The sequence below is a fragment of the Sciurus vulgaris genome (genome assembly GCF_902686455.1).
Source record: "Sciurus vulgaris genome assembly, chromosome: 5".
NCBI lineage: Eukaryota > Metazoa > Chordata > Mammalia > Rodentia > Sciuridae > Sciurus > Sciurus vulgaris.
Genome location: NC_136465.1, coordinates 111104375 through 111176463, shown reverse-complemented (window position 1 = coordinate 111176463; position 72089 = coordinate 111104375). Strand labels below are relative to the sequence as shown.

At 37.7% G+C, this 72089-nt stretch overlaps 1 protein-coding gene across 1 annotated transcript; it reads left to right on the top strand.

Annotated features, from left to right (window-relative positions):
• Nucleotides 1-36179: 36179 nt before the first annotated feature.
• LOC306660911 (olfactory receptor 8S1-like) lies at nucleotides 36180-37097 on the top strand (the record flags this gene model as incomplete). Its single annotated transcript, XM_079139645.1, has 1 exon — nucleotides 36180-37097. One exon carries the CDS (start codon nucleotides 36180-36182, stop codon nucleotides 37095-37097), a length of 918 nt encoding a protein of 305 aa, XP_078995771.1.
• Nucleotides 37098-72089: the final 34992 nt, after the last annotated feature.

Here is a 72089-nt window from a genome sequence, read left to right as displayed (position 1 = left end):
CAAGGGTTCCATCTACTTGTCCTGGGAACATGAAGGAGAGAGAAATTACAATAGAACTGGGGTTCCCCTGAAGTTTTCTCGGCTAGACTTTTAATCCAAATCCTTGGCAGGAGAGGTGGTGAATAATTAACACACTGGGTAAGGACACTGGGAAAAGTATATGTATGTGTGTGTGTGTGTGTGTGTGTGTGTGTTGATGGAGAAAAGTGGGGGGTTAGGGGAGAGAATAGAGAAGCAGTGGCAGAAAGAGGCAGAGCAAGAGCGAGTGAGAGACTGACTCACAATGGAAGTATATGATCATTTCCCCATAAATCAAAGAAGCAGGCACTGAGGTAGGTGCTTTGATCCACATACTCTATCCACAAACAGTCCTGTGAGGGAGGTGTGGGTGGTCCACTCTGCTATGCAGCAAACCGAGGCTTTGATAGACTGGTAGTGTAAAAGCTTGGATTCCAACCGAAGTCTGTTTGAGTTCACTCTATTTTGATTCTTCTAAGTTCGGGTGTCCCACTTGTTTTATAGCTGAGTTATTGGAAGACTAAATCCATTGCATTAGGAAGAATTTGGAATTTAGGGATAGAATGTTTTGAATTCTAGCCTCATGATACTCTCATTCTAGGACTTTTGGCAAGTCTCTGCCTGTATGAATCTGTCTCCTTATCTATAAAACAAGAGAAATGTTTTGCATTCCAAGGGTTTGGGGGAGGAGTGTAAGAAAGTCTTTGTAACTGTTATTTCAAACATTATTATTAGGGTTATTTTTATAGTCTTGCTCACTTTCACTGCCAAAAATCATCTGTTCGTCAGAAGACAGTAATGTGGTCTGTTTTATGTGTTTTTCTTTTTCATATTAAATTTAAAAGAAAGAGACTCCAATATCTACCTACTATTTTCTCCTCAGGGTCCTGTAGCTGTCTGGAAGACAATTTGTCTCCTTAGAGCAGGTTTCTTTCTTTTCCCAGGCTTTAGGCTTCTCACTTCCTTATTAGCTCTCAGGTTTGAGAACTTGTTAACCACTTTGAGCACCTAAGTGAGATAGGCAGCCCCCAAACCTAGAAGACACACTACTCTCTCTCGTCCCTAATTCCTACAAACTCTAATCTCAAAACATCTGCTGCGATGGGTGTGGTGACCCACACCTATAATCCCAGCTACTTGGGAGGCTGCGGTAGGATTGCAAGTTTGAGGCCAGCCTGCAATGTAGTGAGACCCTGTCTCAAGATAAAATCTCAAAAGGATTGGAGATGTAGATCAGTGGTAGAAGCACCCCTGAGATCAATCCCTAATACTGCAAAAACAAGAACAAAACAAAACACCTGCTGCATACTTCAAAGGCTTAAGTCAAGTTCCAGTTCCTGATCTAGATCTATATCTTCACAAAAGCCTCTTCCCTCCGCCCCTGACTTAATGGCTGAAATTGTCTGGGTCTCATATTGAGCTTCGAGCAGCAGCTTCTGGCTCTTTACCACTCTAGCGCAAGGTAGGTGGCTGATTTTTTTTTTTTTTTTTTTTTTTTTTTTTTACGGTAAACTTTCCCTTAGGGGACTTTATTTCTCCATTTTTGTATGGATCGTTTATTAAATAAGAAGACTGAAAAGTAAATATATATTTTACAATCAAAGAAAAATCTGGTTATGGACCTTCCCCACAGAGCAAATAACCAGGGACACAAAGTTCTGCGACAAGCCCACCAACACCCGCACAGCGGGTTTCAGTTGATGGCAGACGGTGGTAGAGGGAAGAGGCAGCCTGGAGAGGATGCGGCGTAATCAAACCACACACAGTCCTTTTCGTCACACACAGAGGCGGAAGCCAGAGGGCACGTGAGCCAGAACACACACTGGGGCTGGCAGGGCAGGCCAGCCTCACTGAACACGGGGTGTGGCTCTGCCAATGGCCTGCATCCTCAAACACAGGGACAGGAGTGGCAAGACCCAGCAAGGGCCAACCCCGAGCCAGGAGCCCATGTGTGTCTGCCCTGACCTCTGCAACCTCTGCCTTTGAGCTGGGTCAAAACATTCCTTTCAAGTATGGCAACCTTTCACGGATACTAGACATAGGACGCGACCAGGCGGAGTAAGCAAGAATTGACAGCCTGACACTTCCCACTGCCCTGGACTCCCAACAGGAGACAGCGCACAATGAATGGAAGAAGTCTTACTTAACCAAAGTCTTTTTAAAATGAGGTCTGTTTTCGACCTATTAAAAAAATAAAGCGTTCATGAAAAAGGATAGGTGGCTGATTTTTGATTTACACTATTGAGCACATAAAGATTTTAAGAAAAAGTCATCCATGTAATGAACGAATATCCCTAGGATATATATTATCCAACCATCTCCTTGAGGATTGCAACTGATGCCCATTTTCAAAGTTACTGTGACAGACTGCCCTCTTCCACTGAGGAGATATAGAAAGGAGGGAACATGTGGAAGTCCCCATCTGCCGCAGTTCAGAGACAAGAGCAACCAGGAGAAGAAAGAGGGCAGACAGGTGACAGGTGACCCTCATTCTTCTCCCATACAGTGTATTCAATCTAAGAATTCTTGAGGGTCATCACCACTTACCTTCCCTGCTCCTTGGATGTCATTCCTTCCTTTTGGTTTTGATCTTGGTATGCATGCTCTGCCATTTGCTCTTGTATAGAAACCAAGGACGCTGGAGCTAAAGACAGAGAGCTCTAATCCTGGAGAGAAAGAGAACAGGCACATAGAAGAAAACACTTACCCACTGGACAGGAAGTTTGGTTCTGGTCTCAGTTCAGAAAGCATCATGTGTTTTGAATGGGTCAGTATATGTGTGTGCTGGGGGGAGGTGTGTGTGTACACATGTGTGAAGAAAGATAAAAGTGAGAGGAAGGAAGAATTCAGCCCAGGTAGTCTCCTTAGTAACTTCACATAGAAAAATATCTAAGATTGGGAGTAAGGAGTTGACTGGAGGTTTCATGAGCTGAGGTGGTCTCTAACACAGGGGAAGAAGTTATATATGGTGAATTCAAGATTGGTGAATACCCACCCCTCCAGTCAATATCTTGCTGGTCTACTAAGGGTAGAACTATAGGCTGAAGGTCAGCTTTCGGACTGAAAGATCAAAGCGGTGATCCAAATAAGACAAATCCTTCCCTGAGAAGTTTCCCTTGCACTTCTCCCACTCCTACCCTTTCCTACCTCCCAACCCCAGTCAGGAACCAGGTCAATTATGCCCAGAAACTTACCTGCCTGACTATCCAAATCGCACTCTGCCCCACTTCCCCTAGATTCCCCCCTCTTTGAGCCCCATCTTGCGGGAGTGCTCTTCTCCCCACACCTGATCTTCCCTTCTCAACACTCTGTGACCTCAGCTCTGACTTCATAGAGCTGGGACAATTGGCTTTCTCCTCCCAGCCTCATCTCAGGCTCCACTGAATCCACAGGATAATGGTAAAATAAAAGGATACTATTATGAAATTTTAAATTTTATTTTTGAAGATTTTTGTTGCTTTATTGTTTTCCGCCCATTGCATCAGCCATCCCTGCTCCTGAGAGATTGGCAGGAATGAATCTGAAAGAAGAATTCAAATTTTAAAATATGTCCTGAAGCATTTGGCTTTAAGAGCTAGGTACTTGAGAGAAAAATGTTGTTTTGAATCCCAAAAGTCTTTGATTTGGAAGATCATCAAAAATTTGTGAATGATAATGGACTTTAAAACTATAGAAAGGATAAAATTAATTTTCCTGAAGAAAATCAGAGGGAGAGCAAGAGGGAGACAGGGTCAGACACAAAAAGAGGCAGGAAATGAATATTAGAGAAGAAATGGATATAGGTCTGAAACTCTGAGGGACCTGCTTCTTTTTTGTGATGGTACATGTAAAATCCTTCAATGTTTCTAGAAATCTATGAAGGTACAGGGCCTTCTTTTCCCTACAAATAGACCCTGAAGAGTGGCAACATCAGAGAGGATGCTATACCAACATGCAGTGGTCATGGCATAGCAGGAATTGTGGTGTGGTGTGTTTGGGTAGATAGTACATTCCAGTTCTCATAACCTGCCCAGGTGCTGGTGGCAAAGATCCAATGAGCTCTCATGCAGAAAATACAGAGTGGATTCCCTAATGAAACAGTGGAGCTGAACCTGGATTATTAGTGGTTGTAAAGATAACTGCTAAACTATCCTATCCTGCTACTGTGCATACTGTATAGAGGTCCTAGAACTGTAAATTTCATGGATTATAATCCTTTAATTAGGTTACATCATATTACACTGTTGATCTTAAGGTAGATTGGTTATCTGGGCAGATTTGCCCTAATCATGCCTGTATTTCCTTTTCTATTTAAGATTTTCTACTATTTGATTCTTTTCTTAGTGATTTGTAAGAGTTCTTTATACGCTAAAAAGCTCAATCTATATGAACTATATTTTTATCCAATTATATCTTAATTTCTTGTCATATAGTTTTCAGTACATTTAAAAATTTTAGAATAGTTTTAGATTAACAGGAGTTGTAAAGGTATTGTCCCTAGACCCCATACCCAGTTTCTCCTGTTACACTATGCAGAATTTAAAAAAATGATTTAATGTAACAAAATGTGTCTATCTATCTATCTATCTATCTATCTATCTATCTATCTATCTATCTATCTATCTATCTATCATCTATCTATCTAAAAGAAATACAGAATGGAGAAGGGGAGGTTTAAAATCTGGAGTGTAGTCACAATGCATTTAACCTGTGACAAAATGCCAGGGCAGTTTCTGCATTGAGGTATGGCTGTCTGATTATCCCTGCACTTGTCTTCAGGATTTAAGGGAGAGGCACAGTGTCCCATCCCTGGTTTTGATGTTAGAGCTCCAAGTGCTACTAGCGAGATCACCATGGGCCCCACCTGAACACCACCTTCTAACTGTTGTGAACTGCTTAAAAGATTAGTCCCAAGAAGACACCCTAATTAGAGGTCACCTTCCCTCTCTCTTTAAGAGCATCTGGGTCACTCCCATCATGATCTCTCTCCTTATTTACCTCAGTTTCCACAAGGAGTTTGTTTAGTCATCTCTTTTTTTGTTGTTGTTGCAACCAAAAGACCTGACAAGAGCAATGTATAGGATGAAAAGTTTGTATGGGGTTCATGGTTGCAGAGGTCTCAGTCCACAGATAGCCAGCTCCATTGCTCTGGTCCCAAGGTGAGGCAGAACATCATGGCAGAAGGGTTTGGAGGAGAAAAGCAGCTTGGGACATGGCAGTCAGGAAGCACAAAGAAAGAGAGAACTCTGCTCACCAGAGACAGAATATAAATCCCAAAGGCCCAGGCCCGTGACCCACCTCCTCCAACCACACCTTGCCTGCCCACAGCTACTGCCCACTTTTGATCACACTGGACGTTATGAATGACTATTAGTCATGTTTGTTTGTCTATTTCATCTCATAGAATATAAGCTCATTGGCTTTGTTTGCTCTTGATCGTGATTGATTATATATCTACAGTGCTAAGAACTCTACCTGAAATATAGCAAAAACTCAAAGAGTGTAGTGTGTGTGTGTGTGTGTGTGTGTTGCTGGAGATCAAACCCAGAGTCTCACACATATGGAAGGAAATTAAACGTATGTAGAATAAACAAGCCAATCAACAGTCTGTACTGATACTTCCCATGGGTAGGAAGACATGGCATTATTAATGTAGGCCAGGGATGAGGATCCAAGGGCACCGCTCAGAGGACAGGCACTGTCTGCTGCTATGAGATTATGTCTCCTGCAGGCAGACTTCACCTAGAGAAAGGGAGAAGAGGAAAAATATCTAAGTTGTCAGAGTTTTACACACATAAAAAAAACTAATTTTATACCACATTTTTGAGAACTTTATTTTTACAGACTGCATTTTTATTCGTTGTACACAAATGAGGTACAACTTTTTGTTTCTATGGTTGTACATGATGTAGATTCACACCCCTCATGTAATCATACATGTACATAGGATAATGATGTCTGTCTCATTCCACCATTTTTCCTACCCCTGCCCCTTACCCCCCTGTCATTTCTCTCTATGTAATCCAAAATTTCTCCATTCTTCTCTTACCCCCCACCCTCCCACTCCCATTATGTATCATCATCCACTCATCAGAGAGAACATTTGGCCTGTGGTTTTTTGGGATTGGCTTATTTCACTTAGCATGATATTCTCCAACTCCATCCATTTACCTGCAAATGCCATAATTTTATTCTTCTTTATGGCTGAGTAATATTCCATTGTGTATATATACCATTAATCTATTGAAGGACATCTAGGTTGGTTCCACAATCTAGATATTGTAAATTGAACTGCTATAAACATTGATGTGGCTGCATTACTGTAGTATGCTGATTTTGAGTCCTTTGGGTATAAACTGAGGAGTGGTTCCATTCCAAATTTTCTGAGGAATCTCCATACTGCTTTCCAGAGTAGCTGTACCAATTTGCAACTCCATCAACATCATGTACAAGTGTGCCTTTACCCCCACATCAAGAACTTTATTGAGATATAATTGACATCTAACAAATGGCACATATTTGGTAATTTCATATGTATGCATTCATGAAAATATCAACAAAAACAAGATAATGAATCTATCCATGACTTCTAAAGATTCCTTGTGTTCCTTTGTAATACTTCATCTCACCCCTCTCTGCCTTTCTCCCCTTGCTACCCTGAAACCATTGATACGTTCTCATTTTAGAAGAGTGTATAAATTTTAGAATTTTTATATAAGTAAAATTATATGATATGTACTCTTTTGTACAGGCTCTTTCAATCAAAATGACTGTGTTGAGATTCATTTGCATTACTGTGCATATCCGTAGTTCATTCCTTTTTGTTGCTGAGTAGAACTGCATTTTGTGGTGTATTAGTTTCCTAGGGCTGCCATAACAAAGGATACAAACTCGGTGGCTTTGAAAACAACAGAATTTTATTCTTTTTCATTTCCGGAGGCCATAATTCTGAAATCAAGGTCTCAGCAGGATTATTTCCTTCTAGAGGGATGGAGGGAAAGTCAGTCCCATGCCTTTCTCTTAGCTTCTGGTGGCTGCAAAGTGCTTGCAATTCCTTGTAGACACATCACTCTGATTTCTGCCTCTGACTTCACATAAACTTCTCTGATGTGTTCCTTCCCTTCTCTTCTTAGGACACTTGTCATTGGATTTTAGGTCCACCCTTCACCTAAGATGCTCTCATCTTGAGATCCTTAATTTAATTACATCTATAAAGACCATGTCTCCAAATAAAGTCACATACATAGGTTCTGAGTGGGCATACCATTGGAGGAGACACCATTTAACCCACGACGTACGGATATGCCACAATCTGTTTTTCTATTTGTCTATTAATGGGCATTTTGGTTATTTTCAGTTTGAGTCTGTTACAAATGAAGCTGCTATGAATATTCATGCATAAAATTTTGTATGAACATACACTTTGTTTCTTTTGGGTAAATATTTAGGAATAGGATAGCTGAGTCATATGGTAGGGGTTGTATATTTAGAATATTAATAAATTGTCCAATTATTTTCAAAAGTTGCTGTACCATTTTACATCCTATTACCAGTGTATGAGATTTCAAGTTTGCTCCATATCCTTACAGTGATCCATTTTGAGTTAATATTTGAAGAGGTATAGATTGAATTTCTTTTTTTCTACTTGTTGATCTTTAATTATTCTAGCACAATTTTCTTTTGTTTTTTCATTTGTTCTCTTTAGATATACATGACAGTAGAGTGTATTTTGACAGATTATACAGATACACACACACTATATATATACATGTATTATATATATATGCATTATCTATAATACATATTATCTATAATATATATAGATATATATATATGTATTATCTATAATATATATTATATATTATCTATCTATCTAGAGACAAAGAGAGTAGGCTCATGGTTTCAGAGTTTCAGTCCATCAGTCCATGGTCAGCTGGCTCCAAGACAGGAACATCATAGTGGAAGGGTGTGGGAGCAGAGACAGACTCAGCTCATGGCAGCCAGGAATTAGGGGTGGGGATGGGTTAGGAGCCTGGGACAAAAAGTAAAAACCCTAAGGGCATGCTCCAGTGACTCAATTCCAGAAGCTATGCACCCTGCATCCCCGCCTATAGACCACTGGGCAGTCTATTCAAATTATTAATCCAATCCATCCATAAGGTTAAATAATCTCATCATTTCACCTATGAACATTCTGCATTACCACAGGAGCTTTTCAGGGGACAGCTCATATATAAACCATAACAGCGAGCTTTAAGAGTTTGTATTTTTCAAGAAATGTATTCATTTTCAGATATACTGAAATAGTTTTTCAAAAATATTTCCTCATTATCCTTTTCATATCTATACACTTTGTAGTAAAGTCATCTGTCTCATTCTCAATGCTGGAAATGCCCCTCCCCTTGCGCATGCTCTCTCTCCCTTGCTCTCTCCCTCTCTCTCTCTCTTTCAACACACAGTACACACACACACACACACGCACACACACACGTGTGGCTATGGATTTATCAATTCTATCCATCTTCTTTTTGGTTTTATTGATTCCTCTCTTTTTAAAAATTAGAACTTTATTGTTTTACATAGTAGTTGGGTTCCTCCTGACAAAAATCATGTACATTCATGGAATTCAGTTTCAGTTCATGATCCCCCCTCTTCCCTCCCCCATTCCCTCCTGTCCTTCCTCCCTCTCTTTCCACTACTCTGCTAGACTTTCTCTTGATTGACTCTTTTTACTTCTACATAAGAAATCTCCTGTGCTCCCTCTATTTTTTATTTCAATGAAACTCATTAAAATCATTATTACATTCTTTCTTTTGTTTACTTTGGGTTTTATTTGATCTTCTTTTAGCTTAAGGTGATAGCTAAAGTCATTAATTTTGGATCTTTCTTTTCTTATGTAAACATTTAATGCTATAAATTCCCTTCTAATTACCAACTTACCTGCGTCTCACAAACTTTGAAGTATTGTTTTCATTTTTATCTAGTTCAAAATACTTTATTTCCTGTTTTGATTTCTTCTTTATCCCTTGGGTTATTGAGATGTATGTTAGTTAATTTCTAAATTTTAGAAATTTCCTGGGTATCTTTTTATGGTTGATTAATTTAAATGCATTATAGTCAGGCAAAATAATTTCATAATTAAATATTAAAAATTTATTGAGGCATGGTTTATAGTCCAAAATTTGTCATCTCTTGTAAACTGCACCATGTGAACTTAAAGAGAATGTCTGTTATGTTGCTGTTGGATTGAGCATTATATACAAATTTAAAAAAAATCAAATAGATTAAAAATGTTTTTCAAGTCATCTATAAACTTCCGACTTTTTTTTTTTTTTATTGTAAACAAATGGGATACATGTTGTTTCTCTGTTTGTACATGGCGTAAAGGCATACCATTTGTGTAATCATAAATTTACATAGAGCAATGTTGTTTGATTCATTCTGTTATTTTTTCCCTTCCCCCCACCCCTCCCACCCCTCTTTACCCTCTATACAGTAGTTCCTTCCTCCATACTTGCCCCCCTCCCTAACCCTAACTCTAACCCTTCCCTCCCCCCCATTATGTGTCATCCTCCACTTATCAGCGATATCATTCGTCCTTTGGCTTTTTGAGATCGGCCTATCTCACTTAGCATGATATTCTCCAATTTCATCCATTTGCCTACAAATGTCATAATTTTATCATTCTTTATGGCTGAGTAATATTCCATTGTATATATATACCACAGTTTCTTTATCCACTCATCAATTGAAGGGCATCTAGGTTGGTTCCACAGTCTGGCTATTGTGAATTGAGCAGCTATGAACATTGATGTGGCTGTATTTCTGTAGTATGCAGATTTTAAGTCCTTTGGGTATAGGCCAAGGAGTGGGATAGCTGGGTCAAATGGTGGTTCCATTCCAAGTTTTCTAAGGAATCTCCACACTGCTTTCCAGAGTGGCTGCACTAATTTGCAGCCCCACCAGCAGTGTATGAGTGTACCTTTCTCCCCACATCCTCGCCAACACCTGTTGTTGCTCGTATTCTTGATAATCGCCATTCTAATTGGGGTGAGATGGAATCTTAGGGTGGTTTTGATTTGCATTTCTCTTATTACTAGAGATGTTGAACATTTTTCCATATGTTTGTTGATTGCTTGTAGATCTTCTTCTGTGAAGTGTCTATTCATTTCCTTAGCCCATTTGTCCACTGGATTATTTGAATTCTTGGAGTAGAGTTTTTTGAGTTCTTTATAGATTCTGGAGATTAGTGCTCTATCTGAAGTATGATTGGCAAAGATATTCTCCCACTCTGTAGGCTCTTTCTTCGCATTGCTGATAGTTTCCTTTGCTGAGAGAAAGCTTTTTACTTTGAATCTATCCCAGTGGTTGATTCTAGCTTTTATTTCTTGTGCTATGGGAGTCCTGTTAAGGAAGTCTGGTCCTAGACCAACAAGGTGAAGATTTGGACCTACTTTTTCTTCTATAATCTGCAGGGTCTCTGGTCTGATTCCGAGGTCCTTAATCCATTTTGAGTTTAGTTTCGTGCATGGTGAGAGATATGGGTTTAGTTTCATTCTGTTGCATATGGATTTCCAATTCTCCCAGCACCATTTGTTGAAGAGGCTATCTTTTCTCCATTGCATATTTTTGGCCCCTTTGTCTAGTATGAGAAAATTGTATTTATTTGGGTTTGTGTCCGTGTCCTCTATTCTGTACCATTGATCTACCTTTCTATTTTGGTACCAATACCATGCCGTTTTTGTTACTATTGCTTTGTAGTAGAGTTGAAGATCTGGTATTGCAATACCCCCTGTTTCACTCTTCCTGCTAAGGATTGCTTTAGCTATTCTGGGTTTCTTATTCTTCCAGATGAATTTCATAATTGCTTGCTCTATTTCTGTAAGGTACACAATTGGGATTTTAATTGGAATTGCATTGAATTTGTATAGCACTTTAGGTAGTATGGCCATTTTGACAATATTAATTCTTCCTATCCAAGAACATGGAAGATCTTTCCATCTTCTAAGGTGTTCTTTAATTTCTTTCTTTAGTGTTGTATAGTTCTCATTGTAGAGGTCTTTCACCTCTTTTGTGAGATTGATTCCCAAGTATTTTATTTTTTTTGAGGCTATTGTGAATGGGGTAGTTTTCCTAATTTCTCTTTCTGAAGATTCATCACTTATGTATAAAAATGCGTTGGATTTATGGGCATTGATCTTGTAACCTGCTACTTTACTGAAATCACTTATGAGTTCTAAGAGTTTTCTGGTGGAATTTCCTGGTTCCTCTAAATATATAATCATGTCATCAGCGAACAGGGATAGTTTGAGTTCTTCTTTTCCAATTCGTATCCCTTTAATTTCTTTGGTTTGTCTAATTGCTCTGGCCAGAGTCTCAAGAACGATGTTGAATAGAAGTGGTGAAAGAGGGCATCCCTGCCTTGTTCCAGTTTTTAGGGGGAATGCTTTCAGTTTTTCACCATTTAGAATGATATTAGCCATGGAATTAGCATAAATGGCCTTTACAATGTTAAGGAATGTTCCCACTATCCCTATTTTTTCTAGTGTTTTGAGCATGAAGGGGTGCTGTATTTTATCAAATGCTTTTTCTGCATCTATTGAAATAATCATGTGATTCTTGACTTTAAGTCTATTAATATGGTGAATTACGTTTATTGATTTCCTGATGTTGAACCAACCTTGCATCCCTGGGATGAAACCCACTTGATCATGGTGCACTATCTTTTTAATATGTTTTTGTATGCGATTTGCTAAAATTTTGTTGAGAATTTTTGCGTCGATGTTCATTAAGGATATTGGTCTGAAATTTTCTTTCCTTGATGAGTCTCTGTCTGGTTTAGGTATCAGTGTGATATTGGCTTCATAGAATGAGTTTGGGAGGGTTCCCTCCTCTTCTATTTTATGGAATACTTTGAGAAGTATTGGAATGAGCTCTTCCTTAAAGGTTTTGTAGAACTCGGCTGAGAACCCATCTGGTCCCGGACTTTTCTTTGCTGGTAGGCTTTTGATGACTTCTTCTATTTCAGTACTTGAAATTGGTCTATTTAAATTGTTTATGTCCTCCTCGTTCAGTTTAGGCAATTCATATGTCTCTAGAAACCTGTTGATGTCTTCGAAATTTTCTATTTTGTTGGAGTATAGATTTTCAAAATAGCTTCTAATTATGTTTTGTATTTCCATCCTGTCTGTTGTGATATTTCCTTGTTCATTCCGAATTTTAGTGATTTGGGTTTTCTCTCGTCTTCTCTTTGTTAGTGTGGCTAAAGGTTTATCAATTTTGTTTATTTTTTCGAAGAACCAACTATTTATTTTGTCAATTTTTTGTATTGTTTCTTTTGTTTCAATTTCATTGATTTCAGCTCTGAGTTTAACTATTTCCTGTCTTCTACTACTTTTGGTGCTGTTCTGTTCTTCTTTTTCTAGGGCTTTGAGCTGTAGTGTTAGGTTGTTTATGTGTTGAGTTTTACTTCTTTTATTAAATGAGCTCCATGAAATAAATTTCCCTCTAAGTACTGCTTTCATAGTGTCCCAGAGATTTTGATATGATGTTTCTTTGTTCTCATTTACCTCTAAGAATTTTTTAATTTCCTTCCTACTATCTTCTGTTATCCATTCATCATATAATAGCATATTGTTTAATCTCCAGATGTTGGAATAGTTTCTGTGTTTTACTCTTTCATTTATTTCTAACTTCAATCCATTATGATCTGATAGAATACATGGTAGTGTCTCTATCTTCTTGTATTTGCTAACATTAGCTTTGTGGCATAATATATGGTCTATTTTAGAGAAGGATCCATGTGCTGCTGAGAAGAAAGTGTATTCACTCTTGGTTGGATGGTATATTCTATAAATGTCCGTTAAGTCTAAATTATTGATTGTGTTGTTGAGATTTATGGTTTCTTTGTTCAATTTTTGTCTGGAAGATCTGTCCAGTGGTGAGAGCGGCGTGTTAAAATCACCTAGTATTATTGTGTTGTGGTCTATTTGGTTTCTGAAATTGAGAAGGATTTGTTTGACATACATAGATGAGCCACTGTTTGGGGCATAGATGTTTATGATTGCTATATCTTGCTGATTTATGCTTCCCTTAAGCAGTATGAAATGACCTTCTTTATCCCTTCTGACTAACTTTGGCTTGAAGTCCACATTATCGGAAATGAGGATGGATACTCCAGCTTTTTTGCTGAGTCCATGTGCATGGTATGTTTTTCCCTATCCTTTCACCTTTAGTCTATGGGTATCTTTTTCTATGAGGTGAGTCTCTTGCAGGCAACATATTGTTGGGTCTTTCTTTTTAATCCAGTCTGCCAGTCTATGTCTTTCGATTGATGAATTCAGGCCATTAACATTCAGGGTTATTATAGAGAAATGATTTGGTTTCCCGGTCATTTGGTTCATTTTTAAAATTTTGTTTATTTATTTGTTTGACACAACTTGTTTCCTCCTTTATTTGACAATTCCTTTAGGATAATTCCTCCCTTTGCTGATTTGCTTCTTTGTTTTTCATCTCTTCCTCATGGAATATTTTGCTGAGAATGTTCTGTAATGCTGGCTTTCTTTTTGTAAATTCTTTTAGCTTTTGTTTATCATGGAAGGATTTTATTTCATCGTCAAATTTGAAGGTAAGTTTTGCTGGGTATAAGATTCTTGGTTGGCATCCATTTTCTTTCAGGGCTTGAAAAATGTTGTTCCAGGACCTTCTAGCTTTTAGGGTCTGGATTGAAAAGTCTGCTGATATCCGTATTGGTTTCCCCCTGAATGTAATTTGGTTCTTTTCTCTCACAGCCTTTAAAATTCTGTCTTTATTTTGTATGTTAGGTATTTTCATTATAATGTGCCTTGGTGTGGGTCTGTTGTAATTTTGTGTATTTGGAGTCCTGTAAGCCTCTTGAACTTGATTTTCCATTTCATTCTTCAGATTTGGGAAATTTTCTGATATTATTTCATTGAATAGGTTGTTCATTCCTTTGGCTTGTTTCTCTAGACCTTCCTCAATCCCAATAATTCTTAAATTTGGCCTTTTCATGATATCCCATAGTTCTTGTAGATTCTGTTCATGATTTCTTACCATCTTCTCTGTTTGTTCAACTTTGTTTTCAAGGTTAAATATTTTGTCTTCAATGTCTGAGGTTCTGTCTTCCAGGTGTTCTATCCTATTGGATATGCTTTCTATGGAGTTCTTAATTTGGTTTATTGTTTCCTTCATGTCAAGGATTTCTGTTTGGTTTTTTTTCAATATCTCTAACTCTTTATTGAAATGATCTTTTGCTTCCTGTATTTGCTCTTTTAACTGTCGATTGGTGCGCTCATTCAATGCTTGCATTTGCTCTTTCATCTCATCGTTTGCTTCTCTGATCATTTTAATTATGTACATTCTGAACTCCTTTTCTGTCATTTCTTCTGCCATGCTGTCATTGGGTTTTATTGATGTAACATCTAGATTTGTTTGCAGCATTTTCTTTCCTTGTTTTCTCATATTGTTCAGATATCAGTGGACCACTGAGATATTGCAGATTTCCTCTGTTGATTTACAATGTCCCTGAAGATTTCTATATATATCCCCTCTTAGCCTTCAGTAGGCTGAAGTCTTGGAGGAAGTTGATAATGCGGTGCTCCACAAGGAAGCTGCCTCTCTAGGAGTGGTGGCCTTCAGGTGGGGTATATTCCCTGCTAGTGGGCAGAGGTGCCTCCACTTGTTGACCAATGGTCATCCAAAGTGGACCTAGGCTGTGGGCTGAGGCAAGGCCTGTTTGGGCCTGTGTCTCTGGTTTTACCGTCCTTGTGGGGAAACCTCACCAGGCAGGGAAGACTCACCCAGTGGGGAGGTCTCGCTGGTCAGTTTCCTCCTAGAGGTTCCCCTCAATTTACAGCTACTGCCTGGGCTGGGCTGCCTTCCTCTGCAAAGTTTCCAGGGGCCCGGCCCTACCTCCTGGGCCTGGGAGCCTCACCCTTCGCAGATGAATCTCCTTAGGCTGCCCCTCCTCAGAGAATTTGCCCACAGGCCTGGAACCTTCGCTCCGCCCTAAACCTATCTCTGTGCGGCTCTTCCACCCAGAAGCCTCCTAGATCCTGGGACCCTGTTCTGCACCTAATCGCCTGGCTGCGTGGCCCCTCCTCTGAGCAGCCACCTGTGGCCCCGAACAATCGCTCTGAGTCCCAGAGACCCGCCACAGGCCTCTTCCTCCAGACAGCCGCCCAGTATGCCGGTGCGGTCACTAGGAGTCCAAGAAACTCACTTCGTGCCTCCTCCTCCCACCAACCACCCGTAGCCCGGGGCAATCAATCACTCCGAGTCGAAGTGACCCTCCCCGTTTCTCCTCCTTCTCCAGATAACCCCCCGGGTGTTCAGGAGCAGTCCCTCTGAGTGGCTCTGAATCCATGTGACCCGCTGCACGGGTCCTCTGGGCACTGCCCGGAGCTCAAGTGCGGCCACTCAAGACCAAGCGTCCCACCACGCTTCTCCTCCAGGCAGCCCCCCTGTGTTCAGGAGCTGTCACTTTAAGACCAAACAACTCACCACTCGCCTTCTCCTCTGAGCAGCCGCCTGGAGCGCTAATGCAGTCACTGCGAGTCCAAAGGACCCGCCGCGCTCCTCCTTCTCCTACTCCTCCAGGCAGGCCCCGGGGTTCAGAAGTGGTCAGAGTCCAAACAGCTCGCCATGCAGCCCCTCCTCTGGCAACCGCCTGTAGCTCTGGTGTAGTCACCCGAATCCAAGCGGCCGCTCCTCTTCCTCCTCGTCCTCAGGGCAGGCCCCGGGGTTCAGAATCGTCGTTCTGATTCCAAACAGCTCGCCGCGCAGCTTCTCCTCTGGCAACCGCCTGTAGCTCTGGTGCAGTCTCTCCGAATCCAAGTGTCCACGCTCCTCTCCTCCTCCTCAGGGCAGGCCCCGGTGTCCTGAGTCCATGCAATTCTCCTCGCCACTCTTCCCCTGGGCAGCCGCCGGAGCCCCAGTGGCTGCTCCGAGTCCCAGCGCTGTGCCGAGCGGCCTCCTTTACGGCGCTCCCAGCTGTCCGAGTTCACTGCTCCAGCGGGGGGAGGGGCGTCTCGCCGGCAGTTCTACTTCACAAAGTTTCCTGCGTTCCGGGACCACCGTCCCATCCGGGATGCCCCCCCAGGGGGTGAGAGTCACCCGGCTGCTTTGAGTTGGTCCCAAGCGTCTCAATATCTCCTCTTTTGAATCCTGAGTCCTGGAGCAACATGAAATGCAGCCACCCTCTAGGCCGCCATCTTAGAATCTGAACTTCCGACTTTTGATCTACTTGTTCTAACAAAACCTTGAGAGAAAGTGTTGAAATCTCCATTTATGATTATGAATCTATTTCTTATTTCTCCTTCTTTCTCTCAGTTTTGTGTTATGTATTTTGTAAGCTAAACAGGTGGCCTGTGTATGTTTTAGTGCTTTAATCTTTATGAAATGACCCTCCTTAGTATATGTTTTTCTATCACTTTCCTTTTGATATAGTTGTGATTTTATGTTTCTTAGGAACATATAGTTTAGGTCTTTTTTTTTTTTTTTTTTTAACCAAATGTGGTTATCTCTGCCCTTTATTGGGACATTTAGCTTAGATTTAATGTTATCTTTGTATGCTTTGGTTTAGTTTTCTCATCTTGCTCTTTGTTTTCTAATTGTCTTAGCTGGGTCTTATTTTCTTGTTTACACAGTACTGAGGATTTCCCCAGCCTTCTGCATGTTAAGCCAGTGCTCCATCGCTGAGCTCCATCCCCAACCCTTTTTATTATCAGTGTGAGACAGGGTCTCATTAAATTGCCCAGAATGACCTTGAACTTATGATCCTCCCACTTCAGTCTCTTGAATAGTTGAGATTATAGGTGTGAACCACCACACCTGGCTGTCCTGTTTTTGTTCCCTTATTCCACTTTTTTCTATGTCTTTGTGGATTGAGTACTGCTTTTTATGATCCCATCTGATCTCCTTTGTTGGTTTACTATCTGTAACTCTTTTGCTTGCTTGTTTAATTTTTTTCTAGTTATTTATTTTAATTACTCTAGGGACAGCTTTATGATTTATAGTTTACATCCTTAGCTCAGGGTCTACTCTCAAATGATACTCTATAACTCTACAAATCATAAAATGATCTTACAAGAATATATTTTTTATTTATCCCCTGACAATGTTTGTGCTATTATTGTCAAAGCCATAAGCCCCAAAATACATTACAATTTTTTGCTTTGTATATCAATTATCATGAAGAGATTTTTAAAAGAATGAAATGCCTTTCATAATTACCAAAATAAGTATCATTTCTGATGTTCTTTATTTTTGTGTGTAGATCCAGATCCCCATCTGGTGTTAATTTTCTTCCTCCTGAAGGACTTCTCCCTAACATTTCTTGGATTGTAGATCTCCAGGCAATAAATTTTTTCAGTTTGTGTGTGCCTTAAGAAATCTTACTCAAAGTTTCATATTATTAAATGTAAATATTTGAATTATCTCACCTTTCTTTTAATTTTGCTTTGATGTTTCTTCACTTTTTTTCAGTGTAATGAATTTTTCAAAAGCTGAAATGACTTCGGTGTCTATAACAATTAAGAGACACTCACAAATCAACCCTTTGGAAATGAAAGAATAAACTCTGCAGGCTCAGGTTTCTCAAACCCTGAATATAACAAAACACCTATCTTCAGAACTGATTTTTTTCCCCTTTTTTAAAATTTATTTTTAGTGTAAACAAATGGGATACATCTTGTTTCTCTGTTTGTACATGAAACACAGGCATACCATTTGTGTAATCATACATTTACCTAAGGTAATACTTTTTGATTCGTTCTGTTATTTTTTTTCTCCCCCCCACCCCTCTTTTCCCTCTATACAGTCCTTCCTTCTTCCATTCTTGCCTCCCTCCCACCCCCCATTATGTATCATCATCCGCTTATCAGTGAGATCCTTTGTCCTTTAGTTTTTTGAGATTGGCTTATCTCACTTAGCATGATCTCCTCCAATTTCATCCATTTGCCTGCAAATGCCATAATTTTATTATTCTTTATAGCTGAGTAATATTCCATTGTGTATATATACCACAGTTTCTTTATCCATTCATCAATTGAAAGGCATCCAGGTTGGTTTCACAATCTGGCTATTGTGAATTGAGCAGCTATGAACATTGATGTGGCTGTATCTCTGTAGTATGCTGATTTTAAGTCCTTTGGGTATAGGCCAAGGAGTGGGATAGCTGTATCAAATGGTGGTTCCATTCCAAGTTTTCTAAGGAATCTCCACACTGCTTTCCAGAGTAGCTACACTAATTTGCAGCCCCACTAGCAATGTATGAGTGTATCTTTCTCCCCACATCCTCGCCAACACCTGTTGTTGCTTGTATTCTTGATAATCGCCATTCTAATTGGGGTGAGATGAAATCTTAGGGTGGTTTTGATTTGCATTTCTCTTATTACTAAAGATGTTGAACATTTTTTCATATATCTGTTGATTGTTTGTAGATCTTCTTCTGTGAAGTGTCTGTTCATTTCCTTAGGCCATTTGTTGATTGGGTTACTTGTATTCTTGGTGTAGAGTTTTCTGAGTTCTTTATATATTCTGGAAATAAGTGCTCTATCTGAAGTATGAGTGGCAAAGATTTTCTCCCACTTTGTAGGCTCTCTCTGCATTGCTGGTAGTTTTCTTTGCTGAGAGAAAGCTATTTAGTTTGAATCTATCCCAGTTATTTATTCTTGTTTTTATTTCTTGTGCTATGGGAGTCCTGTTAAGGAAGTCTGATCCTAAGCCGACATGTTAAAGATTTGGACTTACTTTTTCTTCTATAAGATGCAGGGTCTCTGGTCTGATTCCAAGGTCCTTGATCCATTTTGAGTTGATTTTGTGCAGGGTGAGAGATAGGGGTTTCGTTTCATTCTGTTGCATATTGATTTCCAATTCTCCCAGCACCATTTGTTGAAGAGGCTATCTTTTCTCCATTGCATATTTTTGGCACCTTTGTCTAGTATGAGAAAATTGTATTTATTTGGGTTTGTGTCCATAACCTCTGTTCTGTACCATTGATCTACCTGTCTATTTTGGTGCCAATACTATGCCGTTTTTGTTACTATTGCTTTGTAGTAGAGTTGAAGGTCTGGTATTGTGATACCCCCTGCTTCACTCTTCCTACTAAGGATTGCTTTAGCTCTTCTGAGTTTCTTATTCTTCCAGATGAATTTCATGATTGCTTGCTCTATTTCTGGAAGGTACATCATTGGGATTTTAACCGGAATTGCATTGAATCTGTATAGCACTTTTGGTGGTATGGCCATTTTGACAATATTAATTCGGCCTATCCAAGAACATGGGAGATCTTTCCATCTTCTAAGGTTTTCTTCAATTTCTTTCTTTAGTGTTCTGTAGTTTTCATTGTAGAGGTCTTTCACCTCTTTTGTGAGATTGATTCCCAAGTATTTTATTTTTTTTGAAGCTATTGTGAATGGGGTAGTTTTCCTAATTTCTCTTTCTGAAGATTCATCACATGTATAAAAATGCATTAGATTTATGTGCATTGATCTTGTAACCTGCTACTTTACTGAATTCACTTATGAGTTCTAAAAGTTTTCTGGTGGAATTTCCTGGTTCTTCTAAATATATAATCATGTCATCAGTAAATAGGGATAGTTTGAGTTCTTCTTTTCCGGTTTGTATCCCTTTAGTTTCCTTGGTCTGTCTAATTGCTCTGGCTAGAGTTTCAAGGACGATGTTGAATAGAAGTGGTGAAAGAGGGCATCCCTGCCTTGTTCCAGTTTTTAGGGGGAATGCTTTCAGTTTTTCACCATTTAGAATGATATTGGCCATAGGCTTAGCATAGATGGCCTTTACAATGTTAAGGAATGTTCCCATTATCCCTATTTTTCCTAGTGTTTTGAGCATGAAGGGATGCTGTATTTTATTGAATGCTTTTTCTGTATCTATTGCAATAATCATGTGATTCTTGACTTTAAGTCTGTTGATATGGTGAATGACATTTATTGATTTCCGAATGTGGAACCAACCTTGCATCCCTGGAATAAAACCCACTTGATCGTGGTGCACTATCTTTTTAATTTATTTTTGTATGTGATTTGCTAAGATTTTGTTGACAATTTTTGCATCAATGTTCATTAAGGATTTTGGTCTGAAATTTTCTTTCCTCGATGTGTCTCTGTCTGGTTTAGGTATCAGGGTGATATTGGCTTCACAGAATGTGTTTGGGAGGGTTCCCTCCTCTTCTATTTCATGGAATACTTTGAGGAGTGTTGGAATGAGCTCTTCTTTCAAGGTTTTATAGAACTTGGCTGAGAATCTGTCTGCTCTGGGACTTCTTTGTTGGTAGGTTTTGATGACTTCGTCTATTTCATTACTTGAAATTGATTTATTTAAATTGTGTATGTTCTCCTCGTTCAGTTTAGGTAATTCATATGTCTCTAGAAACTTGTTGATGTCTTCAAGGATTTCTGTTTTGTTGGAGTATAGATTTTCAAATTAGCTTCTAATTATGTTCTGTATTTCACTGTGTCTGTTGTGATATTTCCTTGTTCATTCCTAATTTTAATAATTAGGGTTTTCTCTGTCTTTCTCTTTGTTAGTGTGGCTAAGGGTTTTTTCAAGTTTGTTTAGTTTTTCAAAGAACCAACTATTTATTTTGTTAATTTTTTCTATTGTTTCTTTTGTTTCAATTTTGTTGATTTCAGCTCTGATTTTAACTATTTCCTGTCTTCTACTACTTTTGGTGTTGCTCTGTTCTTCTTTTTCTAGGGCTTTGAGCTGTAGTGTTAGGTTGTTTATTTGTTGAGTTTTACTTCTTTTATTGAATGCACTCCATGAAATCAATTTTCCTCTAAGTACTGCTTTCATAGTATCCCAGAGATTTTGATATGTTTTTTCTTTGTTCTCATTTACCTGTAAGAATTTTTTAATTCCCTTCCGATGTCTTCTGTTATCCATTCATCATACAATAGTGTATTATTTAATCTCCAGGTGTTTTTAACTCTGTCATTTATTTCTAATTTCAATCCATTATGATCTGATAGCATACAAGGTAGTATCTCTATCTTCTTGTATTTGCTAACATTAGCTTTGTGGCATAAAATATGGTCTATTTTAGAGAAGGATCCATGTGCTACTCTCAGTTAGAAAGTGTATTTGCTCTTTGTTGGATGGTATATTCTATAAATGCCCGTTAAGTCTAAATTATTGATTGTGTTATTGAGATCTATGGTTTCTTTTTTCAATTTTTGTTTGGAGGATCTGTCCAGTGGTGAGAGAGGTGTGTTAAAATCACCTAGTATTATTGTGTTGTGGTCTATTTGATTTCTGGAATTGAGAAGGATTTGTTTGACATGTATGGATGAGCCACTGTTTGGGGCATAGATATTTATGATTGTTATGTCTTGCTGATTTATGCCTGCCTTAAGCAGTATGAAATGTCCTTCTTTATCCCTTCTGACTAACTTTGACTTGAAATCCACATTATCTAATATGAGGATGGATACTCCAGCTTTTTTGCTGTGTCCGTGTGCATGGTATTTTTTTTCCCATCCTTTCACCTTTAGTCTACGGGTATCTCTTTCTATGAGATGATTCTCTTGCAGGCAGCAAATTGTTGGATTTTTCTTTTTAATCCAATCTGCCAGTCATGTCTTTTGATTGATGAGTTCAGGCCATTAACATTCAGGGTTATTATTGTGATATGATTTGCATTCCCAGTCATTTGACTCATTTTTATTTTTTAACATAACTTGGTTTATCCTTTTATTGACTGTTCTTTTAGGGTAGTTCCTCCCTTTGCTGATTTACATCATTGTTTTTCATCTCTTCCTCATGGAATATTTTGCTGAGAATGTTCTGTAATGCCGGCTTTCTATTTATAAATTCTTTTAGCTTTTGTTTATCATGGAAGTATTTTATTTCATCATCAAATCTGAAGGTAAGTTTTGCTGGGTATAAGATTCTTGGTTGGCATCCATTTTCTTTCAGAGCTTGAAAAATGTTGTTCCAGGCCCTTCTAGCTTTTAGGGTCTGGATTGAAAAATCTGCTGATATCCATATTGGTTTCCCTCTGAATGTAATTTGATTTTTTTCTCTCACAGCCTTTAAAATTCTATCTTTATTTTGTGTATTAGGTGTTTTTATTATAATGTGCCTTGGTGTGGGTCTGTTGTAATTTTGTATATTTGGAGTCCTATAAGCCTCTTGTACTTGATTTTCCATTTCATTCTTCAGATTTGGGAAATTTTCTGATATTATTTCATTGAATAGATTGTTCATTCCTTTGGTTTGTTTCTCTAAGCCTTCCTCAATCCCAATAATTCTTAAATTTGGCTTTTTCATGATATCCCATAATTCTTGTAGATTTTGTTCATGATTTCTTACCACCTTCTCTGTTTGGTCAATTTTGTTTTCAAGATTAAATATTTTGTCTTCAATATCTGAGGTTCTGTCTTCCAGGTTATGCTTTCTATGGAGTTTTTAATTTGGTTATTGTTTCCTTCATTTCAAGGATTTCTGTTTGTTTGTTTTTTTTTCAATATCTCTAACTTTTTATTGAAATGATCTTTTGCTTCCTGTATTTTCTCTTTTAAATGTCAATTGGTGGAATCACTCAATGCCTGCATTTGCTCTTTCATCTCATCCTTCAATGCCTGCATTTGCTCTTTCATCTCCTCATTTGCTTCCCTGATTGTTTTAATTATGTACATTCTGAACTCCCTTTCTGACATTTCTTCTGCCATGCTCTCATTGGATTTTATTGCTATACCATCTAGGTTTGTTTGGGACATTTTCTTCCCTTGTTTCTCATATTGCTCAGGTATCTACCCCTCTAATAGTGAAACTCTGCGATATTGCAGATTTCCTCTATTGACTAATATAGTCTCTGTAGATTTCCAATAACTCACTTCTTAGCCTTAGTAGCCTGAAGTCTTGGAGGCACTTGATAATGTGGTGCTCCACTAGGAAGCTGCCCCTCTAGGGGTGGTGGCCTTCAGTGGGATATATTCCCTGTCACTGGGCAGAGGTGCCTCCACTTGTTGACTGATGGTCAGCCAAAGGGGGACTAGACTGCAGACTGGGGCACGTCTGGTCTGGGCCTGTGTCTCTGGTTCTACTGCCCTGGTGGGAAAGCCTCGCCCAGTGTGGAAAACTCACCTGGTGGGGAAGTTTCGCTGGGCAGCTCTCCTCCAAGAAGTTCCCTTTGGTCCAGAACTACCACCTGGACTGGGCAGCCCTCCTCTGCTACGTTCCCTGGAGACTGGAGCTACCGCCAGGGCCTCAGACCCTCACTCTGTGTCGAAGTCTCTCGCTGTGCAGCCCTCCTCTGCAATGCCTCTGGTTGGCTGGGTTCTCGGCTCCAGCAGGGGAGTCTCACTGGGCCACTCTACTCCACAAAGTTCCCTGCGTTTTGGGACTACTGCCCCATCCGGGGAGCCTAAGCAGTGGGAGAGAGTCACCTGGTGGCTCTGAATTGGTCCTGAGTCTTTCAATACTTCCTCTTCTTGACTCTTGGGTCTTGTCAAAGGTCCTCTAGCCTCCTGTAGGTGTCTCAGGAAGGGAGATGACCTTCCAATGATGATGGCCATGCCCTCAGGAATAATTCAAAATGCCTGCACCAGCCTATAAAGAAGCCTCTGGCTAGCTTGGGGATGCAGACGGGCTGCCAGCTTTGCTTTCTCTGCGATGGAAACAGACCTCGGTGTGGTGGTGGGGCGGGTCGCTCAGTGATGGCATCTGTCTTTGGCCTGGTGGTTGGGCGGGTTGGCTGCCCACTGCCTAGCTCCGCAAGGCAGGCGGGTTGGGTGCCCACCTGAAACCTCCGCGATGCAGGCGGGCGGCCTGACTCACCCGCCAGCTGCTCCGCAACTGGGACCGACCAGAGATGTAGACCATCCTCCGTCTGATTTTTTTTTTTTTAATTGTAAACAATTGGGGTACAACTTGTTTCTCTGTTTGTACATGAAGTAGAGGCGTACCATTTGTGTAATCATACATTTATATAGGGTAATGTTGTTGATTCATTCTGTTATTTTTTCCTTTCCCCTCACCCCTCCCACCCCTCTTTTCCCTCTATACAGTCCTTCCTTCTTCCATTTTTGCCTCCCTCCCAACCCCCAGTATCATCATCCGCTTATCAGTGAGATCATTTGTCCTTTAGTTTTTTGAGATTGGCTTATCTCACTTAGCATGATCTCCTCCAATTTCATCCATTTGCCTGCAAATGCCATAATTTTATTATTCTTTATAGCTGAGTAATATTCCATTGTATATATATACCACAGTTTCTTCATCCATTCATCAATTGAAGGGCATCCAGGTTGGTTCCACAATCTGGCTATTGTGAATTGAGCTGCTATGAACATTGATATGACTGTATCTCTGTAGTATGCTGATTTTAAGTCCTTCGGGTATAAACCGAGAAGTGGGACAACTGGGTCAAAAGGTGGTTCCATTCAAAGTTTTCTAAGGAATCTCCACACTGCTTTCCAGAGTGGCTGCACTAATTTGGAACCCCACCAGCCATGTATGAGTGTACCTTTCTCCCCACATCCTCGCCAACACCTATTGTTGCTTGCATTCTTGATAATCGCCATTCTAATTGGGGTGAGATGGAATCTTAGGGTAGTTTTGATTTGCATATCTCTTATTACTAGAGAAATCAAGAAATCAAGAGGTTCCTGTTAATTTTAGTTTATTTTGTAAATATTTATTAAGCACCTGCTGTGTCATAAGCGCCAGGATTAGAATTGGGGATGCAGTAACTGGAGGAGAATGACCTTGAGAAGCTGCTTTGCAGTTCAGCAGTAACATCTGGGCGAGCCACGTACTGAATGACTACATTAATATGGGATGGAGGTCAACAGAGTGCTGGCGGTCACAACAAAACAATTGAAAGGATATGTGAACAACATGGAAAGAAGGAACCTGTCCTGTCTAAACACCCTACCTATAAAATCCCATGTGTGTTTAAATCAAGTATTTCAATGTTTGTAAGCTTTGTTCTCATTGCTCTCCCTTATCAACAGGTGTTCCCTAAATCCAGAATATTTTCCCAGCTACCTTCTGAACCATTTCAGAGTGGGCAAAGGGTAATTTGTGCTTGTAATTGGCACTGGCAGTTCAGGCTGCAGCTCACCAGGAAGCCTCGTGGGTGTCTCTCCACTTTTCTGCATTTCTGACATTTTTGTTAAGAGGAAGTTGGAGACAAGGTGGGCATCTGGCCAACTTCTTTGAAAGTCTCTAGCTAGGGGAGAATAAAGCACAGACTGTCCTTGCCCTCAGCAATTGTTCCTGGGCTCAGACACTGGGGACCTGCTTCTACACACTTAGCTAAGCTTCCTGGGATCTGCCAAAGGAGGCAGAAGCTACTAGGGCCTGAGGAGAAAACGAGTGCAGATTTGCAGTAACAAGACCCCAAGGTACCAGGACAGAATCTCACTCTCCCATCATTGCATCCTCTGGCTAATAATGCTCAGTGGGATCACAGCTGTTTCTCCCCAGCACAATATTTCAATGTCATTGTGAAAGGAGAGAATGCCAAGCAGAAAGAAGAGCCACAGCCAGGGTCAATAGCCAACCAGAGAGGCTCACAGTGCGTTGAGGTGGACTTATTCATCCCAGGAGACAGAGACTCAGATGAGCCAAGTTTCCATCTGAGTAATTGTCCCTGGCTGAGGCTCTGGAAGCTCAACTTCCTGTAGTTCAGTGCTTCTCAAAATGTAATCCTCAGACCAGAAGCATCAGCACCACTCAGGAAGTTGTTAGAAAGGCCTCCAAATCCTGAATCAGAATAAAACTCCTGATTGCTGGGCCCCAGCCAGAGTTCTTAAATCAATGGATCCAGGGCAGAACCTGAGAATTTGCCTTTCTAGTAACTTTGTAGGTGGTGCTGATGATTCAGGTACTTTGTTTTTGTTTTGGGATTTCCAAGTGCAAGGTGTGGTCGGGTGGGGTTGAGATGAGCTCTCAGCAGTAAGCCTTTTTTTAAATGTTCATTTGGCTCGGAGCTTATGCCCATTCCTTTGAATTCTAGCATGTGGTCCTAAATGGTCACTTCTCACCCCACACCACTCCTAAATTGGTCAGATTCCACTTAATTTCAGTCTGTGGAATGTCCCCATTGTGCTGGGAAAGAGAGACCTCATATGAATAAGTATGTATGATTTAAGAGTTACATAAAAATGTCTAGAAACCAGCAAGAAGGGAAGGATTTTAACAATAGAATCAAATCCAAATATTCAGCATAGCATTAAAGATTCTTTGCAGACTGTTCTTCATGATGCTGACATACTTTCCTTAATTCTAAGATGCACATTTTTTTCTCATGTTAGTGTTTCTGAGATTCAGATTCAACTTAAGATTGATGTGTATAGTTAATGAGGGTTGTTCTGCTTTTTGAAAGAGAAAAAACTGATAATGAATGGATAGTTTATTCAGCTGCTGGCAACTTAAGAGGGGAAGGATGTTAATAACAACAGCACTAATGTGCGAGGCAGTATGTTACATACACATTTCATTTATTCATCATAGCCAACTTATGACAGGGAACAATTATCAGAGCTGTTTCTAGACCAGGAAATACAGAAAGGGGAGGCCTGCCTAAGGTGGCCAAGAAGGTGAGGGGCAGAGGTGGGATTCAGACTCAACCCTGTTTGACTCTGGTGTCTACGTGCATAACCCTAAAAAGTGTTCGTTTCCCTCTTTACAAACTGTCTTCTTGGCCTGTATGGATTTTCCCTCACTTCTCTTCCTGACACTTGGTTATCTAGATAAGGCTGAGACAAGTAGCTTTTCTATAAAGATTTCCCTGACCAGCTGATGCAGAATGAATTTTTCTTCTTCTGAATTCCCACACTGGTCTTGTCACCCTGGTAGAAACAGCTCACTGTGTTGCACTACAGCTGTCAACATGAACTTCCTCCTCAAGAAAGCATCTTAAAGGCAGAGCTGCTCTCTCACCTTCAAATCCCCCCATCCCCCATCCCTGCTCAGCTTGGGAAACAATCAGGGTTGACTTGAGCTGCTTAAATGAATGTGTTTGTTCTACTCAATGACGTATAGAAAGAGCATTACAGATTTTAAAAACACAATTTATTGAGTACAAACTGCTCATAGTATTAGCTAACAACTATAAATGTTGTGAGAAGTAAGATAAAGCAAAAGACTTAAAATAGCATGTAGTACATGTTACTTTTTTAAAAAAATTTGTTATTATTTAAATGTTGCAAAAATTCATGGAGGGACTTACTGATTGTCAATATTCCCCAAATAAGAAAACTGACTATGGAATGTGATGGGCTGACAGATCTGACTCTATGAGAATGTTATAGGCCAGACTCTAAGGGAAATGACTAAACAGACTCCATTTTGCTCTGAGACTCCATGTTATGCAGGAAATAAGTTTCTCCCATGGGAACACCCTGCCTCTGTGCCCATCATCAGTTACTTGGTGTGACATGTTTAATAATATACAATGGCAACTCCTATGTAGTAAAGAATTGCTCTCTTTTGATTCCTATTGCTCCTAAACAATGTACCCTGTGAACAGTGATTGTGTGGATGTTAGTAAACATTCTTTAGTTTGTACCTAGGTAAGGGTCATTTTGACCCACTTCCCTCTCTGTCGATGATCTCATGATGTTAATGTGTAATTTCAAATCATAGCAACAGACACTTATGATTAATGTAATTTTTGGTATAAGAACCCCTACAACCCTGTGGTCAGGGCTGTTCTTCCAATAGCCATTTTTTGGGGCATTGGGTACAGTCAGCCAGCCGGCTTAATAAAGACTTTCAAATTTGGACTTCTCAGTGGTGATCGGTCTGTTCTTAGGTTGTGCCCCATAACATGGAAGGCTAAGTAATGTATTCACAGTCAATTAGACAACAAATGGCAAATTATATTGATATGTAATCTTACCTCACATATATTCACAATTTTATATAATGTGTGAAAGAGCAATGCCTGTTGTCTAGACTCCATGCGGTATCTGTCAGTCTTTCTGTGCAATCATTCACAAGCCACTCACTATTCTTCAGGTGCTTCTCAATTCCAAGTTTTTTTTCATTACTGAAGTCTTTTCTTCAACCTCTCTGCCCCCATACCTGGGAGACCTTAAAGAAAAACCTGGATAATTCTCTGTGGTTGTGTCTCTGTCCAATATCTTTCTAGATATGTCTCTGTGATTCATAACAACTGCGTTCCAAACTATGGCTGGGACCCTGGCTGTCAAAACTGATTTGAAGGAGAAACTTGGTCTGGTCAGAACATGTCATTCTTGAACCGTGCCACAGGGAGGCAGTGGTTTCCTAGCATAAGGTGTGAGGGTGCTGGCATATTTATCTCCTGTCTCCCCAGGTTCATAACCTTGAGATTTACATATTTTACTAAGTTGCAATAGTTACACAACCCTCTTTTAAAGATGTATTTGGAATTGAGGTGAAGAGGGATTTATTAAAATGTTGAAAAGGAAGTCAAGGTGTAATTTTGTATTTTTCTTCTTAATCCTTAACTTATTCTAATGACCTTTCATTCTAGGTTGTATTAAAAGGAGAGGGAAAGAGATAAAGAAGGAGAAATAGGAGAGAAAAGAGTCTGCATGCTTTATTCTCAGCTGACAGACTTTCTCAGCCAAATCCCTTATCTTACAGGCCTTTCTTATCTGTATGCAGATTGTGATGGTCTCCATCCTGTTTCTGTGTCAGGTAAAAATGGTTATGCAACCTACCAGCTCTGATTAATCTAATCAGAGCAACTGTATTGAATTCATTTCCTATAACTTAGAGCCTCTGCTTTACTTCTCAACAATAATAGGAGTTCCCAGACTTCACAGCACCATGCTGCTCCAGGGCTGCAGAGCCTTTAAGTACAACTTATTTCAATCAAAAGAAGGCATTTCTATTTTTAGTTCAACCAAGAAGTAAAATATTACATTTTTTGTTTTCCCAAGGTCAGAATAAATAAGCTGCAAGAGATCATATGTATATATGTTTGTGTGTGTGTGTATATATATATATATATATCTATATCTATATGTAGGTACATATAGATATATATTTCTGTTTTAGTCAGCTTTTTCATTGCTATGACCCAAAGACCTGAAAAGAACAATTTTAGAGAAAAAGTTTATTTGGGGCTCATGGTTTCAGAGGTCTCAATCTGTAGGTGGCTGACCCCATAGCTTTGGACTGGAGGTGAGACAGAACATCATGGTGGAAGGGTGTGGTGGAGGAAAGCAACTTATGACATGGTACAGGAAGCAGAGAGATAGAGATAGATAGAGACAGAGAGATAGAGAGAGAGAGAGAGAGAACACCTCTCACCATGGACAGAATATTAACCCCAAGGGCATACCCCCAGTGACATTCTCCAGCCATACCCTACCTACCTACAGTTACTACCCAGTTAATCCCACCCAGTTAATCCCTTTCATCAGATTAATGCACTGATTAGTTTAAAGATCTCATAATCCAATCATGTCACCTTTAAACTTTCTTGCACTTTCTCACACATGAGATTTTTGGGGGACACCTAATATTTAAACCATAATAATTTTACTTATATTTCATATATACATATAGAATGTGTATGTAAAATAGGAAGCATACAAATATTTTAGAGATAAATAAACTTGATGATAAATTCTGGCTTTCCACTATCTTTAAGTTTCTAGCTTGTGAGACTTTGGACAAATTAATTTATAAACCTTGGAATATGAATATACATATATAATGACTATTGGAAGGAATTATTTCCTCTCTACTCCTCTATTCTAAAATAGATGGAGTTATATCATTAATGCAAGAGTTTTCTAATCCAAGCTTCAAAAACTATTTATGTTCCCTAATTCGAATTTTAAGTGAAGAAATATCATGTTATCTCAACAGAATCAAAAAAACATCCAATAGAATTCAGCACTTAACTTACTCCTTTTTAACATAGATTCATTATAAAGGCCTTGGCAGACTGGGAATAGTAGGGAGCTTTCTTAGCATGATAGAGTAACTGCAAAGCCTAGAGTAAAATTTTGCTTAAAAAATAAATCTTAGACACTTTAAATTCAATTAAAATAAGATTTGGATGATCACTTGGACCTCTACAATTAATCCTTGTATTGAAAGTCCTAATTGAGGCAATGAGACAAGGAAATAAATTTAAAATTGAATAACTGAAAAGAAAGAGAGAAAAGGCTAGTTGCTATTTGAAGATGATATCCTATATAGAAAATCCTATAGACCCTGCAGATAAACCAAAATGTATTCAAATTCATCACATGTGCTTTCATCTTCTGGAAAATACATAAAATAAAGTATGGTATAATAATAAAATAGAACACTATATAACAGTTAAGTGATCGAATTATTTCATGTATCAATCTGTGTACATTTTTAGAACATATTGAGTGAAAAAAGAAAAAGTTAATTCCAGAAAGTTAAATTAAACTTTTGAGACTAAAAGGTCTCTGAAAACAAAGGGTTTATTGGGCTGCACAGATGCTAGCTAAAAGGTGAAGGACAGGTTCTGAGACAAATTCCATAAGCCACCAGCAGCATGACTGAATAGCAGGAAAAATGTCCACTGGACCTAAAAGGTTAGGATTTTTTTGATAAAATTGCAGGAAGGAGAAGCATTAGTTGTTTACATTGATCCTACAATAGCTATAGATAAAAGATAGAACAATGTGAAGTGGGCAAAGTCCTGGGTTAGGAGGATAGTTCATAAAGAGAAGATTTTGCTACTTCTTGACTGGTTTTAAACTAAGAATGCAGTATGGTCTTGATGGATCATCTTCAGCATACAGGAAAAGAATGTGGAGCAGCTTTCTTCTTTCTCTTTGTTGATTAATTTGAAGCTGTGAGTTAAAATGGCCATCTCTTCTGTCTCTCCTTCCTCCATTCTCTGGCCTGTAACTTAATTCAGGGCAAGTCAAACACTCTTATCAAGAATGTCACAGGGACTAGGGTTGTGGCTCAGTGGAAGAGCACTTGCTTAGCATGTGTGAGGCACTGCGTTTAATTCTCAGCACTGCATATGAAATAAGTGAATAAAAATAAAAGTCTATCAACATCTAAAAAATTCTTTAAAAAAAGAATGTTACAAACAGTTTCAAAATAAATATATATGTAATAAAAATATACAAGCATGCATGGGGAAGTGTATTAATTTCAATTGGTGCTGAAACAAATCCCCATGGATCTAACAACTTAAAACTTAATATCTTTTGATTATTTCATGGGTCTGTAAGTTGGAAGTTCAGGCACAGAGTGCCTAGCTGGGTCCTCCGCTTGGTCTCACCAGATTGAAATCACGTGTCAGCAGGGTTGCATACTGTTTTGGAGGTTCTGGGTACGAATCCACTTCCAAGCGCAGATTGAAGGTTGAATTTCGTTTCTTTGAGTTGTAGAACCGAGGTCCCCATTTCTTCACTGGCTCTCAGTTGGGGCTGGATTTTGCCCCTAGAGGTTGCCTGCATTACCTCGCATGCTGTCTGGGTATCTCTCATTGAGCAAGGATGGATTCCTCTCAAGCTCGAATGTTTTAGACTTCCCCCTCTGCTACCTCTCTCTCACACCAGTGGGAGATGTTTTCTGCTTTAAAGACTCATGTGACTAGATTAGGCTGACCTGGACAGTCCAGCATAATATCCCTATTTTAAGATCTGTAATCTTAATGTCATCTGTAAAGTCCCTTTTGCCATGTAAGGTGGCATGTTCCAGGTTTCAGGGATGAGACTGTGGAAGAGCCATTCTGCTTACTGTGGGAGGTTACATTCTGGCTTTAGGATAGCGGTTGTCTATGGGAGGGAGGGAAAGGATTAGGGAATGTGGAAAGAAGACTTTGAATCCATAATTTTCTTCTTTTGAAAAATACTCGGAAGCAAATATGGCAAAAGTATAATAAATAAAAAGAAAGCTATATTTTATCATATAATAAAAATACTGAAAGTCAAAACACAGGAAATATTAAAAAGTAGAAGATAAAAAAAAGATGAATTAATTCCAGAGAAAGTAAAATTTAGACTAACAAATGACTTTTCAAAAAAAAGTTGGACTGAAAAGAAGACATGGAGTGATATTTTCAAAATATTGAATAAGAAATAGCTTGCCCACTAGGAGTCTACGTTCATTAGTAAGTCATTAGACATTATATATATATATATATATATATATATGCATTGAATTGTCACCCAGTACCCTATAAATATGTATGGTTAAAATAATAATTCATAATAAAATTAAAATAATATGGAGATTTTCAAAGAATAAAGGTGAAATAAATATATCACTAGAACACTTGCACTAAATGAAAAATTTTAAGGTAGTTTTCAAGAAAGAAAAAACATAACTTTGCAGATGGAAGTTATTGTCTTCTAACCTGTCTTCTGATTCATTAAGCCCTCTTCAGCTTTGTTTTATTTGTGTTAAACTTGTCCATTGAAATCTTAGTTTTAGCTTTCAAGCTTTTCAGTTCTAGATGCAGAAAATTTGAGGAAAAAAAGGCAAATAGGTGAACAAATTTAAAATATTGTTGACCATTGAATAATAATAATGCCACGCATAATAGTAGTTGTGAGTTTAATATGCTGTCATTTAAAATCTATGATAATTATGTCTTTAACATACATAGTACAACATGCAGATGAGTAAGATCTGAAGAAAGCTGAGTCACTTAACTTCAATGGGAATTCCCAGAGGAATTACCTAGTAATTGTGTTTTAGCTAATGAGCCCAAAACTTGCCTCAGGCTGAGCTTTCTCGCAATCAGGATGGACCCACCTACCCCTGGGCTTTCAGGTCATGCTTTGCTCATCCCATTGGCCACCTTCACCCAGCTGCCCTTGTGAATGGTTAGACCTGAGCCTCCTTTGCTAGGATGGTGCTCTGAACACTATATTAACAGTACAGAGAGAGGATTGTGCAATTAAGCTGGGGAAGTATGAAAGAAATTGCTCTCATATTTATTAAGAATTGAATGTTTTTAAGCTTCCCTTTTCTCTGTAGTTTTAAGGAGTCATTAAAGGATAAGAGTGAAAATACTGTCAAAATTCAGAAAAGCCTTTTGAAGTCTTTATTTGCAGGAGTTTTTGAGGAGTGAGCTTATGTATTTCTCTTTATGTTCAAAAGGTCTTAAATAGAAAAAGCAATGTCATTTCCTAAGATTAGACAGTTGTGATAAAATTTTCTCTCTTTGAATTTCTACTGATTTCAGGGGCATGCTTACCAACTCAGAAAAACAGGACACATTCTACACTAAGAAGAGACAGAACGTGGTAATGTTACTCTCTGTCCTCTGATGCCTTTTCCTGCCACTGGGTACCCCCAGTTTCCACCATGTCCAGTCGTTCCCCCTATCAGGAACTTCTTCCTTAAGTCTTCTTGTCTGATGTTTGCCTCCTGGGCTGGCAGTAGTACCTTCCTTGTCCTCTCTGACATGGTATTCATTTCTGTTACCTAAGATGTTTTGTCGCTTCTCTTTCTCCTTTGAGAAAATTAAACACCTGGGCTGGGGGCCAAGGAAAGAGTCCTCACCACCTCCGATTTCTTTCGTATTATATTCAAGTTAGTAAGTCTTCCCAGCCTCCAAGATAGCTATGTTTAACATCTATTTTACATATGGGACAATTGAGACAAAGTCTCTTTCCTGTATCTTGCTGTATTCCTTGTTTATGGCACTGAATGTCCTCACTACGCCAGAAACCTGGAAGTTCTGGAAGGTTAATAGGAGAGAGCTGGCTATAAGGTGAGGACATCAGTGATAGACTGGGAAACTTAAGATTCAAAAAGCACTTGGAACATACAAGGTTCAGAAACTAAAACTAATCGTATCTTTAAATACAGGTACTCCCTATAATTATATACTCTGAGATGGGTAGAAGTTTAGAACAGGGCAAGAGACATTGCTTTGGGGCAGACCTCTCACAGTTGACAATTTTTTTTCTCCATTGCCTTTGTTATACTGGTTTTAATGCAAACTTTGTGTCTAAAATCCCTCCCTGGTTCCTAATCAGGTCTGTTCTCTTTGAACAGTAAAGCCCTACACTATTCTCCCCTAGAGTCATTGGTTTACTCATTCATTCATCAATGCATTAATTTTCATTTTAAATAATATATTTTGAGCAATGCTTTGGGCCAGTCACAATACTAGGTACTTTTCTATGCCTCATTCTATAAAAAAATTCCTCTGGGGCAGGTTCTTTTTGGAAAAGATCCACTCAACTGACTCCACTTAGTTGTACAATAACTGTACACATAGTGGGAGTGTTCTCAGAGATGTTTCTTTTCTAAATTGGAACTCAGACTCTGAATAAATGAAGCAACAAGAACACCAGATTAAAAAAATAAGTGATTTTATTTATTTCTGTGACCTTCCACGTAACTCTACAACACATCTCACCTATGAGGAAGTGTGACCTGAGTTTCTAAGTTTGTCCTTGGTGAAAATGTTCTTTGTAAGATTTTCACTCTTTAGCCTTTATTCCTAAGGGAGTAAGTTTCCCCAGTTTAAGGAGTTTCTAGTGCAAGTGAATGAGGCTTCATTTGGAGATGAATAGTGCGGCGGAATCCTTTCCTTTTTCTGTCCCCCAAAATTATAATGGGCGGTGTGGTCTCCTGCCTGCATTTCTTGTTTTTTTCTAGCAGCATCTGCTAATGACGTGATAGTCTCTGGAAGAATCCAGCGTACGCTGTACGCTGTACCAGCTAGCTCTACACTGGTGAGTTACATAAAACAAATTAACGTAATAATCTGGAAAATGCATCCCCCGTATGACTGGAAGGATTTAAAAACAATACATCCAATTTAGCTTTTTATTTTCCTCTTTTAGAAATCATGGAAGGGGACGATGTCCCACAGGGATTTTCAAACTCTGTCTAAACACCATGTTCTCATACTGACATTCAAACGTACTAGTCTGGATCAAATTTATTAATCAGAATTTGAAAAAATTTCTGGATTACTAGATTTGAAAAAGTTTTCCTTTAGTTCGATGCTAGTTATTGCTAAACTGGGTGAGAATTAAGGTAATGTGAACTTGATTCCTAAGAGTAGTATAATGCCAAATGTTTGGATAATCAATGGAAGAGATACCATAGACCTTTAAGAATTTGAGTGTGTCAGTCTTGCAGTATGAACACAAAAGTTAGAGCCACAGAGGAAGGGTTATAGTGGTATTATCGGTAGTGTTGAAGGGTTATCCTGAGTCTATGGTTGTAATCTAGGTTATTTGTTCAGAGTATGAAAATAGAACAGCATTTAGAGTTAGTAGGAAGTCTAAGTTTCAAAGGGCATGAAAGCGCAGGCAATTGCTGAACCTGAACAGATCACGCGTATTATATTTATATTGGGCCTGGAGGCTATGACCAGTGTGTGTTCCATATGCACAAGTTTCCCACATTAGCTATATCATAGCTGGGGCAGCTCTGTGCTGTCTGCCCTCTCATTATTTTGCTTTCTGCTTACTCTGCACGTCTCCAACCACTATCCCTTTTCACTTTCTACTACTGAATCCACTTAAGTATTTATTGAAAAAATAAAAGGCACTGCATGGGAACTACTTGCTTCCCAACAGCAAACCTGCTCCTCTTATGTATGTTTGATGGATACAGCAAACTCACGTTCAGTTAGGGCCATGCTTTGCTTCTGCTCTGAAATCCCACTGCTCCCATTCTCCTAGAAACATCATTTCTGCAATTTTCTCTTTTTCCTTATGCAATTCCATGCTCTTTACTAGATTATGGTCAATAGTTTATGAACATCCTCTAGAGCTTTAATAATAAAATGATAACAAACTCTAAAGCATTTAAGAAAGAACAATAAAGGCGGAGAGAGAATTGATCTAGGGTTGGGGTCTTGCAGAAAAGATTACTATAGCGTTTAGGAAATCTAGAACTTAGGGAAGTTTACCATTTCTAAACATGTATTTTTGAGTAGGAATGAAACTTTGTGAGCGAAAAAGAGGGTTAAGCTGGGTTTGGTGCTGGGTGCATACCTGTAATCCCAGCTACTGGGGAGGCTGAGGCAGGAGGATAGAAAGTTTGAGGTCAGCTTCTGCAACTTAGTGAGACCCTGCCTCAAAATGAACTGCAACAACAATAATTAAAAAAAAAAAAAAAAAAAAAAAAAAAAGAGGACTAAAACGCCTAGATGTTTGTTAGACATAAGAAGTCTCACCCAATTTATTTCTCACCTCCCAAAGAAAATACCGAAGGCTATGGGAAACTACAGTGTTGTCCCTGAGTTCATCCTCCTTGGACTCTCTGAGGATACCCAGATCCAGGCCCTCCTCTTCGTGCTATTCCTGGTGATTTATTTGCTGACCATGGTGGGAAACCTGGTGATGCTGCTGATAGTCAGGATTGATTCTCACCTCCACACACCCATGTACTTCTTCCTGGGACATTTGTCCTTCCTGGATCTCTGTCACTCCTCTGTTACTGTGCCTAAGTTGTTGGAGAACCTCTTGTCTGAGAAGAAAACCATCTCTGTGGACGGCTGTCTGGTTCAAGTGTTCTTTGTGTTTGCCACTGGGGGCACTGAATCCTGCCTGCTGGCTGTGATGGCCTACGACCGCTATGTTGCCATCAGCTCTCCTCTGCTGTATGGCCAGGTGATGAACAGACAGCTGTGTGTAGGGCTGGTGTGGGGCTCGTGGGGTGTGGCTTTTCTGGATGCTTTCATTAATATCCTTGTAGCTCTGGGTTTAGACTTCTGTGAGGCTCAAAATATCCACCACTTCATCTGTGAGCTGCCCTCTCTCTATCCTTTGTCTTGCTCTGATGTGTCTGCAAGTTTCACCACTCTGCTCTGCTCCAGCCTCCTGCATTTCATTGGGAATTTTCTCTTGATATGTTTTTCCTATATTCGCATTTTGTTCACCATCCTGGGTATCAGCTCCACCTCAGGTAGAAGCAAGGCCTTCTCCACCTGCTCGTCCCACCTCACTGCAGTGACCTTCTTCTATGGCTCAGGATTACTCCGCTATCTCATGCCAAATTCAGGATCCACTCAAGAGTTGATCTTCTCCTTGCAGTATACTGTGATCACTCCCATGCTGAATCCCCTCATCTACAGTCTGAAGAACAAGGAGGTGAAGGCTGCTGTCAGGAGAATGTTGAGAAAGCGTTTCTAGGGTTTCAAATGATTACAGAATCATAACAGTGAGTAGAACTGCAGTAAGTAGCACCCGAATATTAAGGAGGATTCCCTATGTGTGGATCTGCACTATGCCTTATGTCTTTGCTTAAAAATACTGAAGAAAAGGTGGAGAGTTATTTTGAGGGGATGATACCAGTTTCGTCCCACTCAGAGGAAGATGGAAGGTTAAAATAAACCTCTTGCTTAGCAATTTTTTTTTCTTATAGAAATACCATATGTCATTATTATACACAGTATGATAGAGGTTGTTATTGCCTACTCAAACTATATCATTTTTCTAGAAATTAAACTCTACTTGTTCAATATGGTTCCAGAGAGACTATTCATCATGGTGTCCCAAAGTTCTTCCCCATCCCAACCCCAGGCAATTTTTCACTCATTTTTCATGGCACAGTGTCTGGTTCAGGAATAAGCACACCAATGCCAGATCATCCTCTCTCTTAGGGATCTTAATCCTGAGGAGAGATTCTCAGAGGTGGAGGTCAGCCCCTCTGTTTGCAGCATTCTTAGCAGCCAATGCGAGTGCCCCTGCCGATATGATCACTGGGGTTATCCTAGATTCTATTCTTTCAAGGTCAGATAAACAAACATGAATCATAAGAAGAGTGCGTTATTAGTATTTGCATCACATCATGCACTGTGCTAGGTAATTTACATACATTATCCCTTTAAATATCACAACAAATGCATTAGGTAAGCACTTTAGTTATCCCTATTTCAGAGAAGAGAAACTGACTCAGGGAAGTAAATGATGAGGTTAGAGTTTGGAATCAAATGGACTTATGCCAACACCTGTTTTCTTTATCAGCTTGATAATTTGCCCTCTTTGTGACACTGTAATCTACCCTCGACTCTATTTATGAATTCCGTTTTTAAGGTTTATAGCTGATGTTGCTTATTTTATTTTGTTTAATAAGTAAGTCAGAATTAGATTCTGTCATTTGTGGGAAAAATATCTAAAAAATGTATGTTGGTACTTCAGTAGAATTGCATGTATAGACATCCAAGGACAATTGGGATATTTGAAATTGTGTATTGGGCCAAGGTGTGTCCAATAGAGACCTAATATAGATAACATATCTGCTTCAAACTATTTACCCAATGGTCAACTATCTCTAGCTGTGAGGGAATCCACGATGGGGATGATTCCCCAGCTCATATGCATTGTTATGCAAGTAGCTTTGCCACTCAGCCTCCGTGATGCTGTAGAAATGGCAGAGCAAGTGCCAGGGGGTCTGTGGAAAATATAAGAAGAAACTAGAAAAATTTCAGCAAAGATGCTTTAGATTGTGAAGCACATTGAAGAATTAGTGAGATTTGGCTCAGGACTAAAATTGTCATGGTCAAGAATTAATCATTCTTTCTTTCCGAAGTCATCTTTTATGTTTAACTTATTTTCAAGTAGTCAACAGTCACCCTCCCCCTTACTTTGTGCTCTTCAGCAGCAGAGAACATAAACTCAAAGAAAACGAGGACATTTTCTGTTATCCTCGCTACTTTTTTCAAGAATATGAAAATGGTTTCTCACGTCCTTGTTGTGCAATAAGTATATTTTGTTGTACAAGTTATTGGCTAAGAAACTGAGAATATATTTAAAATGAATTTTCACCAGAGGGTCACCATTGTTAAAGCATAATTATACAAACAGAATAGTCTAGCATGCAAACGCCAGTCCCTTCCTGATCAGCCTCATTCTGGTCCATTAGCTCATAAATACTGTAGCCATGTGTGGGCAAGGTGACAATTATGCAAATACATTTTAATTCACCAAGTCTGATCTACTTGTCCCTGAAGAAAGTTATTTTGATAAAAGTCACCATAAATTTTATTAGATACATTATAGATGCCTTTTATTTTTTGTTTCTATGTTAAAAATTCAAGTACATTTATATCCAAGAGTTTAACCAGTCCCGGTCTCAGAGGAGACCGGGTACATTAGTGTAGTATAATCACAGGCTATCTGGTTATTTCTTTCTTTTTTTTTTTTTTTTTTTTTAACTATATATTTTTTATTATTGTAAACAAATGGGGTACAACTTTTTTCTCTGGTTGAACATGAAGTAGAGGCATACCATTTGTGTAATCATACATTTACATAGGGCAATGCTGGTTATTTCTAATGTACAGGAATGTTCTTTGATGTTTTGTACATTGATCTTGTACCTGTAAATTTTGTTGAACTACCTTTATAGTTCTAGTGGTTTGTTTACAGATACTATTGAATTTTAAATTCTTTCAACAATTTCATCTTAAATGGGAATACTTTTTATATCTCTCATTTTGATGTTAATTTAGTGGGCAGGACCTCCAGTCTAGACATTTTGTGGGGATTTGTGGGAAAGCTCTCATGCATTAAGAATAAGTCTTTTCTGTTTTTGGTGAATAACTTATCAAGACCTGTTCTAATCGTAGTTTACTAAGAATTGATTGGAGATTTTTATCAAATGCTTTTTCTGCTTCCATTGAGGCCTAGGACTCTTTCTATTCTGTTTACTACTGTATAATATCTATTATATAATAGTCATACAATAAATAAATGTTGAATAAAAATAAATTGATTGAAGTGATCATATGACTTTATTATTTAATTTGGCAATAATAAATTGTATTGGTATGTATCACTGCATTCATAGAATCACCCTACTTACATATAGTTTTAAAAACTTGGTTAACTTTTATTAATATTTGACTTAGAAATTTCCTATTTATATGCATAGGTGAGATAGTATAATTTTTTTCTTGCATTCACATGATCTTCTCTTCTCAGGATTTTTGAGATCATAATTCACACACCACAAAACTCACCCAAAGTATACGAATCAGTGGTCTCGATCACATTCACAGAGTTCCACAACCATCACTACAACTTAAATTTAGATCATTTTCATCAGCCAAAGGAAATCCCAATGCCTATTCTTTAAAAAATTTAAATTATCTTTCAAAATTGACAGATAAAATTGTATATTATCAATTATAAGATAGCATGTATGATGTTTTGGTGTAGATATACATTGTAGAATGGTTAAGTATAACTAGTTAATATATGCATTACCTCAAATATAGTTACCCTTTTTATGGTGAGAATTCTTTAATATTTACTCTGTTTGCATTTTTTTTTTAAACTGGGGATTGAACCCAGGGATGCTTAACCACTGGGTCACATCCCTAGCCCTTTTTATATCGTATTTAGAGACAGGGTCTTGCTGAGTTGTTCAGGTCCTCCCTGAGTTGCTGAGTCTGGCTTTGAACTTGTGATCCTCCTGGCTTACAGGTGTGTGCCACTGTGCCCAGAACTCTTGCATTTCTTGAGAATACAATGTATCATAATTAACTGTAGTCACCATGTACATATATTCCTCCTATGTAACTCTAATTATGTATTCCACCAGCAGAAGAACGTAGACCATTCTGCTCTGCATCTATGCTCTAGTTTGGATCATAAACATCCCTGATAGGTCCTTGCATTAAAGGCTTGTTCCTCTGAGTGGTGCTATTGGGAGGCGTGGAACTTTTATGAGGTGGGGCCTATTGGGAGGTCTTCAGGTCAATGGGGCCCTGCCTTTGAAGCAAGTAGTGAGAATTCCAGCCCCTCTTCTCTCCTTCTCTTTTTGTCTCCTGGCCATGAGGTATGTGGTTTTGTTCTGCCACATGCTTTTCACCATGATGTGCTACCCTGTCACAAAGCCAAAACAAAAAGGCCCATAGTGATAGACTAAAACCTCTAAAACTGTGAGCCAAAATAAATCTTTTCTCTTTATAAGTTGATTACCTTAGGTATTTGCTATAGCGAAGGAAAGCTGACTAACTGTCCACGGCATCAAGTTTTTTTTAAGATTCTATATGTGATTCAGATCATGCATTTTTGTCTTCTTTAACTTGGCTTATCTCACTTAACATCATGTCCTCCCAATTCATGCATGCCATCCCTTAATGGCAGGATTCCCTCCCTTTTGAAGGCAAAATAGTATTCTATTGTGTCCAATACTTATTGAAGCTCTTGTTTGTACATGATAGCTAAGACATGGAAATCCATTCAAAAATAGGTGAATGGATGAAGAAAATGTGGTACATATGCACATAGAAGTGCATATGTGCGTCTCATAGAAGAACAGAGTAGAATGGTGGTTAGCAGAGGCTTGGGTAGAGTGGGGAGGTGTTGATCAAAGGATGTATTATTTTGGTTAGACAGGAAGGGGGAAGCCCAGACTGGGCAAATATGTAGAGACAGAAAGCTGGATAAGTGATTGCCTGCAGCCTGGTGGTGGAGAGGAGAAGCTGCATGGGAATTGGGAATGATTGCTAAGGGTTATGGTCAAAGACCAACGGTGGAGATGGTTGCACAACTCTGTGAGCAGATTGAAAACCATTTGATACATTAGATAGATGAATTGTATAACATGTGAATTATATCTTAATAAAGCTTTTTTTTTAAAGAGGAAGAATTTGTGTATTTTTTTCTCTTTTTTACCACCTGTGAAAATTCTTCCTATCTGGTAGTTTATGTTCCCCTTGCCCAGCATCTAGTCCTCAACCGGTCTTTAACATCTTGTTTTGAGGCTCCTGCTTGGTGCCAAAAATTAGGGTAATTGCAACGCTTGTCACGATTCAATGAGAAGACTGTCTCAGTGCTTCCTCATTAGGTTTTGTTTTCGTTTACTGACAGTTTGCTCTAGAAACTCCTATAAAGATATTTGCCTTAAAGGTGGCAGGATTTCATTTGTTCTTAGCTTTCTATCTTGAAAAGGTTAACCCCATCCCACACCATCACTTCAGACTTTGAATAAATCTCTCATCTTCTATTTCATATTGAATACATTTAATTCTCAGTATCTTGCATGGAATTAATCATAGCTCTACCTAGAACTGGAAGTGCTGCTCATCAGTTTGCATTTCAATTCCATTATATTTCAGTAGTAAGCTCATTACATGTCTTCATATCACTATGCCACTTTATGACTTAGATGCATGTTGGAAGCAGGGTGGGTCCATCAATTCCAAATTTATGCCCTAAATCATTTATATTCCTTCTCCAAAAACAGACTCCAAGGTGAGGACTCATGTCCAAGGAAACCTGGGAGAAACTCTTAGGAGTAAGAACAGGGGTTTTGGACTTTATGTCTGTGCTCCTCCCCATTCTTATGTTGAAACCACTATCTCCCAGCTGTGCTGGGGCAGTGGGGAGATTGTTGGGAGATCAGAGAAGATACCCAGAAATGGGATGTGGGACACAAGGTTTATTGACAAATTCTTATGGGAAAGGCCCAGCAATGATGGGCTGGCCAAGTAACACCTCCATTTCTCATGACGCTTCCAGTGCTTCACCAGAAAGCTGTGCCTCCACTCCTCATACTTCATCCCGTGGCAGCAGCTGGATGAGCACTTCTCCTCTCTGCAGTGCTCTGTTCTGCAGCCGTCACGGCAGGGAGAGGGGTCTTACATGAAGCAGTGGCATCGTTAGCTTAGCTCCCTTTGTTCCACTGTGTGGCCAGCATCTCAAGGAACTTGGCATACATGCAAGAAAGCCGGTTTCTACAGATGACGCTAACCTGCCCTAATTCCCAGCATACATGAGAGAAAACCCAGCATCCTTTGAGAGAACTTCTGTCTCACTCTCATTGTTCCTTTTAACTTGACCTCAGGACATGGTGTTTTACTGTTTTCCTTTTCTCTGAGGATAACCCAAGGCTTGGGGAGGTCATTAGGTCATAAGGGTGGAGCCCTCATGATGGAATTAGTACACTTTTAAGGAGAAACATGTAAGAACTCCTCTCATCTCTCCTTTTCTCCTTCCATTTCTACCTCCCTGTCTTCCTCAGCCATGTGAAAAAGTCAAGAACAGGGCGCTCGCCAATATCCAGATGATGCCGTTCTCTAATCGTGGATTACCAGTCTTCAGAACTGTGAGAAATAAATGTTTGTTGTTTAAAATGCTCAATCTTTGGTGTTTGGTTACAGCAGCGCAAACTGACTAAGATCCAGGAATACGAGTTTCTAGGTAATTTCATCTTTTCATGTTTCCGACGTGGCTCCGTGACCACGTAGAGTCTTTTTAAATAAGAAGATTGCAGGCTTAAGCCATTAGAAACAAAACACAAAGAGTCGAGAAAAAGATGTGTAGAACAAGTAGTGGGAGCCGTGTGCGTCTTCAGAGGCACACCCCGAAACCCACTGTGGCACCCTTGATACCAGGAAGATTCACATACTTCTCACACTGACTTAATTCCGTCATGTCAAAGCTTTTTTCAAAATTATGTTGTTCAACTGATACAATAGAACGGGATTAAATACATATGAACACATATGTCTTCAACCGAGACAATACTGCATTGTGTTTGAGTGATAAGATTCTATTTTGAAGTCTGAAGTTTGTAAATATGCATATGACTTTTCAGCATTTACTACATGCTTATTGTGTATCATTAATGTTAACATTTAAAATTATTATGGAAGTATATCTTGACATTTTACCTATAGTTAGTAACAAATCCGCATTTTTTTTATTGTAAACAAACAGGGTACAACTTGTTTCTCTGTACATGGAGTAGAGGCATACCATTTGTGTAATCATACACTTACATAGGATAATGGTGTTTGATTCATTCTGTTACTTTTTCCTTCCCCCCACCCCTCTTTTCCCTCCTTTTTCCTCCATTCTTGCCTCCCTCTCATCCCCCATTATGTGACATCATCTGCTTATCAGTGAGATCATTCATCCTTTGGTTTTTTGAGATTGGCTTATCTCACTTAGCATGATATTCTCCAATTTAATCCATTTGACTGAAAATGCCATAATTTTATTATTCTTTTTTTAAAATATTTTATTTCATTTATTTATATGCAGTGCTGAGGATCGAACCCAGGGCCTCACACATGCCAAGCAAGCGCTCTGCCACTGAGCCACCACCCCAACCCATAATTTTATTATTCTTTGTGGCTGAATAATATTCCATTGTGTGTGTGTGTGTGTGTGTGTGTGTGTGTGTGTGTGTGTATCACAGTTTCTTTATCCATTCATCAATTGAAGGGCATTTAGGTTGGTTCCACAATCTGGCTATTGTGAATTGAGCAGCTATGAACATTGATGTGGCTGCATCACTGTAGTATGCTGATTTTAAGTCCTTTGGGTATAAACCGAGAAGTGGGATAGCTGGGTCAAATGGTGAGTCCATTCCAAGTTTTCTAAGGAATCTCCACACTGCTTTCCAGAGTGGCTGCACTAATTTGCAGCCCCACCAGCAATGTATGAGTGTACCTTTCTCCCCACATCCTCGCCAACACCTATTGTTGCTCATATTCTTGATAATTGCCATTCTAATTGGGGTGAGATGGAATCTTAGGGTGGTTTTGATTTGCATTTCTCTTATTACTAAAGTTGGTGAACATTTTTCCATATGTTTGTTGATTGCTTGTAGATCTTCTTCTGTGAAGTGTCTGTTCATTTCCTTAGCCCATTTGTTGATTGGATTATTTGTATTCTTGGTGTAGAGTTTTTTGAGTTCTTTATATATTCTGGAAATTAGTGCTCTATCTGAAGTATGAGTGGCAAAGATTTTCTCCCACTCTGTAGGCTCTCTCATCACATTGCTGATAGTTTTTTTTTTTTTTTTTTTTCTGAGAGAAAGCTATTTAGTTTAAATCTATCCCAGTTATTGATTCTTGCTTTTATTTCTTGTGCTATGGGAGTCCTGTTAAGGAAGTCTGATCCTAGGCCAACATGTTGAAGATTTGGACCTACTTTTTCTTCTATAAGATGCAGGGTCTCTGGTCTGATTCCAAGGTTCTTGATCCATTGTGGGTTTTGTGCAGGGTGAGAGATAGGGGTACATTTTTGATTTGATGTAAAAAAGGTTTTAGTGTAATTTCTGTTAGACTTTGCATTTTTCATTACTGTCGTACTTAACCTGAAAAATGACTGATTCTTATGTCATTGAATCAGTATCATGAATATTCACGTGAAATATTTTGAAACAAAGTACTATTTTAGTGAGTATAATTAGGAGAGCTTCCATCAGTCTGGAAAATTATGAAAATTGCCTTCCACTTTATAACCTGGCATTCATTTGTAGATTAAAGGATGTTTTTCTGTGAATAAAGCTTATTCAATAAAGTGCCATTTTTTTAAGTGAAAAAAATTATGTTGGTCATAATTTCTGGGGGAAAACTTACATCACAATTTGCATTCTGCAAAAGCAGATGCTGGTTTAGAGTTGGGGGTACAGGCTGTTTACTGGGGATTGCTACAGTTTGAATAGGTGTTCTCCAAAGGTCCACGTGTTAAAGGCATGGACTTTTGAGTGGTGCTTTTGGGAGGTGTAGGGCTTTAGGAGGTGGGGCCTTCTGGGAGGTCTTTATGTTGTTGGAGGGATGACTTTAAAGGTGCTTGTGGGACCCTAGTGTCTCTTTCTCTCTCGCTTTCTGACTGTGAAGTGTGTGGTTTTGCTCTGACATGTACTTATTGAAGCAAATATGAGCAATTTATTTCTATTCGACAGCCTGCGAGAAGAGGAAATCATGGTGCTGTTCGTCCTTAGGCCATAGCTAATATGTGTCGCCTCCCTTCTCTGCTCTCCTTCGAGGTTCCCTTACCCCCAGCTGGCACTCATGCTGGGTGAACCTGAACTTCATCCCTGAGGCTTACCATGCACTTTTCTCTGTGTGGTTATCAGGGTGTGGCTCCTGTAACTGCAGTGCCAAAAGATAACCCAGAGGATCGCCTGAGTGCCACCCATTATTTCCATCATTCACATTTGGTTTTTTCTTTTCTTTTTTTTTTTTTTATTTTTACAGACTGCATTTTGATTCATTGTGCACAAATGGGGTACGACTTTTCACTTCTGTGGTTGTGCTCAATGTAGACTCACACCATTCATGTGATCACACCTGTACATAGGGTAATGATGTCTGTCTCCAGTCACTATCTTTCCTTCCCCCACCTCCCCCCACCCCATTTCCCTCTACACAATCCAAAGTTCCTCCATTCTTCTCTTACTCCCCAGCCACCCTCCAACCCCCGTTTTGTATCATCATCCACTTATCAGAGAAAACACTGGACCTTTGGTTTATTGGGCTTGGCTTATTTCACTTAGCATGATATTCTCCAACTCCATCCATTTACCAGCAAATGCCATAATTTTATTCTTCTTTATGACTGAGTAATGTTACATTGTGTAAATTATTATTGAGATATGATTTGTATTCCTGGTCATTTTGGCTTATTTTCGGTTTTTAACTTGGCTTGGTTTCTCCTTTGATTGACTTTATCTTTAGGATAGTTCTTCCCTTTGCTGATTTACATTGTTGTTTTTTCATTTCCTCCTCATGGAATATTTTGCTGAGAATGTTCTGTAGTGCAGGCTTTCTATTTGTAAATTCTTTTAACTTTTGTTTATCATGGAAAGATTTTATTTCATCCTCAAATCTGAAAGTTAGTTTTGCTGGATATAAGATTCTTGGTTGGCATCCATGTTCTTTCAGAGCTTGAAATATGTTGTTCCAGGACCTTCTTGCTTTTAGGATCTAGGCTGAGAAATTTGCTGATACTCGTATTAGTTTCCCCTTATAGATAATCTGATGCTTTTCTCTCACACCCTTTAAAATTCTATCTTTATTTTGCATCATTCTCATTTTGTAGCAGATTTATCAAGGCATAATTTACACACAATGACTGTACAAATACAAATTATGGTCTCTCTTACTCTTTCTCTCTCTCTGTTTCTTTCTCTCTCCCTCTCTTTCTCGGTCCCTTTCTCTCTGTTTCTCTTTTTCTCTCTTTGTTTCTTTCTCTCTCTTTCTCTCTCTCCCTTTGTTTCTTTATCTCTCTCTCTCTCTCCCCCTCCTCCTTTCCTTCGCTTTAGCTTTGCTGTTTTTATGTCTTTTGGTACTCTTTCTTCCCCACCCTCATCCCTGCCTTGCTCTCTCTCTTAAAAAAAATTATGTAATTTGAGAAGTTTTGACATATGTATGACCATCAGTACAATAAATGATCCGTCACTACCAAGTGTATCCTCATGGGAGGAATCACAAAAATCTCTTTGTGATTGACCCATTCATAACTGGTCAACAACCCAGGAGTCTACTAATGATATAATCTATGCAACTTGTGGATCAGTCTGGAATTGATTAATATGTCTACTCACTATGGGTTGTACTTCCTTACTTCTTTACATGACTAGTATTTTCTTGTTTTAACCAGACATTAACTTAGATGCAGGATATTTGCTGAATTCCTAAATGTAGCCTTGGGTCTCATTCTGTAAATCAATTAAGTTACTTAGAACCACTTAGATCCTTTCAGGTCTTGCTTTAAAGGTATGTTAGGCAAGATGAGGACAGTGCTTAGTCAAGGTTTAATTTTCCCTGCTTATTAAGGCAATGTCCCTCTAAGTACACTAATGCCCAGTGAATTAAGAGGTTTTCTACAATAGCATTGGAGCACATGCACCATTTTATTCAAATGCAGTTATCTTTTTCTTTTTTGTTTTGGAAATATCTTTATTTTATTATTTTTATTTATGTGGTGCTGAGGCTCAAATCCAGTGCTTCACACATGCTAGGCAAGTGCTCTACCACTACATCACAACCCCAGGCCCAAATTATCTTTTTCTTGACATTTTATTATTGGTATATTTCAGTGTTGTCATTTAAACATTATTATGAGCTAAAATAGATAATGCAACTAGACATACATTTGGAAGGAAAATAAAATAGAAGTCTATGTACAGTGTGACACTAGTGTCAATTTAAGTAACATCCTGATCTGAACTATTTCATAGTCTTCTGGTGGAAAAATTCACACTGCCCCCTGCTGATCACAGACATGCCCAACTGTGTGGATCGTTAGGGTAATCCCAACAAGTGTGTTTAGGACAAACCTCATGAATAATGATCTTCACTCTTGAAAGAAAGGGCCACACTCCTGACTAACCATCACGTTAATGATTAAACCCAATAGAGTAAGAGAATAAAAGTTTGAGAACTGTAAAGGAGAGCACTTCTTATCTACTATTCTTTTTGACCCTAGAAAAGGATTTTTTGTTGTTTTTTTTTAAGGTTTTGATTTCTTCCTCACATACAAAAACAACTGGCTGGGTCTCTAAAAATGCCAAAGATTTGAAACATGAAATTTGATTGGTGAGCTGTTCTAGAATAAAGGACATTAAAGAAAACATAAACTATATAAAATTCATGATCTTTTGTTAAAATTTGTATTTAAAAAGAAATAATTGTGACAAATGAGAAATTTTGAATATGAACTATTCATTGGGTGGTACTATGATAATAAAGCTAAATTGGCTAGGTGTGAAGATTGTCCTTGGTTGTGTCGAAAATGTTCATATTCCTAGAGGTAAGGAGAGTACCCGCACATGTGAAAGGAAACCAAAATTTAAGAGAAAAAAAAAAAACCAAAAAACTTTCAAATGTTTAAGCTCCTGAGACTGCTTTAATTAGAACGATAGGCCTAAAAATAAAGGGAATGGGTACCTATAAATTCTATCACAAATTGACTTGTGCTAATGAGATCTGGCATCTTCCCAATACGGGGTCAGTGTCTCTGAGCCATTGTTAAAGTACAGGTTTTGGATTGGGGAAGAAGTCACAAAGGTCCTTATGAAAGCAATTTCCAGAGAAAGAGATGTGAACATAGAAGAGTAGAGCCAGGAGAAGACAAACAAACCAATTTAAATTAAAGCGTGAGACATAATTCCAAAATATATGAAGGAAGACCAAGAATAATCAATAATCGGAGGAAAACAATTTCACAGGAAATTCACATCATAACCTACTCTGAAAACTGTCTTTAAATTGTATATTGTGCTATTCAAAAGGGTTACATGAGGCATAATTTCCATTTACAACAAACAATTATTAAACAAAACTGCAAGAAATGAAAGAAGAACAAAGATATAAAACATTTCACATTTTAAAAACAAAATTTATGGCCACTGAAATAGAAATATTAATATACGAAATAAACTTTAGACTACATTTTATCATTGGAATATATCAATGTTGTCAAAAGTAAAGATCTTATTGAGAAATTCATACATAATAAAGCACACAGAGACAAGGATATTAAAGATATAAAGAAACTCCAACATTCTTCTAAAGGAAGTAATAAAGGAATGAAAAATAAAATCCAAAGAAGCAAATCTGAAGAAATAATTGTAACAAAATTTCCATATTTTAATAAAGGTATGACTATCCAAGTACTTCAGAGAAATAGAAAAATTCATATTAGATAGGGTGAAATGGCAAATGAATAATAAAGAGAGAACTTCCAGCTTCAGCCCAGAGATGTAGAGAGCTGGAAAGAATGTTACCCCCATCACTGCAACTAGAAAATAGCTGGTGCACTGTGGATTAATACCTGCTCATATGACAACTCAAGGTATAGGGCAAATAGCTAACTTGAAGGAAAGACAAACACCCGCAGGGATAACAGGATTCATGCTTCACTAGGACAGACACCTCCTAAGGCCAAATGCGTTGGTGGGAAAAATAGACACAAAAATTTTAATGAATTCCTAAAGGCTGCATGTGGGTTGGTGTGAAAATGTATGACCCAGGGGGCTGAAGACACATGGGGTTCACACTTACTGGCAGGCTTTTCCTCTGAGAAATATAAAGAAACAGGCCAAGAAAGCCTCCCTCTAGTAATAAGTCTCATCAGAAACCATGTGAGAGAGAAGACAATGGAATGGACTCTTTACATTGCTGCAAGAACTGACCTGACAAAAATAACCATCAAAAGTAAAGACTAAGCAAAGACTTTCTCAGTGAACAAAGCGTGAGAAAATTTATTGCCAGAAGATTCACTTTAACAAAAAATTAAATGAAGTTCTTTGGGCAGATGAAATATGATATAGCTTAGGATCTTGGAGAAGTCCTTCGCTTGTTTGTTTGGTGTTTGCACAAGAACAGAGGGCTGGGGACTCGAACCTGGGCCTCCAGCATGAGAGTCAGGCACTCTACTAGATGACCTATATGGCTGGCACTAGGATCTTGGATTTACACAAAGAAATGGAGACATAAACAATGAAATAGATGAAGGAAAATATAAGCTTTTGAAAACTTCGCTATAGAAAGCCTTTTATAAGCAATGCATAGCAATGTATTGTATGTTTATAGACGATAAAAGGATGAAACGTGTGACAACGATGACACAAAGGTCAGGAAGGAAGAGTTGCACAATGAGTAGGAAGAAATAGTTATAGGGTCCTTACACTAAAAATCACAAGCCATTCCCTTGATTGGTGCAAAAAAACCTCAATAAAATGCTGGCAAACTGAATTCAATCACACATTAAAAGGATCAGCCCTAAGGAACATAGTGAGACCCTGTCTCAAAATAAAATATAAAGAAGGACTGGGAATGTTCTGTGGTTAAGCATACCACTGGGTTCAATGCCTGGTACAAAAAAAAAAAAAAAAAAAAAAAGTCATATATCATGATGAAGCAGGATTTGCTACTAAGGTACAATAAGGGTTCAGCATATGCAAATGAATAAATGTGATGCACCAAATTAACATTAAAAGGATTAGGGATAAAGATTATATAATTGTATCAATAAATGAAGAAAAAGCATGTGACAAAATTTAACATCATTTCATGATTAAAAAAAAAAAAAACAACTTCTCAACAAATTTGGTGTAATGTCCTTCAACATAATAAAGGTTGTATGTGACAAATACAGGATAACATCTTAATTAACAATTAAAATTTGAAAGGTTTCCCTCTATGATCAGGAACAAGGCAAGGACGTTCACTCTCCGCTGGTATTTGAAACAGTACTAGAATCCTAGCCAGAGCAATCAGGCAGGAAAAGAAATAAAATACCAGAAAATAGAAAGGACATTATTTGGATAGACATTTCTCAAAAGAAGATATAAAATGGCCAATGGGCATATGGGAAAAAACACTCAGCACCCCTAATCACCAGAGAAATGCAAATCAAAATCACAAGGAGATGTCATCCTGCCCTTGTTAAAAAGGCTAAAATAGGTCAGCTGCTGGGAGATGGTGGAGCAGAAGAAGCTGCATTCTAAGCTGTGCTGTAACATGAGAACAAAGCAGCAGGCGTACAGCTTCCCAGTGAGGTGGGTGAAAGAGAGTGTTGGGGCAGGCCCCAAATGGCTATAGTTAGGCTTCTTCGCTGAGGCTTGCAGTGAGCTATGCTGTTTTTAGTGTGTGACCAAGGCCATGAATCAGCTATGTTATGATCAGCGTGTAGTCCAGGTCGGAAACACTGATTCAGCATATGTACTCAAGGTCATAAACATTTGCTTGTGAGCATGTGCCCACTTATGTAACCTGTTGGCAGTGTGCCTTCTTTGTTTGGCCTATACATAAAAAAGGCCTAGGAAAATGGTTTAGGGCCAGGAGGCTGACTGGCTAGGGGCTATTACTGCCTCTGAATAAAGGATGACCAATATTCCTACCATGCCTCACATCTTTCAACTACCAGATCCTTGAAACTTGCTTTCAGTGCCTGAGACTTGCCCTCCACATAACAGAGAGATTTCATATTGGACACTCAAAGTGGCGTAGGGACTCAGAAATTTGGGTGCAACAAAGAAAAAAAGCTCACTGCCAGCAGCACTGGAGCAGATTCACCACAGACAGACAGGGGGAGTAGAGGAAGCTGCATTCCAAGCTGTGCTGTGTTGTGTCTTGACTTGGAGAAACCTCAGATCCAAAAACACTGCCTAAACTTATCTGACCCGAAGGCTACAGTAAGCACTGGTGCTTGAAAACTGCACTCTGTAGTACAACTGGCCACAGAGAACAGAGGTGGGAGACATCTTGGGACAAGCGTGCCTCTGCAGTGTCTGCGGGACCTGGGAGATCAGAGGGGGAAAAAAAAAGAAAAACATAAAAAAACATAGTTAACAATATCCAGGCAGGCACCTATTGACCTAGTAAGGAATTCTAGGTTGTGCCTGACAGAATGTGAGAGAAAGAAAGAAATGGGGAAGGAGTACACTGTACCCAGGGGGACTCAAGTTGGAAGGACAAAGGGGAGCCTTGTGATGGGTGGCTCACATGACCAGCTAAAGTGGACGGGAGTCTGAGTGGTGGGCGTGAACACACTCAGGGACTAATAATGGGAAGGCTGTGCTCCTGAGCAGCAGGGAGCAGAGGATTCCCCACCTCATGCCCGATGATTGGATTTCTTGGAAGGCACCTGAGAACCAGATCCTCAGAACTGATCAGTTACTATCTAGTCCTAAGGGTGGGTCAATCTAGTCTCTCCAAAGAAGGCCCACCTAACAAAGCCTGATTATATTTGAGACCTGACTAGACCTCAGCACCACCTGCTGGAACTCCCTCATAGTAAGCTGCAAAAGTGGTAACCTGGGAGTGCACTGAACTGGTCTGAATGGTCAAAATGCAAACTGACAGTATGTTCTACCCCCACCCACCTCATTTTGGTGAGAAGGGAAACTGAGTATTATATCAAATAGCTACCATCTTAGGGTGCTCCAATTGCTAACTCAGAAACACAAAAACAGGAGGGGGTTAACACCCCCCACCCCTTGCTCTATCAGTACATACCTCAAGAAGAAATGAAAAGAAAGATTATTGGACATAGACAAGGACCACCCATTCTGGTCAAATATTTTGACCACCTGAGTGGAGAAGATTTTTTCAGTCTTCATCAAGATTTGGGGGTTTTTTAAAAAAATATTTTTAATTTAATTTTTTACTATTATTATTTTTCTTATTCCAAGTGTGTGAGTGTGGCTGTGAGCATGTGAATTCTGGCTGTGCTGATTGTTTCAGGGACATATATACATACATTTATTTGTCTCTTTTTCCCTCATATTTTGCATTTTTAAATGTAATTATCTTTTCCTAGCATTGTCTTGAGAAGGTTTGGGGTTTTGGGTTTGTATGTCTTGGTTTGATTTTGTATTATTTTCATTTGTTTATTTCTCTTGTTTCTCTTTCTCTCTTATCTTCTGCTAGTGGTCAAATTCTATTGTTCACTCTCCCTCTCTCCTAATACCTTGCTTCTTATATTCCCTCCCTTCTATATAAACCTGCTACATCTTTTCTGCATTCTTTCTGTTCACATCCTAAAAATATGAAGTCTTTTCTAATTTCCTAACACATTTCCTTTTCTCCTAATTAAATGTATGTTTATCATTGTTTAGAACTAATTGGTTTACATAAACCTGCCCACCTACCATTAATGCTAACACAATCATTACTGCTGTAGATGACACAGTTGATACTGATACTGCTATTTGCTTTAAAGCCAGAACTAGTTCATGGATTTTTTTTTTTTTTTTTTTTTTTTTACTGTTGACAATAGCAAATCCACCATTCCTTTTTATTGGTGGCAATTAACATTGAAGATATCATAATAGGATCTGGGTATTAACTTTAACACTATTGTCTGTTGTTTGCAATATTTGTTACTATTGTTTATTTCACTCCCATTCTGTGATGTGCTAGGAACCCACACGGACACTAAAAATTCACAGGTAGAGATTCTACTGCTGAACTAATATTCTCTGATATTACTCCAACTCGAAGAATAAGGAGACAAAATCCCCAAACCAACAACAAGGACCCAAGAAGGAACAATCAGAGAGGGAAACCAGGTCCCATCTGTAGGCACCTACTCATACATCAAAAACAGAGAGAAATTCTAGAGCAAATAAGATAATAATACACAAAGAACATGTACAAAAAAAAAAAAAAAAAAAAAAGAGGTAATGGAATCAACCTCAATTGATGTGCAAGACTAAGACCTCTGAAAACAAAAGAAAACAGGCAAAATCTACAATTCCCCCACAAAGGATCCCACTGATACTGAGGAGGATGAAAACCCAGAGAAAGACTATAAAAAACTGATTATCAAAAGGTTCAATGAATGGCCATCATCAAGAATGCAAGCAACAATAAGTGTTGGTGAGTATGTGGGGGAAAATGTACACTCATCCATTGCTGGTGGGACTGCAGATTGGTGCAACCACTCTGGAAAGCAGTATGAAGATTCCTCAGAAAACTTGGAATGGATCCACCATTTGACCCAGCTATCCCACTCCTCAGTTTATATCCAAAGGGCTTAAAATACTACAGTGATGCAGCCACATCAATGTTTATAGTAGCTCAATTCACAATAGCTAAGCTATGGAACCAACCTAGATGCCCTTCAACAGATGAATGGATGAAGAAAATGTGGTACATATGCACAATGGAATATTACTCAGCCTTAAAGAAGAATGAAATTTTGGCATTTGCAGGTAAATGGATGGAACTGGAGAATATCATGCTAAGTGAAATAAGCCAATCCCAAAAAACCAAAGGCCAAATGTTTTCTCTAATATGTGGATACTGACCCACAATGGGGGCTTGAGCAAGGGAAGAATGGAGGAACTTTGGATTGAGCAGAAGGGAGTGAGGGGAAGGGAGGAGGTGTTGGGGTGGGAAAGATGGAGGAATGAGACAGACATGATTACCCTATACACATGTATTATTGCATGAATGGTGTGACTCTGCATTGTGTTCAACCAGAGAAATGAAAAGTTGTGCTTCATTTGTGTACAATTAGTCAAAATGCATTCTGCTGTTGTGTCTAACTAATTAGAACAAATAATTTAAAAAGTCAAAAGTTCTGTTTATAAGTGAAAATGTTCAAGTAGAATGTGAAACAAAAATGAAAATATGTGAAAATAACTCCAATCTGTGCTTTTCAAGGTTGAATTGCAAACAGGACAAGTCTATTCCCAGAGCCTTGGCATCTGAATATAAATTTGTTCATATGTTAGAAAAAATTGTTCAATGAACTAAATGAAGATCTAAGTAAGAAATTGAGACAGCAATTGCAAGAGTTGAAAGACCATTTTAACAAAGAAATAGAAACAGTGAAAAGAAACCAAGCAGAACTCCTAGAAATGAAAGATGTGATCAATCAAATTAAAAACTTACTCGAAGACATCACTAACAAATTAGATTGGATAGAAAATAGACCTCATCCCTTGAAAATAGAAATTCAGTTACTGAATACAGTTTATATGATCTTTAGTACATATAAGGCATAAGGAGAAAAAATTATAGAACATGACCAGAATATACAAGAACTCTGGGACAAATTTAAAAGACCAAACCTGAGAATCATTGGGATAGAAGAGAATATGGAGAAACAGACTAAAGGCATAAAGAACATTTCAATGAGATAATTACAGAAAACCTTCCCCATATCATGAAATAGACATCCATATACAGGAAGCTTACAGGATCCCAAATAGACTCCATCAAATGAGAAGCTCACTGAGACATCATAATCAAAACACCTAATAGAAAATAAGGAAAGAATGTTAAAAGAAGCAAGAGAGAAATATCAGGTCACATTTAGTAACAAACCAATAAGGCTTACTTCTGATTTCTCAGCTCAGATACTAAAATCAAGGAGGGTCTGGAATGAGATATTCCAAACCTAAAAGAAAACAACTGTCTTCCAAGGTTACTATACCTAGCAAAACTCAGTTTCAAATTTGAGGGGGAAATAAAAATATTCCATAACAAGAATAAACTAAAAGAATTCATGAGCATCAATCCAGCACTACAAAGAATCCTCAAAGATAAATGGCACACAAAGGTACAAAAAACAATTTCTAAAGCCCACAAACAAAGGAGCTCAATAGAAGAATAATCCACTAAATGGGAGTCAAGGATAAAATATAGCAAAAAACCAAAATGGCAGGAAACCACAAATACAAATTCATATTAATGCTGAATGTTAATGGTCTCAACTCCCCAATTAAAAGACACCAATTAACAGAATGGATAAAAAAAAAATAAGATCCAACTATATGCTGTTTACAAGAGACTCATAGAAAAAGACACCCACAGGCAGAAGGTAAAAGGATGGCAAAAAATATTCCACCTGTATGGTCCAAGAAAACAAGTAGGAGCAGCTATTCTCATAATTGACAAAGCAAACTTAAAGAAAAATTGATCAGAAAAGACAAAGAAGGCCACTACATCCTAGTAAAGGGAACAATTCAATAAGAAGATATAACCATAATCTACATTCATGCCCCAAATGTGAACACACCCAATTACATGAAAAAAATACTCTGAGATATTAAATCCTAATAGACCCCAACACAATAATACTAGGAGATTTCAATACATCCTTATCACCAATAGACAGGTAATCAAAACATAAAATCAATAAAGATATTCCCTAACTTAAACAACACTATAAATCAAAGGGGCTAATGGACATATGCAGAACACTCCACCCCCAAACAGCTGATTTTATCAAAATTTTCCAAAATGTATTGTATTCTAGGTCATAAAGAAAATCTTAGCAAATACAAGATAATTGATATAATCCCATGTATCCTATCATATCAGAATGGAATGAAGCTAGAAATCAATAGCAATAAAAATAATAGAAACAACATAAACACATGGAGATTGAACAATACTCTCTTCAATGAAGAATGAATCAAAGAAGAAATGAAAATAGAAATCAAGAAATTCTTAGAAATGAATAAAACAAAGACACAAAATATCAAAATATCTGAGATAGTATGAAAGCAGTTCTAAGAGGAATATTTATAGCCTGAGCACTTATATTAAAAAAATTAGAGAGATCCCAAATAAATAAGCTTATGCTCCACCTCAAGGCCTTTGAAAAAGAAGAACAAACTAGCCCTCAAATCAGTAGAAGACAGAAAGTAATTAAGATCATCAGAGATGAAATCAATGAAATTGAGAATAAGAAAACAATACACAGGATCAATGTAACAAAGATTTAGACCTTAGAAAAGATAAATAAAATTGATAAACCATTAGCCACACTAACCAAAAGCCAGAGTGAGAAGAAGCAGATCAATAAGATCAGAGATGAAAAAAGAGATATCACCACAGATCTTTCTGAAATCTAGAGGTTTACTAGAACTTATTTTGAAAATTTATACTCCAATAAATTGGAAAATCTGGAAGATATTGACAAATTTCTAGACACATATGGCCTACCCGAATTGAACCAGGAAGTTGTAGAAAATCAAAACAGACCAATATCAAGTAATGAAATTGAAACAGCAATTAAAAACCTTCCAAAACAGAAAAGTCCAAGACCTGATGAATTCTCAGCTGAGTTATACCAGACTTTTATAGAAGAACTAACACCAGTCTTCTTCAAATATTCCATGATATTGAAAGTAAGAGAACACTCCCAAATACTTTTTATAAAACTAGTATAAGTCTGATACCAAGATCAAAAACTCATCAAGAAAAGTAAACTATAGACCAATACCCCTGATGAACAAAGAAGCAAAAACCCTTAATAAAATATTAGTAAACTGAATTAAAAAACACATCAAAAAGATAATACATCATGATCAAGGGGGTTTTATTCCAGAAGTGCAAGGTTGGTTCAACATATTAAAATCAATAAATGTAATTCATCATTTAAACAGAATTAAGGACAAAAATCACATGACCATCTCAATAGATGCAGAAAAGTCTTTTGATAAAATCCAACATTGATTCATGTTAAAAACACTGGAGAAGCTAGGGATTGAAGAAACTTACCTTGACATTGTAAAGGTCATTTTTGACAAATCCAAAGCCAATATATGTCCTCTAAATTCAGGAACAAGGCAAGCCTGTACACTCTCACCATTCCTATTCAACATAGTCATTGAAATATCAGCCAGAGCAATCAGGCAATAAAAGGAAATTGAAGGGATACAAATAGGAAAAGAAGAAGTCAAACTATCTCTGTTTGCAGACAATATGATCCTATATCTAGAAGATTCCAAAACTCTTCCAGAAGACTTCTAGAGCTTAGAAATGAATTTAGCAAAGTAGCAGGATATCAGACCAACATCCATTAATCAATAGCTTTCCTATACCCCAAAAGTGATTCAGTTGAGGAAGAAATCAGGAAAAGCATTCTATTCATAATAAACTCCAAAAAAATAAATAAATAAATAAATACTTGGGAATTAATCTAACCAAAGATATAAAAGAGCTCTACAATGAAAATTACAGAACACTGAAGAAAGATATTGAAGACATTAGAAGATGGAAAGATCTCCTATGTTCTTGGACAGACAGAATTAATATATTGTCAAAATGGCCATATTACCAAAAGCAATATACAGATTCAATGCAATCCTCATCAAAACAACAATAACGTTCTTCACAGAATTTGAAAACACAACTCTTAAATTCTTTGAAAGAATAAGTGCCCCAGAATAGCCAAAGCAATACTAAGCAAGAAAAGTGAAGCAAGAGGCATCATAATACCTGATCTGAAATTATACTACAGAGCTGTAGTAACAAAAACAAAAGACCTAAACTCAGGAACTAAAACTACAAAATTGTTACAAGAAAATATAGGCAAAATCTTCATGCCTACAGGTTAGACAATGGTATCTTAGCTATAATACCTGATCAACAAACAAAAATCAGATAAATTGAACCTCATCAAAATTAAAAACTTTGGTCTTATAGGAGTTGAGAATAGAGTGTTGGTTATCAAAAGATGGTGAAAGTGGGATCCAAGATGGTGGACTAGAGGGAGGCTACATTCCTTGTTGCTCTGTAACTTGGGGTTCAAGCAGAGGAAATACTGTTTCTCTATGAGGGAGTCCTTGATGCCCACTGATCCCCTTCTGTTTGTCCTATTCATCCACCTCGAACATCCGTTGTTTGCCAGCATATCACTTGCTTTTTGAGTGTGGATCGCTCACAGACTGTCGCCTATCATCCACCATTTGCCTGTTTGCTGGCCTCTTGCCTGCTCATCACCTGCCTTTCACCTACCCATCTTCCACTGCCCAACATCCACCCAGTGGTCATTTGCTGTTAGCCTGCAGACCGCCCACAGACCACCAACTGATCACTTGCTGCCCACTGTTGCCTGGAAGTTCACTGTCACAGAAACCACAGGTGAGGTACCGGAAGCCTTCAGGACACTAAAAGGTTACAAGGTGAAATCTATACTGTCTCAGCCCCATATCGCTAGATGAGAAGACACACAAACAACATGAAAAAACAAGGGAACAAAGTGCCTCAAACAAACCAACATGTTCCCAGAACAGAATTCATAGACAACATAGTAGAAGAAATGTCAGTGATGGAGTTTAGAAAATACAGTTAGATTGATCTTTGAAATAAGGGATGGTATTAGAGAGAAAATACAGGAAGTGAAAAATCACTTCAATAAAGAGGTAGAGATTATAAAAAGGAATCAAGCAGAAATCCTTGAAATGAAGGAAACAATAAACCAAATTAAAAATTCAATGGAAGGTATCACCAACAGACTAGACCACTTGAAAGACAGAACCTCAGACAATGAAGACAAAATATATACTCTTCGAAATAAAGTTGACTGCACAGAGAAAATAGTAAGAAATCATGAACAGAACTTCCAAGAAATGTGGGATGGAAGACAAAATTTAAGATTTATCTTAAATCTTAACAAACATGAAAAGATCAAATTTAAGATTTATCAGAATAGATGAAGGCATTGAGAGACACACCAAAAGAATGCACAATCTTTTCAATTACATAATATCAGAAAATTTCCCAAATCAAAAGAATGAAATGGAAAATCAACTACAAGAGACTTAAAGGACCACAAATGTACAAAATTACCGCAGACCAAAACCAAGGCACATTATAATGAGAATGACTAACATACAGAATAAGGATAGAATTTTAAAGGCCGAGAGAGAAAAATATCAAATTACATATAGAGGGAAACCAATTTGGATCTCAGCTTATTTCTCAACCCAGGTCCTCAACCATAGGAAGTCCTGGAATAACATATATCAAGCTCTGAAAGAAAATGAATGCCAAGAATTTTATATCCAGCAAAATTAAGCTTCAGATTTGAAGAGGAAATAAAAACCTTCCATGATAAACTAAAGTTAAAATAATTCACAACTAGAAAGACTGCACTGCAGAACATTCTCAGCAAAATATTCCATGAGGAGGAAATGAAAAAAACACTGATAACCAGCCAAGGAACTACTCTAAAGGAAAGGTAAATCAAAGGAGAAACTGAGTCAAGTTAAAAATCAAAAATAAATCAAAATGATTGTGAATATAAATCATATCTCAATAATAGCCTTGAATGTTAAAGCCCTAAAATCATCAATCAAAAGCCATAGACTGGCAGGTTGGATTTTTAAAAAGACCTAAAAATATGCTGTTTTTAAAAGACTCCCCTCCTAGGAAAAGACATCCACAGACTAAAGGTGAAAGTTTTGGAAAAAATATCACTCACATGGATCACGTAAACAAGCAGGGTATTCCATCCTTATATCAGACAAAGTGAACTTTAAACCAAAGTTAGTCAGAAGGGATAGAGAAGGAACGTTTCGTACTGTTTAAAGAGAATCATACATCAATAAGACATAACAATTGTTAATATATATGCCCCAAACAATGGACATCTACATCAAACAAACCCTTCTCAATTTCAAGAATCAAATAGACCACAACACAATAACACTAGGTGACTTTAACACACCTCTCTCACCACTGAATAGATCTTCCAAACAAAAACTAAACAAAGAAACTATAGAATTATATGATACAATCAACAATTTAGACTTAATGGACATATATAGAGTATTTCATCCGTCATCAAGCAAAGACACTTTCTTCTCAGCAGCACATGAATCCTGTTCTAAAATAGACCATGTGTTAGACCACAAAGCAACTCTCAGCAAATACAAAAAAATTGAAATACTACCCTGCATTCTATCAGATTATAATAGGATGAAACTAGAAATCAACAATAATATAAAAAATAGAAGCTACTCCAACACCTGGAGACTAAATAGCATGTTATTGAATGATGAATGGATAAAAGAAGAAATCAAGGAGGAAATAAAAAAATACTTAGAGGTAAATGAGTACACTGAAACAACATATCAAAATCTCTGGGAGGCTATGAAGGCAGTGTTAAGAGGAAAGTTCATTGCATTGAGCTCATACATTAAAAGAATGAAAAGTCAACATATAAATGACCTAACATTACATCTCAAAGCCCTAGAATCAACACCGAAAGTAGCAGAAGATAGGAAATAATTAAAATTAGAGCTGAAATCAATGAAATTGAAACAAAAGAAACAATTCAAAAATTTGACAAAACAAAAAATTGGTTCTTTGAAAAAATAAACAAAATTGATAAACTTAGCTGCACTAACAAAGAGAAAGAGAGAACTCAAATTACTAAAATTTGTGATGAAAAAAATTATGATGGATACTTTTTAAATACAAAAGATAATTAGAAGCTATTTTGAAAATTTATACTCCAATAAATAGAAAAACTTGAAGATAGTGATAAATTTCTAGACATATGGTCTACCCAAACTGATGCAGGAGGACATACACAATTTAAACGGAATAATTTCAAGCACTAAAATAGAAGAAACCATAAAAAGCCTACCAACCAAGAAAAGCCCAGGACCAGACAGATTCTCAGCTGAGTTCTACAAGACCTTCAAAGAAGAATTAACACCAATACTCCTCAAAGTATTCCTTGAAATAGAAAAGGAGGGAACCCTTCCAAACTCATTCTATGAAGCTAATATCACCTTGATATCAAAACCAGACACAGACACATCAAAGAAAGAAAACTTCAGACCAATATCCCTCATGAACATAAACGCAAAAATTCCTAATAAAATTATGGTAAATCACATACAAAAACATATTAAAAAGATATGCACCACAATTTAGTGGGGTTCATCCTCAGAATGCAAGGTTGGTTCAACATATGGAAATCAATAAATGGAATACATCACATCAATAGATTTAAAGAGAACAATCATATGATGATCTCAATAGACACAGAGAAAGCATTTGACAAAATACAGCATCTTTTCAAGTTCAAAAAACTAGAAAAAATAGAGATAGTAGGAACATACCTTAACATTGTAAAAGCTGTCTATCATAAGCCCATGACCAATATCATTCTAAATGGAGAAAAATTGAAAGCATTCCCCCTAAAAACTGAAACAAGACAGGGATGCCTTTTCTCACTACTTCTATTCAGCATTATCCCTGAAATCCTAGCCGGAGAATCAGACAGATCAAAGAAATTAAAGGGATACAAATAGGAAAAGGAGAACTCAAACTATCACTATTTGCCAGTGACTTGATTCTATATTTAGAAGAGCCAAAAATTTCCACCAGAAAACTTCTAGAACTAATAAATGAATTCAGAAAGTAAGTAGGATATAAAATCAATACCCATAAATCAAATGCAATTCTATAAATAAGTGATGAATCCACTGCAGGAGAAATTAGGAAAACTACCCCATATACAATAGCCTCAACAAAAATAAAATACTTTGGAATCAATCTAACGAAAGAGGTGAAAGACTACTACAATGAAAACTACAGAACACTAGAGAAAGAAATTGAAGAAGACCTTAGAAGATGGAAAAATCTCCCATGTTCTTGGATAGGCAGAATTAATATTGTCAAAATGGCCATACTATCAAAAGTGTTATACAGATTCAATGAAATTCCTATTAAAATCTCAATGACATCTTCATACAAATAGAAAAATCAATCATGAAATTTATTCAGAAAAATCAGAGACTCAGAATAGCCAAGGCAATCCTTAACAAGAAGAGTGAAGCAGGAGGCATCACACTACCAGACCTTAAACTATACTACAGAGCAATAGTAACAAAAACAGCATGGTATTGGCACCAAAATAGACATGTAGACCAATGGTACAGTATAGAAGACACAGAGATAAACCCACATAAATACAGTTATTTCATACTAGACAAAGGTGCCACAAATATACATTGGAGAAAAGATAGCCTCATCAACCAATGGTGCTGGAAAAACTAGAAATCCATATGTAACGAAATGAAATTTTGTTGTATCTCATCCTGCACAAAAATCAACTCAAAGTAGATCAAAGACTTAGGCACTAAAACAGACCCTGCACCTAATAGAAGAAAAAGTAGGCCCAAATATTCATCATGTCAGTGTAGGACTTAACTTCCTTAACAAGATTCCTAAAGCACAAGAAGTAAAGTTAAGAATCAATAAATGGGATGGATTCAAACTATAAAGCTTCTTCTCAGCAAAGGAAACAATAATTTGAAGAGAGAGCCTATAGAATAGGAAAATCATCTTTACCATATGCACCTCAGATAGAGCACTAATCTCCAATATATACAAAGAACTCCAAAAACTTAATGCCCCTGCATATGAAAACATGTTCATCATCTCTTGTAATTAGAGAAATGCAAATCAAAACTGCTCTACAATTTCATCTCACTCCAGTCAGAATGTCAATTATCAAAAATACAAGCAATAATAAGTTTGGGAAGGATGTGGGGAAAAAGGTACACTCATACATTGCTGGTGGGACTAGAGATTGGTGCAACCACTTTGAAAAGCAGTATGGAGATTCCTCAGAAAACTTAGAATGAAATCATCTTTGACCCAGTTATCCCACTCCTCAGTTTATATCCAAAGGACTTAAAATCAGCATACTACAGTGATGCAGCGACTTCAATGTTTATAGCAGCTCAATTCATGATAGCATCATGATAGCAAAACTATGGAACCAACCTAGATGCCTATTAACAGATGAATGGATAAAGAAAATGTGGTACATATGCACAATGGAATATTACTCAGCTTTAAGGAAGAATGAAATTATGGCATTTGCAGGTAAATGGATGGTACCAAAGAATATCGTCCTAAGTGAAATAAGTCAATTCAAAAAAAACCAAAGGCTGAGTGTTTCCTCTGATAAGCATATGCTGATCCATAGTAGGGGTGGGTAAGGAAGAATGAAGGAACTTTGAATTATACAGAGGGGAATGAGGGGAGGGGTGAAATGGGAGGGGATGAGAAGGATGGTAGATTGAGACAGATATTATTACCCTATACACATGTATGAAAAAAATTTTTTTAAAAAATATTTATCACTGTCAAAAAGATAATGAAAAAATAAATAAATAAAAGGAAAAAAGAAAACATTTGAGCTGGGGAAAAAAAGGATGGTGAAAAGTGCAGGAATGATAAATGGATGCTCTTTTAGTTATCTCTCTATTGCTGTGACCAAAACACTTGACATGAAAATTTTAGAGGAGGAAAATTTATTTTGACTCATGGCTTCAGAGGTCTCAGTCCATAGACAACTGAATCCATTGCTCTGGGCCCAAGATGAGGCAGAATATCATGCAGGAAGAAAACAGGGGAGGAAAGCTGCTCAGTCATGGCAGGGTCAGAAATCAGAGAGTAATATTGGGGGAAGGGGAAAATGGAAGATGCACCCTTCCAGGACATGCCCCCAGTGACTTATCTCCTCCAGCCATGCCCCACCTGCCTAAGGTTACCACCTAGTCAGTCCATTTAAACTAGGAAGGAAACTAATAATTTTACCTCTGCATATTCCTATATTAGAAGGAACTTTTGGAAAACACCTCATATCCAAACCATAACATATGCTAAATTATATTTTGATAGGAGCAAGAAATTCTGGTGTGCTAATGCATAAAAGGGTGACTATAGATAGCAATAATGTAATGTACATTTCAAAATGCTAGAAGAAGGGATTCTAAGATAAATGTTTGAGGAGATAAGTATGTTTAACCTGTTAAACATTATACAATATATACACTTCTCCAAACATTATATGGTACCCCATTAATATGTATAATTTTATGCTTTTATGTTTCAGATAAAATAAACTAAAAATTAAAAGCTGTTGTGCTTCAAGGGACATTTAAAAAGCAAAAAGAAAATTCATTGCGGAAAATATTTATATATCATATAAGGAACTAGTACCCAACTATATAAAGAACACATATAACTGTGCAATTAAAAAAAAAAAACCCTAGAAAATGGACTAAAGTTTGGAACAGATATTTCTCCAAAGAAGATATACAAATGACCACTAAGCACAAAAAGATGCTCTACATCATTAACCAGAAAAATGCAAAGTAAATTCACAATAAGATACTATTTCTAATCCTTGAGGATAACTATAATTAATAAAAAGATATAATAACAAGTGTCAGACATGATATGGAGAGATTGGAACTCTTTCACATTCCTAGTGGAAAGTTAAAATGGTGCTGTCATTTTGGAAAACAATTACACAGTTCCTTCAAAAGTTAAACACAGAGTTATATGAATCTGCAATTACACTCCTTGGTATATGCCCAAGAGAGTTGAAACATATGCCAACACACCCAAAAATGTATGGAAATGTTCATAGCAGTATTACCTATAATAGTCAAAACCTGAAAATAACCCAATCTACAATAACTGAATGGATAAACAAAATGAAGTGTATCCACACAATGGAATATTATTTTAATATAAAAGTACTGATCCATGCTACAATAATGAAAATATTATGTTAGGTGAAATAAGTCAGATATAGAAGGTCACATATCATATGATTCCATTATACTAAATCCCCCAAATGTGCAAATTTATAAAGACAGAGAGTAAATTAGTAATTACCAGGAGCTGGGGCAGGGAGTGATAGGGAATGACTGCTAACTGGTACAGGGTTTCTTTTGGGGATGATGCAAATATTCTGAAACTAGATAGAGGTGATAGTTGTACCACTTTATGAATATACTAAAAAAACCAAACTGTTGAACTCTACACCTTAAAATAGTTAATTTTCTGGTATGCAACTTATATCTCAATTTTAAAAACATTTGTATTTGTGTACATAATTAAGAAGCAGAGAAACAGACATTATTACCTCATGTATATATGACTGCATGATGGATGTGATCCTATAATACGTACAATCAGAAAAATGAGAAATTATACACCATTTATGTATGATTTATCAAAATGAATAAATGCATTCTACTGTCATGTATAACTAATTAGAGCAAATAAAAAATTAAAAAATGGAAAAGGAGCAATTAGAAAACAAAATAGTTTTAAATAACTTTTATAATATCAAAAGACTTGTGGGAAAAAGTTACATGAAAATGTATAAGGCCTCTACCTTGAAAACCACATGGTGGGAAACACAGACTTTAATACTGACTTGGAAAACAATACTGTTAACATAACTCTTCTCAAAAATGGATTTCTACGTTCCATGCAATCTTTTTTTTTTTTTTTTTTTTTCGGTGCTGGTGATCTGACCTAGAGCCTCATGCCTGGTAGAAGGGTGCTCTACCTCCAGCTCACATCCCCAGTCCTCAATAAAATGTCAATCAAAATTGTAGCTTATATTTTTGGGAAATTAACAAAAGTCCTCAAATTTAATTTGATATTTTAAAGTCTACAATAGTCAAGAAAATCTTGGAGGACTACTTTGGAGTAATTTACCAGATTTTAAGTCTTACTATAAAATAACAGTAATTGAAACTATTATTGCATTACAATAGACAAATTGATCATTGACACAAAAATTAAACCATATGCATATGGTCACTGTACTAGTACATTTATAATAAATATACTAATGTTACTTAAGGGGGGAAGAAGGCACCAGTCCAACTGGATATTTCACATGAGAAAATAATGAGTCATGACCTGTATTTCATGCCATACAGAATTTAGCTAGAGATGTCATAACTCTATTTGCGATCAGTGAAGCAAAAAAGCTTCTAGAAGAAAACAAGGGAGACAGGGGATATAGCTCAGTTGGTAGGGTGTTTGCCTCCCCAAGGCCCTGGGTTCTATCCCCAGTAGCACGAGAAAAAAAGAAAATCTGGAAAAGTATATTCATGATCTTGTGGGGGGGGGCAACAAAATTTTTTTTTTAACAGAATGAATAAAACACTAATTACAAAAGGAAAAATAATTGGATTTAATCAAAATTTAAAACATCTTTTTACTGAAAGACAACTAAGAAATGTAAAATAATTCACAGGCTTGCAATGTGTATTCTCATCAAAAACAAATGCAAACATTCAGTATGCTTCACAAGAGAATGTCCACATGGGCAATAATATAGAATGTCCTCAACATCATCAGAAAAAAAGCAATTAAACCACAATGAATTTCTAATTCATATACATCTGATTTGCTGAAAACTTTAAAGGCTAAAAAAGGCTAATAATAGAGAGTGCTGACAAGAATGTACAGCAATTGAAACCCTCATACACTTATACTGGGCAGCACTTTGGAAAACAGATTTGGAAAACAGTTTCTTTTCATTTTTTTGTTTTTTTTTTTAATTTATTTTTACTGTAAACAAATGGGATACAAGTTGTTTCTGTTTCTACATGGAGTAACACCATACGAATTAAAAAATCATACATTTACATAGGGTAATGATGTTTGATTCATTCTGTTATTTTTCCTCCCCCCACCACCCCTCTTTTCCCTCTCTACAGTCCCTCCTTCCTCCATTCTTGCCCCCCTCCCACCCCCCATTATGTGTCATCATCCACTTCTCAGCGAGATCATTCGTCCTTTGGTTTTTTGAGATTGGCTTATCTCACTTAGCATGATATTCTCCAATTTCATCCATTTGCCTGCAAATGCCATAATTTTATTATTTTTTATGGCTGAGTAATATACCATTGTATATATATACCACAGTTTCTTTATCCGTTCATCAATTGAAGGACATCTAGGTTGGTTCCACAGTCTGGCTATTGTGAATTAAGCAGCTATGAATATTGATGTGGCTGTATCTCTGTAGTATACTGGTTTTAAGTCCTTTGGGTATAGGCCAAGGAGTGGGATAGCTGGGTCAAATGGTGGGTCCATTATAAGGAATATCCACACTGCCTTCCAGAGTGGCTGCACTAATTTGCAGCCCCACTAGCAATGTATGAGTGTACCTTTTTCCCCACATCCTCGCCAACACCTGTTGTTGCTTGTATTCTTGATAATCGCCATTCTAATTGGGGTGAGATGAAATCTTAGGGTGGTTTTGATTTGCATTTCTCTTATTACTAAAGATGTTGAACATTTTTTCATATATCTGTTGATTGTATGTAGATCTTCTTCTGTGAAGTGTCTGTTCATTTCCTTAGGCCATTTGTTGATTGGGTTACTTGTATTCTTGGTGTAGAGTTTTCTGAGTTCTTTATATATTCTGGAAATAAGTGCTCTATCTGAAGTATGAGTGGCAAAGATTTTCTCCCACTCTGTAGGCTCTCTCTGCATTGCTGGTAGTTTTCTTTGCTGAGAGAAAGCTATTTAGTTTGAATCTATCCCAGTTATTTATTCTTGTTTTTATTTCTTGTGCTATGGGAGTCCTGTTAAGGAAGTCTGATCCTAAGCCGACATGTTAAAGATTTGGACTTACTTTTTCTTCTATAAGATGCAGGGTCTCTGGTCTGATTCCAAGGTCCTTGATCCATTTTGAGTTGATTTTGTGCAGGGTGAGAGATAGGGGTTTCGTTTCATTCTGTTGCATATGGATTTCCAGTTTTCCCAGCACCATTTGTTGAAGAGGCTATCTTTTCTCATTGCATGTTTTTGGCACCTTTGTCTAGTATGAGAAAATTGTATTTATTTGGGTTTGTGTCCGTGCCCTCTATTCTGTTCCATTGATCTACCTGTCTATTGTGGTGCCAATACCATGCCGTTTTTGTTACTATTGTTCGTGGTATAGTCAAAGTTCTGGTATTGCAATAACCCTTGTTTCATTCTTCCTGCTAAGGATTGCTTTAGCTATTCTGGGTTTCTTATTCTTCCAGATGAATTTCATGATTGCTTGCTCTATTTCTGTAAGGTACATCATTGGGATTTTAATTGGAATTGCATTGAATCTGTAGAGCACTTTTGGTAGTATTGACAATATTAATTCTGCCTATCCAAGAACATGGGAGATCTTTCCATCTTCTAAGGTCTTCCTCAATTTCTTTCTTCAATGTTTTGTAGTTTTCATTGTAGAGATCTTTTTTTACCTCTTTGGTTAGATTGATGCCCACGTATTTTATTTTTTTTGATGCTATTGCAAATGGAGTTGTTTTCATTTCCCTTTCAACTGTTTCATCACTTGTGTATAAAAATGCTTTAGATTTATGCGTGTTGATTTTATAGCCTGCTATTTTGCTAAATTCATTGATGAGGTCTAGAAGTTTTCTGGAGGAGGTTTTGGATCCTCTAAGTATAGAATCATGTCATCAGCAAATAGTGACAACTTAAGTTCCTCTTTTCCTATTCATATTCCTTTAATTTCTTTAGTCTGCCTAATTGCTCTGGCTAGAGTTTTGAGGACAATGTTGAATAGAAGTGGTGAAAGAGGACATACATGTCTTGTTCCCATTTTTAAAGGGAATGGTTTCAGTTTTTCTCCATTAAGAATGATGTCGGCCATGGGCTTAGCATAAATAGCCTTTACAATATTCAGGTATGTTCCTACTATCCCTATTTTTTCTAGTGTTTTGAGCATGAAGGGGTGTTGTACTTTGTCAAACGCTTTTTCTGCATCAATTGAAATAACCATATGATTCTTATCCTTAAGTCTATTGACATGATGGATTACATTTATTGATTTACAGATGTGAACCATCCTTGCATTCCAGGGATGAACCCCCCATTTGATCGTGGTGCACGGTTTTCTTAATATGTTTTGGATATGGTTTGCCAATATTTTGTTAAGGATCTTTGCATCTATATTCATCAAGGATATTGGTCTAAAATTTTCTTTCCTTGATATGTCTTTTCCTGGTTTGGGTATGAGGGTGATATTAGCTTCATAGAATGAGTTTGGTAGGGTACCCTCTTTTCTATTTCCTGGAATACTTTGAGAAGTATTGGAATGAGATCTTCTTTGAAGGTCTTGTAGAACTTGGCTGAGAATCCGTCTGGTCCTGGGCTTTTCTTGGATGGTATATTTTTAATGGCTTCTTCTATTTCATTGCTTGATATTGATCTGTTTAAATTGTGTATGTCCTCCTGGTTCAGTTTGGGAGGAGCATATGTCTCTAGAAATTTGTCAATGTCTTCAGTAGATTCTATTTTGTTGGAATACAGATTTTCAAAGTAGCTTCTCATTATGTTATGTATCTCAGTGGTGTCTGTCGTGGTATTTCCTTTTTCATCATGGATTTTAGTAATTTGAGTCTTCTCTCCTTCTCTTTGTTAGTGTGGCTAAGGGTTTGTCCATTTTGTTTACTTTCTCAAAGAACCAATCTTATTATGTCAATTTTTTGAATTTTTTTTTTGTTTCAATTTCATTGATTTCAGCTCTGAGTTTAATTATTTCCTGTCTTCTACTACTTTTGCTGTTATTCTGTTTTTCTTTTTCTAGGGCTTTGAGCTGTAATTTTAGGTCATTTAGTTGTTGACTTTTCATTCTTTTCTGGAATGTGCTCCACTCAATGAATTTTCCTCTTAATACCACTTTCATAGTGACCCAGAGATTTTGATATGTTGTATCATCATTCTCATTGACCTCTAAGAATTTTTTTATCTCCTCCCTGATGTTTTCTGTTATCCATGTTTCATTCAACAGCATATTATTTAGTCTCCAGGTGTTGGAGTAATTTCTTTTTATTTTGTCATTGATTTCTACTCTCAGTTCATTATGATCTGATAGAACACAAGTCAGTATCTCAATTTTTTTGCATTTCCTAAGGGCTGCTTTGTGGCATAACATATGGTCTACTTTCGAGAAGGTTCCATGTGCTGCTGAGAAGAAAGTGAATCCGCTCGTCGATAGATGGAATATTCTATATATGTCTATTAAGTCTAGGTTATTGATTGTGTTATTGAGTTGTATGGTTTCGTTGGTTGGTTTTTGTTTGGAAGATCTATCTAGTGGTGACAGCGGTGCGTTAGTCACCCAGAATTATTGTGTTATGGTCTATGTGATTCCTGAAATTCGGAAGGATTTGTTTGCTGTACAGGGATGCACCATTGTTTGGGGCATAAATATTTACTATCATTATGTCTCCCTGATTTATGGTTCCCTTAAGCAGTATGAAATGTCCTTCTTTATCCCTTCTGAGTAACTTTGGCTTGAAGTCCACTTTATCTGATATAAGGATGGAAACCCCTGCTTTTTTTACTGAGTTCATGTGTGTGGTAGGTTTTTTCCCATCCTTTCACCTTTAGACTGTGGATGTCTTTTTCTATGAGATGAGTCTCTTGCAGGCAGCATATTGTTGGGTCTTTCTTTTCAATCCATTCTACCAGTCTATGCCTTTTGATTGATGAGTTTAGGCCATTAACGTTCAGGGTTATTATTGAAATATGATTTGTATTCCCAGTCATTTGGCTTATTTTTGGTTTTTGCATTGGCTTGGTTTCTCCTTTGAGTGGTTTTTCTCTAAGGTAGTTCCTCCCTTTGCTGACCTACATTGTTGTTTTTCATTTTTTCCTCATGGAATATTTTGTTGAGAACATTCTGTAGCGCAGGCTTTCTATTTGTAAATTCTTTTAACTTTTGTTTATCATGGAAGGATTTTATTTCATCTTCAAATCTGAAGGTTAGTTTTGCTGGGTATAGGATTCTTGGTTGGCAACCATGTTCTTTCAGAGCTTGAAATATGTTGGTCCAGGCCCTTCTAGTTTTAGAGTCTGGGTTGAGAAGTCGACTGCTCTTCATTTTCGTCTCCCCCAATATGTAATCTGATGCTTTTTTCTCATGGCCTTCAAAATCCTATCTTTATTTTGAATGTTAGGCATTTTCATTATAATGTGCCTTGGTGTGGATCTGTTGTGATTTTGTGCATTTGGTGTTCTGTAAGCCTCTTGTATTTGATTTTCCATTTCATTCTTCAGGTTTGGGAAATTTTCTGATATTATTTCATTGAATAAGTTGTTCATTCCTTTGGTTTGTATCTCTGTGCTTTCCTCAATCTCAATAATTCTTAAATTTGGTCTTTTCATGATGTCCCATAGTTCGTGGAGGTTCTGTTCATGATTTCTTATCATCTTCTCTGTTTGGTCAACTTTATTTTCAAGATTAAATATTTTGTCTTCATTGTCTGAGGTTCTGTCTTCCAAGTGGTCTAGTCTTTTGTTGATGCTTTCCATTGAGTTTTTTATTTGG